The sequence below is a fragment of the Nuphar pumila genome, chromosome 12, assembly GCF_984573655.1.
Source record: "Nuphar pumila chromosome 12, dmNupPumi1.hap1.1, whole genome shotgun sequence".
Taxonomy (NCBI): domain Eukaryota; kingdom Viridiplantae; phylum Streptophyta; class Magnoliopsida; order Nymphaeales; family Nymphaeaceae; genus Nuphar; species Nuphar pumila.
In genome coordinates this window covers 103,680,717-103,752,805 of record NC_143260.1, presented here as the reverse complement: position 1 = coordinate 103,752,805, position 72,089 = coordinate 103,680,717, and the positions used below count along the sequence as shown (strand labels likewise).

Sequence of the window (72,089 nt, the reverse complement as noted above, 5' to 3'; positions counted from 1 at the left end):
GGCTGATAAACGAGCAGAACCAACCGAACAGGAGCTGTTCAGGCTCAGCTTGTTTGCAGTCATATAGTGTTTGGGCTCGGCTGGTATGGGTCGTGTGAGCCAAGCTGAGCTCAGCTCGTATAGACCCAAGCCAAGACTTGTTAGATACAAGTATACCCAATGGCCCAGTTGTGCTAGCATGTTTTTTTAACACATATTGTATATAAAACTCTATATAAGCCAAGACTTGTTTTATTATTTTTTTAAACATAACCCTTTAGTGACAGTGATTTTTTTCATGCCAGTAAAGAGTGTTTATTTGACTGGCATGATTTTTTTGTGCTAGTAAAGGTATTTATTTCACTGACGTGATTTTTTCATGCTATACTGATGCAATGTATGTCGCGCCAATATAATGTACCTCTTTATTGGTGTGATTTTTTGTCGCACCAGTAAAGATGTTTATTTTATTGACACAATTTTTTGTCGCACCGGTAAAGGTATTTATTTCTCTGGCACAAAAAAAAAAATTGGAGATATAATAGTGTTATAGTGACGCAATGTATGGCGCACCAATATAACATACGCGTCGGTTGCAGTGTTCAAAAACAAGAAAATTTTCTTATGCTTGTCCATTCATATTGTAATTTGGGAAACACGTAACACAATCATACTTGGGGCATGTCAAAAGACAAGCAATATGATGGCTAGGGGTGTCAATGGATCTGGTTTACCCAGACCCGACCCGGACCAAACCTTATAGGGTCCGAGTATGGTGACAAATAAGAAGACCTGAGTCCAGACTCGAAGGTCCGGTTAATACATGGACCCGGGTATAGTTTGTGAAATTTTATACCAGACCTAGACCCCACCTGAGTTCCAATTAAGGCCTGCAATTTTTCAATGTAAAAATGATAAAACATATTATTGTACCGGGTATGGTTCGGGTCTGGTTCATGTAGTTTTTATCGGATCCGGGTATGGATTATATTATAGTAGACACGATTATAGACTCGGGTCAGACTCGATACCATACCCGAAAATCTGGTCCAAATCTGGTTTCACCTGGGTCTGAACCAAACAGGAACGGTTGACACCCCTAGCTGTGCTCTAGTGACCGGCTATTAGAGGACACAACCTTTGTTTGTTTAAGCCGGTAGGGGATTTCTAAAAAAGGTAAATATCAGGGGTATTAAGGTAGATTTTTATGGGCAAGATGGAAAGCAGGATCCTTAATTTTCATAGAGTTAGAATTATTTTTTTGTATGGAGCTGTGAACAGAATTCCTTACCAGCTCGCCAAATTGGCGACTTTATCACCGGAACGTCGCCGGAAAGATCGTCCCCAAGATTGGGAACCAGCAATGGAAAGGTTTTGATCAATGTTGTCAGTATCGGTATCGGCCCTGTATGGTTTGGCCAACGATACCGAAACTCAAGTGAATGGTTTTGAATCGGTAAAATACAATTAAAAAATATTATGTGTCAATCAGAACATGACATGACTCGTGTTAAAGTCATTAAAATAATATTAAAAAAATAATTTTAAGTATTTTTTTTACATTTATTAAAAAATAACCGATTCAGCCTATGCGATAAGTATCAGCCGATATGCACCGATACTGACAACCTTTGGTTTTGATACATAATGTACAATTTGATTATGGAATTTTCATATGTAGGTCCCACATTTTATCATATTTTCTAAACAGAACCCATATTTTTTTAAAGTCATTCCACGACCTAACTTTTACTAAAACTGTCCAATAGGGACCTTAGTATAATTTGGACTAGTTACCAACTATAAAATCATTAAACTGACACCTATTGCACAATAAAATACTAAAAAATGAACCTTTAAAACCAATTTAAAATGATATTTAATATGAATCTTAACCATGAAACCAGGATCTCTATTTGACAGTTTTAATTAAAACTTTGGTTTTAAAATGTCTTTTCAAGAAACATAAGATCCTTTTTCAAATATAGGGCAAAAGGCCGGTCTCTAAATGGAATTTCCCAAAAATTTGCATAAGGCAACCATTATTGACATCCTAACCCAGCATGGATGGGCGGCATTTTGTTCACATAATTCCAGCTAACCCTTAAAAGTGACTGTTCTAAGTTCTAACCTTCTTTTTATTTAAATCATTGAATGTCATTTTTGTCTGTCCATTTTTAGCTACAACTAAGCGCTGACAACTAATTTCATAGTGTAAAAAGTAGGGGTGGGCATCATGCCAGCCTGTCGTGCCGAGTTTTGGCCCGGTTCTTAATAGGCTCGGTTTGAAGAGAAGACCATGGCCCGGCCCATTGGCCCAACGGGCCAATGTGAAGTGGGCTGGGTCTGGGCCCGCCCCATCTGGTCCGGCCCAGCCCAGCCCAAACCCATTTATTTCAGTTTATTTTCATGATACAACACTAAAACCTAATTCTTAATTAGTGCAACTAATTAGGTAAATATTAATAATTAACAAATAGCAAGTTTTCATGCAACTATTTAAGTAAACAGTAGTAGTTATCTAATAATAATTAATTTTTAAAAATGTTATATTATTAAAAATAATAATAAATAACTCATGCCCATCTGGCCTGCCCGATAGCCCATCATGCTGGCCGGGCCGACCCGAGCCCCCACGTATATAACAGGCCAGGTTTTGTCCTGGTGCCTAATGGGCCCATGCCTAAAATCTTGGCCCATAGTGGGCTGGGTCGGCTTCGCCCATCGGGCCACCCAACCGGTTGCCCACCCTTAGTAAAAAGAAACATAGGAGGCCAATTGCGTGATTTCTAAACATGCGAGGTGTTTTTTAAAATATTTGAAATCTCAGGTCGTTAAACATAAATTTACCATACATTAAGTGCCTATATGTAAATAACTCAAATAGGGATGGCAGTGGACCGGGATGGGGGACAAGGTCTCCACCCCCGCCCTGTTTCCAAATCCGAACATCCATCCCCGCCTCCATCCCCGGTCCAAGCGGGGCGGGGCAAGGCGGGGAGGGGGCGGGGCGGGGGAAAGCGTAAGTCCATCCCTGCCTCCATCCTCGCACGGGGATAGATTTTAACCTTCATCCCCCACTTCCATCCCCGTTTCATGCCCTTCATCCCCAGTCCAAATGGGGCGAGGCGGGTCGAAGCCCCATTGCCCCCCCGGTCCACTGCCATCCCTACTTATCGGTCCTGGCTCAAATGCAAATGAGGAGAAATTTTGAAAAAAATAAAAGAGCCTTTCATACCCAAAACATTATCGTTAGTAAGGGTGTGTTTGATGGCACGTGCAGGATTGGACGAAACATTAGAACATCATGTAGAGAATGCATGCTTTTCTAAACTTTTATAATTGTAATACACCCAACGTTTGTTTCGACGGGACAAAAAATTGTGTTCTATGTATTCTGAATTTTACTTTGTGCGGTCAATAGATAATGGGTTGAATAACTTCTTTTTGGATTGTAGGACTCGGCCAACCAAATGAGTGTTTTAACATGTTTGTTATGGATTTTTGTTTTGGACATGGATCTCAAATTAGATCTAAACACTAAAAATTATTTAAAATTTGAGTAATTTAAGAAAAATAAGAATTGATATTGTTTGATATATAAATGCTTTAATTAGTGTCATATCAGATCTAATTATAAAAGTTTATAAAAAAATTATGAATTTTAGCCCTAAATATAAATCTCAAACTAGAACCAAGTACGAAAAAATGTTTAATTTTATGTAATTTAAGAGAAAAATAAGAATTCATATTTTTTATATACAAATGCAAAAACCATAAATAAATCATAAAACCTTAAAATATAAGAAAATAAACCATAAATAAATCAAAAAACTCTAAATTACAAGAAAAATAAACCATAAAATCAAAGAAACCATAAACTATAAAATTAAATATAAAAAGTCCTAATTCAAATTCTAATAAAAGAAGATCAAAGAAAAACAACCTTAATCAAATACAATAAAAGCCTTAATCAAATTAAGTATAAGAAACTTTAATTAAAAAATTTTGATTCAAAACCTTAATAAAAAAATCAAAGAAAAAAGCTCTAATCAAATTAAATATCGAAAACCCTAATAAAAGATATTTTATTCAAAGCTCTAATAAAAAAAATCAAAGAAAAATGTCCTAATCAAATCAAAGAAAAGTCTTAATAAAATTAAATAACAAAAGCCCAAATATTTTTTCTTTGATTCAAAGTCCTAATCAATAAAATTAAAAATAAAACCTTAATCAATGAAAATCAAATAAAAACTCTAATGAGTGAAAAAATCCCTAATACAAAATCAAAGAAAGAAAAACCTTAATTGGAGAATAAGAAGAAGAACAAAGAAGAACGAAAAAGGAAGAGAGAGAGAGAGAGAGAGAGAAACAAAGAAGGAGAAGAAAGAAGAAAATCGAGAGTGAGAGAGAGGGGCCTCGATAGTCGGTCGCTGCATAGGAGAGAGAGAGGGGGAGAGAATGAGGGAGGGTCGGGGTTACATCCTCCACCCATGTGTTTTTTTTTTTAAGTGGTTCTCACTGTTCTGTTCTAATCATAACAGGGGAAGGGGTGCAACGATGTTTCACCATTCCACGAACGCGGCAACGTTTGATCAATGTGGCATCCCCCGTGATGCACGATCAAACACCCCCTAAAGGAGTGAGGGGAAAACATCCTCTGGCACAAGTTGGGTATAATATTTTTTCTTTTCAGACAGAAAAAATAATCATAACTTTGATGATAAGAAGATAGCGTATATGGAAAAACTAATATAGTGATCAGAGTAGATAAGATAATAGGCACGAAGATTTCTTTAATACACAGTAAGGTTTTTTGTTTATCTTGATTTGTGCATGAAGCAATATTAAAGATACTAAGAATTCATGTATGTGTGCGTATGTACAATACATAATTAAGCTTAGCTTCAAATGGGAATGCAGCAGTTTGCAAATGACTCTCTCTCTCTCTCTCTCTCAGTTTCTAAGTTGGTGTGTGTTGTGTCAAGCCGTTGAAGAAACTACTTTTCATTTATTTTGGTCCTGCCCAATCTTTGTGGCCCTATTTAATAGGACGTGGAGATCTCCGAACGTAATTGTCAAAGATGAGTCTTTTGTGCTTGATCTGCTCCTAGGCCCTATTGAAATTAGACGATGCAAGCGGTGGAGATTGATCTGGAAGACATGGTTGCTTACTACTTGGTGGTTTGTTTGGATGGCACGCAATGATGCTATTTTTCGTCAAATTTCGGTCATCTTTAATCATCTTGTCAATAAAATCCTGGTTGACGTATATGCGATTTTATGTATGCATCTTAGAGACCTCTCCTTTCATCTGAACAACGTTCACTCAACGGTGGTTTCTTCTAATCCAGCGGATCCTGGTTGAGCTGACTTTGTTGTTTGTTGCTAGCTGTCTGTAGTTTCTTTTTCTTTAGCTTTTGTTTTTTCTATATTTTAGTTTTGTTTTCTATTTTGTTCGGTTCATGGGTTCAACATTTTGTTGATCTTCAAGAGTATTAATGTTGATCTTCTTTCGGCTCTCTCTCTCATAGTTACAAGTTGTGTTTTTTAGTGCACGATTGCATGCATAAATTCATTTTGGTTGATCTATTAGTCACTTGTTACGACTAGTAATGCGACTTTTATATGCAATTTCTAGTATCTAGAGATCTTTGATCTTGAGAAAGTCCCAAGAGAATTTGGAGTTATTAATGCAGTTTTGTAGGTTGTGGTCACTTTAGGATAACATGCAACTAGCATCTTAACATATCTATTTATATCCATGCACTTGTGAATATCGTCTGGAAATCATATCAGAGAGAGCTTTATTCTTCAATTTCCTGCATGCACGAGCCACATTTATCTAGGGATGGAAGTGGACCGGGGCGGCGACAGAGGACAAGGTCTCCACCCCCGCCCCGTCTCAAAATTCTGCCCTCCATCCCCCGACTTCATCCCTGCACAGGTTTTGATTTTAACCTCCATCCACGTTTCATGTCCTCCATCCTCGGTACAAACGGGGTGGGGCCCGTTTCTCCCCGATCCACTGCCATCCCTAAAAGCGTTTTAGTTATTTTACTAACGGGGATCGGGGATGGGGATGAGAATGGGGTGGGAGCAGGGCGGGGGAAAGCTTAAGTCCATCCCCACACCGGTTTTGATTTTAACCTCTATCCCCATTTCATGTCCTCTATTCCTAATCTAAACAGGGCGGGGCGGGGCCCTGTTTCCCCCGATCCACTGCCATCCCTACATTTATCATGTGTAAAGCATTATAGAGTGACTTCTATTAAGAAGTCATATATTTTCGCCCCAACTGGGCAAGACTCATTTATCTTCGATCATTTCATTTGTTTTTTTGCAAAAGCAACCAAACATAAAAAGTACCCTCATGAGAAAGTAAATCTCATCTGCCTTTGCAAACGAGAGTTAGTTGCAGCAACAACAACAACAACAACAACGCCTTCATCCCAATGCAAACGAGAGTCGTTTTAAAAAAATGAATCTCATTGGTCCTCATGAAATTTGAGTTCTCATGACATTTATAAAGTGAATCTCATTTGCACAGTGCCCCTCAAGCAACCGATGCACGCTTCATGATTCTTGCAAAGTAACTTGTTCGAAGCCCAACTTTGATGCACCAAGATGGACCAAAAAAAAACTTCATCACCTAGATTCTCAAGGTGCAGCCACAGGTTCTTGTGTGGAAGGTAGTGTGTGTGTGCTCAACTTTAGTTTGGACAGAGCATTTTGGATTTTTTTATTTTATTTTTTACAAATCTGACCATACAGATGTGTAAAGCATTGGTCCATTTGTTAGGAATCGACACATGGATCATGTTTTTTTTAACTAAAAAATAATATTTGTAAAAAAAAAATTGAACCATTGATTTCAAGTCTTCAAAAACCTACTTACATATCATAATTGGATGTTCCAAGAGCTGGTTCCTATAAAACCAAGCATGTAGATAGGGTTGTAATCGGGTGGGACTCTGGTCAGATCTAAGCATAATCTAGTCCAAGTTAATCGGGTTTGACCTAATCAGATTTGGATTATGATGAAAAAAGATAAAACCAAACCTGGATCTGATTAGCTTAAAACCCGGTATTTACATTTTATTGGTTCGGGTTTAAATAAAAAAACTTAATACCAAACCTGAATCCGATTATTAATTGGATCCAGATTTGGCTACCAAACCTGACTAATCAGATTCGGATTCGGGACAGATATTGGGTTACATCTGACACGTTGACATCCTTGCATCTAGTCATGTAGATCATGTCTGTACTGTCAGATTTAAAACATAAAACTCAAAAAGAAAAAGAACTAATAAAAAATTTGGTACACATTACTATCCAGATGAAAGGATGTAGAATAACTAGGGGTGTCAACGGATCGGGTTTGGTTCGGACCTAGGTGGAACAAAACCTAGACCTGATTTGAGATGATGGTACTGGGTCTGGACTCAGGTCTAATTGGATCCAACATAAGAGAAATCATGCCGGGATCATAGAAGAATTACATGAATCAGACACGGACCATACCCCATAAAGTAATTTTTTTACATTGAAAATTTGTGGATATTAGTCGGAACGGGCCAGGCCCAGGTCTGGTATAAAATTTCACAAACCATACCCAACTACATATATTAATCGGACACTTCAGGTCCGACCTGAATTTTAATTGGACCTTCTTATTTATCACCAAACCCTGACCCTATAGGGTTTGGTACGGGTTGAATCCGGGTCAAACCCGACCCATTGACACCCCTAAGAATAACTGGCTCTGGATAAGAAGAAATAAAGAAATGGGACTCGTAAAAGCCTGTAGGTGTATCTAGTAATCATCTACCGATCCAATTAGATGATTATTTGGATCGGAAATCGGGTCTTTCAATTAGATCCGCATAAAAAAGTCTGAAAAAACATAGTATTCTGATGCAGACTCCATTAAGCACAAGGTGCTGATTGATTTAGGATCTCATGCTGGTCTTTCAAACCGAGTTCGAGTCCATTAGCTCAATCTCGGTTATGCGAAGTTTGGTTGTATCCAGACTCGAACCTAACCCGAACCTAACCTAACCTGCAAGACCAAACGGACCTAAGTTTACGGATCCAAACTCTAAACACCCATCCGATTCAGGACGATCAAAGAACCGATCCTAGTCACGGATCGGAGCAGGGAATATTCTAGGTCCGTGGATATTCGAATTCCCACATCTCCGGCCTTCTTCCTCTTCACTGCCTCGGCTGATCTTTTGTTTTTCCCGCTAGGGTTTCACCCGTTTCCTCCAAATTTCCCGTTTTTTCCTATTTCTCCTCTTCTGTTTTTTGTTTCCCTAAATCAATTTCCCGATTTTTCTGCTATTAAATCCCCCGTTTGCCAATCACAACTCTTCTCGGTTCTCACTTCCGAGCACTCTTCTCCTTTCGGAAGAGAGAGAGATTCTAGGATTAGGGTTTGGTAGCAAAGCTGGAGTTTTCTAGGGTTTTGCTGAAACAGAAGGTGGGGTGTTTGGTGGAAAAGAGAGAGGGGGGAGGGTGATTGTCTTTTTAGAGCTATGCAGACGGAAGCGACGGCGCACCTCTCCGCGTGCTCGCAGTCGCTCAACTCCGGCGGCCTAGAGCGCGCCGGCGTCAGGAAGTACGCCCACTCCGTCCAGCAGTCGCAGATCGGCACCGTATCCCAGCTGCTCGCCGGTGGCATCGCCGGCGCCGTCAGCAAGACCTGCACTGCGCCCCTTGCCCGCCTCACCATCCTCTTCCAGGTATCCACCTTCCTCCCTCGGTCTCTCCTCCATTTTCTTGGGCTTTCCTCTGTTCTGTTTCTTTCTTCGGTAATGATTTTCGAATTTGGAAATCTCATCTCTAGGATGATAAATTGTAGAAAAAAATGATTTTGGTTGTGTTATTGGTGCAAGAGTGTGATATCTGTACCTTTTGGCTTGTTACTGTTCTCTATCGTTTGTTTATTAATTGTTGGGCAAGTCTATTATTAGAAATAGAAAGTGTGAATTGGTAGACTTGTCATTTTAGGACGATTATTTGGTAAGTGATCAATGGAGTGGTGAGAATGATATCGTATGATAGTATGATCAAGAATTTTCTTGCAGAACCTTTTTCCTTTTTTTTCACTCAGTATTCTTAGGAAATTTGTTTCATCGAGAGCATATAGGAAAAACCAGTTTCGAGTTGAGCTGAAGAAGGTGCAATTGGCAGCAATCTCAAGTTGTGTCAAGTGAAATGGAGGCGCTCTAGTCTTTTCATTTACGTTTTGTGTCAATTTACGTTTTTTTTTCTGGTTGTGGTGATTCTAAATGCTTGTTTTGATTCGAAATATTTGGATTTTGGAAAAAGGGGAAAATATACTGGGATAGAAAGAGGAGATGCCTAAGAAGTGGGTGAGACGAGTGTGTGAAAGTTGTGGATACTTGGTGGTGTTGGAATGTTGGATTTTATAGTGTTGGGCATGCTTATTCTGTACCAGTTTCCAGTGATTGGAGAGTAACTACATGGGATGGAGTATGTCGTTGACGACCACCGGGCAGGGGCTCTGGGTGTGAGCGTGGTTGGGAGGGGGTATGTAATCCTTTTTTGGGGGATGACGATGACATCCTGGTTTGGCAGTTAAGACAACATGGTGTGAGAACAATGGTAGCCACAAGTTTTGGTCGAAACATGAGGAATCTCATAAGCAAACTCATATGACTAATCTTCTCATGGCGTTGATTCTCATAAGCAAACTCATATGACTAATCTCATGGCGTTGATTTTGAGTGGGGCCGCATTCAGGTGTTGTGGGGCCCATGCAATGCTGACATGTGATTGTCATGCTATGTTGTATTTGTATGGGTGCAGCGGCACCAAAGCAATTTCAGAAAACATGTGTGTGTGTGTGAGTGTGTGTGTGTGTGTGTGTGTGTGTGTATATATATATATATATATATATAGAGAGAGAGAGAGAGAGTAATCATCATGAAATAGAAACATGAAACATAACAATGATATGCATGTACTTCTACTCGCAACTGTGTCATGCCATGTTGACACAGATATATGACCCTTTTACAACTACCCATGTGACACAGCTCGGCCCGAGCTTAACCAAGCTCAATGAAGCTGATCTTGAAGTTGTTCAAATCTGAGCCCGGTACTTAAGGTACAGAGGAGATCAAGCAGCCTAGGCTTGGGCTTGGTTTGGTTCCTGCCCTGGCATGCATGTACAGAGTGATTTTGATGAAGTAGCAGCTATTTGCTGATCAAATGTAGATATGAGGTGAATCGGATCTTGGAGGGCTGGATTCTTGTCTTCTCTTTTCCAATTGTTGTCCCTCTAGAAACTCTTTCCTATTTCTTATAATTCTAGTGTGAACCGCTTTCTTTTTTGGCTTTAAAAGGAAAAAGCCAGTCTTGTTGCAACAAAGACAGGATCCCAGTCTCTCTTTCACTCATTGCCCTATTTTTTCATGGTGAATGTTACCATGCACAAGACTTCCTGGTCTTTATTTGCTCAAATTTTATCTTCTTTTCATAATACTGTTCATGTTTTGAAGGATATTATGATATTTTAAAGGGGTAATTCTGTTACCTCGCCCATATAAGGGCTTGGCCAACTGTATGACCATTGTGCATCATGATGTACTGACTTCATTATACCAGCTTCAAAAGTTCTTGCAGAAAAAGGGGGTTATTGGCAAGAACTGAGAGATAATGTTTGTGATAGGATGTGATTTTGCAATGAAATGTCTAGGACATCCATTATGCTTGATGTTGTAGCAAATACTATGTCAAAGCACGATCCAGATGAACTCATCAAGATATCTCTATTTGTTGTGTTTTCATTAATCATCGCCGTCAACGAAGCACATATGGTTCCTATACTTTTTTGTGTGATTGATGTCAATCTTCAACATGTACAAGTTGTAAATGCTATCATTGGCATCACTCAGTGGTTAGCTCTGGTACCTAGTGAAAGCTGGCATTGATTAATGACTATGAGGAGGTTTTCCCATAATTTCTGCAGCACTACCTCTAGATCTATGTTAGATACACATGGCCTGATGGCATATGTTAACTCAATTGTATGAACATATCATTTCCTCAGGTACAAGGCATGCACTCTGATGTTGCTACTTTGAGCAAGGCCAGCATATGGCATGAGGCTTCTCGTATTTTTTATGAAGAAGGGTTCAGAGCATTTTGGAAGGGAAATTTGGTTACGATCGTGCATCGCCTTCCGTACTCATCAATCAGCTTTTATGCATATGAGCGATACAAAAACGTCAGTAAATTTTTTTAGATTTCTTGTTTTAATAGCTTTATTCCATTTGCAACTTTAAGTTGACATGCAGACCTTTTCTCATTGCAGTTCCTGCAGTCGATTCCTGGATTGGATACACATAGAGAAAATGTGAGTGCAGACCTTTTTGTACGTCTTACAGGTGGTGGTTTAGCAGGAATAACAGCAGCTTCTATCACATACCCATTGGATCTTGTTAGGACACGGATTGCTGCACAGGTGATTTGTTTGATATCCTGGATTTTGCTGTATTAGATAATTGCTTGGAGCCAACTATATGAAAATTGAATGCCTCGGCTGACCTATTAATTAAAGCGTCTCCATGTGGCACTGTGCACTTTATTTGTTCTTTCAGGCATTTAGCAATCATCATGAGTAAAACTGTACATAGCTGTAATCTTGAGTTGGAGATTCTTTTTTAGTCAATTAATGATTTCAGACTTTAGATGGTTGCTTGTTTACAAATTACTTTTTGTGATTCCTTATCCACATCAGCTTCATTCAGGGTTTACCTTTACATAAAGTTAAATTATCATCTGTTATATTAAGCTTGAATCTCGGATAGTGACAGTAGAAAAGACTAGCTAAGCTTTTTCCCATTTGATCTTGATAAATCTGGCCAACACTCAAATGATGTTGGTAACAAAGTTTGGTAGAGAAGCACATTATCTGGTGTGTTTTTTGTGTCACCATGCTATAATGGCCTGTTAAAAATGCTGCCAGGCCAATTCCTATCTGTAAGAAATCCACATCAGTTGGGTTCTATCTCCTAGAGCAAAAGTCATCGCATGGTTAACTTCGATAGACGAGCTACCCACCTGGTCTAATTTGATAAAGAAAAGATTCACTTTTCTGGCCCTTGTATAATGTCCCGTGGTAGAAAGAAGTCGTCAATCCGTCTATCTCTTCTTTCAGAACCTTTCCAGTTTATCTTGGTTGGATGTTTCCATTCTGGTTCAGAATTCCACTTTTTTCTGGGAACTTATTCTTAGGTTGTGGATTATAAGCAAAAGCAAAACTGGAGGCTGATCTGGCATAGGTCATTGTTTCAGCAAGGTAATATTGCTGGGTGGAGAGGGACATGACACTTTTGGGGTTCATTTGATTTCCCAAAAATTTGTCCAAGAGACAAATTTATCCAATATCTTTCAAATAAGGAAACCTTTTTCATTTAGTTTGATTTAAAATAGAAAGATATTCTGAAAAGCATGCATGGAGGCAGTTTTCTGGAGAAAAAAATCCTTGAGAAATTGCTAGGATTCACAACAACTCTTGCACATTTGTTAACTTTCATTCATAGTTCCATTCTACTTTTTTTAAGACTTAAGTTTGCATAGCTGGACAACTGTTGCATCTCATGAACATATTTTCAGCTAAATGGCACCTGTATCATCTTTTCCTGGTGATCTACTACTGTTTCTCTTTCTGTTCGTATTTGAGTCACGAAGCAAACCAGCTGTAAGAGTCGAGAACCTTGCTATCAAGATCTTTTCCAGACAAGGTATCAAGTCATAAATGTATCCATTGATAAAGCTCTTAATTGTAAGAAAAAGTCTATGAATGTATTTACCTTCACTTCTAAGAAATGTATCAGCCTACATAATTAAAAGCAACAAAGAATGCCTGGATGTTGAGCCTCACCTAGTTACCTGGTTCATCTCTACGTACCTGATCATCACCTAGAATTTCAAGCCAAAGAATTGTTAAAAACGTGAAAATTAATAACAGCCATTTAAAATGGTTTTTATTGTAAATATGGATTTTCCATTTACAATGGTTGTATGAAAAAAGAAATCTTTTTATAGTTGGAAAAAAATTGCAAATCAGAAATCTTGAGGAAGAGGAAAGATGAACTTCCACCGTGCAAAAAAAGAAAAAAAAAAACACTGAGCCCATGAAAATAAGTTGACGGAACTGAGGGTGGGTCAGAACACTGTATTCTTTTTAATTTTTTCTCCTAAATTGTGAGTTTTGAAGGGTATAAAGTTTCTTTTCTTTTCTTTTTTCCCCTCCTGATTCTTGCAGTTTTATTGAAATTATTTTTGTGGGAGAAATCCTTTTGATTTTTCTATTGCGCTCTATATAGCGATAGTGTGCAAGAGAGTGAGAAGGCCATCTATTCAATTAGCTATTTGCATGCCTTGTGATATGTATTATTTGTTAGGGCTATTAGATTATGTTTGATAACAGAACAACTGACTACATCTACAACCTGGCAGACAAATGTAATCTATTACAGAGGGATATCACATGCGCTTTACACCATTTGCAGAGATGAGGGTGTTAGGGGGCTGTATAAAGGTTTAGGTGCTACTCTTCTGGTATGCTACTCTTTTTCTTCTTTTTTGTGTATTCAATCTTCTCTCTGCTGTGCTATGGTGACTTGTATGAGTTGATAGATTGGTTTTTCATGATACAGGGGGTGGGTCCCAATATAGCCATTAGCTTTTGTGTTTATGAAACTCTGAGATCTTCTTGGCAATTGCAAAGGTACCTAATCTTTTTTTGTATGTCAACTCTGTGCATGTTTCACATTTTGTGATGGTTCTCTTGTAGCATTATATTTTAACTTGTTGTTTTCACAATAGGCCAAGTGATTCTCCCTTGCTTGTCAGCCTAGCTTGTGGAAGTCTCTCTGGCATATCTGCCTCAACAGGTATTCAGGAATAATTCTGAAATGATAATTCATTTAGTTCTTATGCATTCTCATTTCTCTTTTCTTTTTTCATTTATTGTTTCAGCAATTTGAGCTACCTCTTTTAAGTAGGTTGTCTCTGCCTTGCATTTATACTCGGTAATTGGATTGTTGGAGTGTGTTGTAGTTTCCTAAAGTAATGCCAGTCCTGTTTTAGCCTTAGGGAAAAAATGGTACACATAGCAGCAGCCCCTCAATAAGAATGGACTATCATGAGCATGCACTTCTCCTAAAGCTGAATGATGTGGTTCTTATTGCATATTATTCTCTACTTCTGGATCTTTTGTTGTGTTTGGCATCAATGAAATTTGCCTGCATATGTGCCTGAATAGGTTAGACATCCGCTCATAAAGCAGAGCTGGCATTACTGGACCCAGAAAGATTGGCTTCAGAACCAAAGAAAGGAGATTTTTGAAATTGCTGTTAGTGGTACCGATTTTCATAATGTTATTAATTTGGAAAGTTAAAGATTATATGCATTATTTTTCTTATCCATGTCTTGGTTTAAAAGTAAGCCACGGTTCTTTAGCCAGAAAAGGAACATAAATTTTTCTCCTTGGAATGCTGAAGCTTCCTTGTGTATGATTTCCAGCAACATTCCCTCTGGATCTGGTGAGACGGCGGAAGCAGTTAGAAGGGGCTGCAGGTCGAGCTCGTATTTATAGTACAGGGATTTTTGGAACTTTTGCACATATAGTTCGCACTGAAGGATTTCGTGGATTGTACAGGGGAATTCTTCCCGAATACTACAAGGTTGTCCCCAGCGTTGGCATAGTCTTCATGACATATGAGACCATGAAGATGCTTCTGTCTGGTGCTCCTTAAGATTAACCCCCATTGGATCACCTGTATACTCATATGTATTTAAGTCTTCCTCTGCCACCATCGCTGTGTTCACAATCCTGGTGTAAGTTCTTGATAGGTAGAGTTTTTATTGTTGCATCGAGAGAAACCATGGTAGTAAGTTTTGTAATTGCTGCCATGAGAAGGCACATTTTCTCTTCTATAGATCCAAATATTGTTTTGAGTCGGCAAGTGTATCAGTAGGTTATATTGGTGTTCATCTGTCAATTTATCATTCTTTCATCAGCATCTTGTCTTCAGTTTCTCCTTGTCCTCTCTATCATAACCCTGTTCTGTGATGAAAGTACTAAGACATCGCTTTGTATCCACTTTGACATAACTGGAAAGAAAAATCTGGATGAGGATTTCCCGATGCATTTTGCAAGTTTATGATATTGGCAACAGATGCGGTTAAATATCAGACTCGTAGACCACCTTGTGCTTTGTACACTTTTGCAATGCGTTACATTGATAACTTGTGCCTTCATGGGGCTAATTGTAAGATATGCTAAATAGTAGTTGGAAAGTGAAGACATCCCACATTTTTTATTTTTTATTTAGTGATGACATCCCACATTAGTGATATTTTTTATTGTCTTAATCCACCATACAAAAGGACCTCATACTTTCATTATTAAATCATGCACAAAAAGCAACCTTTGATAAAATTAAAAACATATACAGTAGGGTCCTGTCTCAAGCTGAAGACACAGGATTGATTCCCACTGGCACATGGCAGCTGCTGTTGCTTTAACCCGGTTGGGGGCACGTAGGAGCCAGGATCAGGTGCCATCACATAGCACACTTTGAGTGTGCCTCTGCACAGGTGTGCTATGTGATGGCACCTGATCCTGGCTAGTCCTGTAGGTGCTCGTGTCCTCAACCCAGAGTTTTATGTCGCAGGGAGGGCAGGCCCATTAAGTGGGCCGGCTCGTGTCCTCAACCCAGAGTTTTATGTCGCAGGGGGGCAGGCCCATTAAGTGGGCCGGTTCTCAATGGCAGAGCCAGAAGTTTAAGCCAGGGTGGAAACAAATACACAATAATTTGGGATTCTTTTAGAACATTACCGTATATGCATAGTGTTTGATTCTTTGCGAACAGCTTTTACAAATATGCAGTATGGGTCGAATAACATGCATTTACTTAATAAATTACAGAAAAAGATATTAAAATATAAAATCTCTAAAATCAAAAGCATACCAAAAAAGAATTTGGATTTAGCATCATTCGCTCAGTAATTAAAATGAGAATTAAAATATAAAATCCTTAAAATCTAAAGCATACTGAAAAATATTGGATTTAGCATCATTCACTCAATAAATTATAAAAATAAGGATTAAAATAAAAAAAATCTTAAAATCTAAAGCACAACAAAAAAAATTGGATTAAGCATTATTCACGCAATAAATTGCAAAAATAAGGATTAAAAAACAAAATTTTTAAAATCTAAAGCATAACAAAAAAAAAATCATATTTTAACATCTTGCACTTAATAAATTACAAAATTAGGGATTAAAATACAAAACTCTTAAAATTGAAAGCATATTCGAAAAAAACAGATTTGGCATCATTCACACAATAAATTGCAAAAATATATGAATAAAATGCAAAACCCTAAAATCCAAATCATACGTGAAAACATTTGAATTTAGCATCATTAACTCAATAAATTATAAAAATAAGGATTAAAATACAAAACTCCTAAAATATAAAGCATACTAAAAAAAACAGATTTAGCATCATTCACTCAATAAAATGCAAAAATAGAAATTAAAATATAAAATATAAAATCCTTAAAATTTAAAGCATATAAAAAATAGATTTAGCATTATTCACTCAATAAATTACAAAAATAAAGATTAAAATACAAAATGCCTAAAATCTAAAGTATATAAAAAACATTCAGATTTAACACACATTCACTCAATAAATTACACAACTAAGAATTAAAATGCAAAACCCTTAAAATCTAAGCATACCTGAAAAAAATTGATTTAGCAAGCATTCACTCAATAAATTGCAAAATAGGCATTAAAAATCGAAACCCTAAAATCTAAACATACCTAAAAAAATCTTTAACCCTAAAATCAAGCATGCATTCACACAAGAAATCCATTAAAATACAAAAAAATCTAAAATCTAAGCTATAAATAAAAAACTAAAAACCCTAACCTTAAATTCTAACAGAGAGAGAGAGAGAGAGAGAGAGAGCAACTTGATGTAGAATGTGGGCATGTCGAAGAGGGGGACATCGAATGTGGCCACGTTGGAGAGAGGGGACACTAGCGTCGAAAAGGGCACACTAGAGTGGGGAGAGAGAGGGCAGAGTGGTGGAGCCTCAGAGAGAGAGATTTTGGCTGCAGCAAAGGCAAAATTGGGGAAGAGCCCGAGAGGGGTGAGGGATTAGGGAACGAGGGGACACCTCATGTTGGGCAGGCATTGCCTGCCCCTTGTGATAGGGGGGAACAGGAGGCACTACCCACCCTGACCCATTATGATGCCCCAAAATCTAGGGGATTTTTTTTAAATAAAGATATTAACCTTTGAAAACACAACATAAGTCTTTTTGAATATTTCGAAAACAATCCACAATTTTGGGCGCATCACAGATATAGAATCAAACAATTCAAGATATTTATAATACACATTCAAAAATCTATTTTATTTATTTTATAATTGAAATTCAAAGTTACAAACATAATCAAAATTATACAGAAGTCTAATCCAATCCATCCAAAAAATCAAAGTTATCATACTGCAATAATCCTCTGTCAACGTACTTGGATCTGAAAAAGTAAAGAAACTGAGCGTGATACAAATCATGACTCCGTATAATTTTGTAGAACCCTACTAGGTCTTTAGAATGTCAAACACATAATTATAAAGCCATGATAGGTTATATACTTCATTACGTAACCATGAACGCAATATGCATCTTCTTGTGCTATGTCTCAACACACAAGTCATGTATATCTATATACGTGATCCACACAAATTCTATGCATATATTATGCATAGCTCAAATACACAACATACACATACATCAATACATGCATAACAAATAACTAACGTATAAGAGTATCATGTGCTTATTCTTAGGCACAATCAATCAAGCATACAATTATATAATATATCTTATTCAGGCATGTATTCATATAATTATTGAATTGAAGCATGCAATCATGATAAAACTCAATTTAGCATACAATTATGCTCATATAGAATTTAAGCACACAATCATGCTCACATTAAATTCAATATGCATTTATGCATAGAATAAAATTTAAACATGCAATAATGAAGTATCTTATGCATGATCACATTTTCTTTAGTTTTTAATTACATTGCTTTTTCTTTACATGCTATGCTTGCAACCATTTCATATTAATTTCATCTCGTTAACCCAGAACACCACTCTTGGCCGACTATGGGCACTGGAGCCTCATAAGGTGTTCATTAAATCAATTTATATTTTTCATATTTTAATCTCAAGGAGTATAAGAGGTTGGCACCAAAGTATGGGACATGTTATCACATCATCCATCAAATCGACAAATTATAGTGTACTATTAAGGCATACATAGCTCAAACTCCATTATGTGTATCGGAGTGAAAGATCCTCTTACACCACTGTGGTAGGAGAAGGGTTCACATTTGACCCTCATTTGTTGAAATGACTAACGGCTACGTTGGCAATTTGCTGAGAATGACTTGCGGCTATATTCACAATTTCTCACGGGGTCAGTACAACGTAGGTTTACATTTAACCCACTTGTTCGGCCTCAATAGTACGAGCTAATGTCACACCATCTTTAAGACGTGATTATTAAGTGTAACTTTTCTTATCTTTCGATAACATTTTCTCAATGCATGACATTTAACAAGTAAACGCACATACTAAGCACAATGAAATTAACAATTGCACTATGGTCAATACCCATAATTATCATGTTATTCAATAATGCAATTCATGCATATCACATTGCCAAAATTGTAATTAAAATGTGAATAACATAATTTTAACATTGAATGAACACATTGGGTCAATATCCATTAAATTATTACATTTAATCATGTCCATCACAATTCAAATATATTTGTCATATGTGTAAGTTTTAAAATATGAATAGTGAATCTCGCATTCATAGTAATCATTTGAATCAATACTCATCACTTTTACATTTGAAAGTGTACGTTGCACAATATAACAAGAGTAACGAGATCTTCACATTCAAAACAATCATTAGGAATAATACCCAACACAATCATATATTTCCAAACATACAATACTTATATGATATACCATATGCTACATTCACAAATGTGTATCACAAATCAAAGTTTTACACATGAAATCTATCGTAAGAGTCAATACTCATTACGTTCATGAAATTCCACCATACATTGCATATATCACATTACATTTGTCATTTTGACAAGTATCAAATATATATGGTGAATCTTCGCCTTCAAAAAAATTGTTCGGGGTCGAGACTCCTCAATTTCACAATAGGCACTCACACAAAATATTAATAAATTTAGCATCCACCAATTTCTATATGATATATCCTAAGTATATACCTTCTAATGCATGCAAACAATCCTATACAATTAATTTCTAATGTATGCATCTATACATTCCGTCTCATTTTATACATCATCCCACACATTACATACAGTTATTTAATTTAATTACACCCATCCCTGCGTAATCAATCCTACACAATTATCTTCTAATGCATGCAAACAATTAAAATTTTTAATACATATATCATATATTTTGACCCAAATTCTAACAAGCAATTCATGTATTAAAATATACACATGTATGCCAATAGCATATGTATGTCGTGCATCATACATTCATTCACACATATACACATTTGTATATATACTCATTTTATTCATACAATCATATGTATACACAACTGCATATATGTCATATCGGGCGAAACATTTGTATGTATGCCATAAAGGCACAGGTATCCATCACATCAAGCATTCATATGTATGCATCATCATAAACCATCACATGTATGTTATTCTTTCATACACACATATCACAAAACACAATTCAAAGGTTCGTAATATATATATGAACCATAGTCATATATAGTATATGCACAAACCACAATCAAATGTATGCATGTATATTGCTCTTGAATATGCAAGTACCATGTACACACATCATAACATTAAATATGTATGTCTCGGCATACGCTCATATAACATACACTTAATGTCCACCTTTAATAATATCTGATTTTATCTTTTATTTTTAAAATTCAACCTACAAAAGAAAACACTTTAATTTCATTCCCGATTACCTGATTCTACGATTGTAATTTATATCAACATCTATCATTTCTCAACTCCAGTTAGTTTAATAATTTATTCTTAACATGTGAGAATCCAAAGAACTGTTCTTAGATTCTCAATACATCTACCTGAAGCTAATTAAGCACCATGTGCGTAATTGGAAACTCGATGAATGTAGGAGTATTGTATCTCAAGCAGCGCTAAGGATTCAAGAATTATACCTCTATAAAAAAAATAACTCGATCAACACGGCTAATTAGACAGTGATGGTTGTGGCTAAAGGGCGAGAATGACAGCCTGATGTGTCTTTAAGTAGGGCTCGCTAGAAAGTGAGAGCAAGATAGATGTCGAATCGGAGAAGCAGGGTTTGCCGGATAAGAGATATAGAGAGTTAGCCAGTGGATGGGATGTTCAATCAGAGGTATCTCGATAACCGTTGATGGTTGGAGAAGAATCTGATTGACATAGGGAAACGGGGATGGTGATGATCGGCAGTTGATGGCCGACGATGATGTGTTGACCGAAAGGATAGCCCAACGGTGTATGGGTGGCTCCAGTTGGCTCGTGAAGCACAAGAAGGGGAGAAAGAATAGAGAAAATGGGGTGGATCAGTTCTCTGGATCTAGAACTGATCTATCTTCGCTTCAGACAGAATTTCATGATCTTAATCGTTTCAAACCCCGCATTTAACCTGAAATTCATGATTTTGGATTGCTCTCCTATCTGAACTTACATAAATTCCCTTGATTTTGTATTTAAAAATTTTAAAATATTACTCATATTCTCTTAAGGAAATTTTACTGGTCAGGGTGGGCACGTGCCCACACTCACATAAATGTGGCTCAACCACTGGCGGCTACTCATGTGGTTAGTGGGGTCCTCTGTCAAGCTGAAGACCCATGATCGAATCCCACTGGCACATGGCAGCTGTTGTTGCTTTAACCCGGTTGGGGAACGTAAGGCTGGGTGGTCGTGTCCTCAACCCAGAGTTTTACCTCTCAGGGAAGCGGGCCCATTAAGTGACCCAGTTCTCGGCAAGGGTTCCTTCATCATAAAAAAAAAACAGAAGTTTACAATTAATAATCTTCACGATCAACTTAACCCATGATGAGTTAAAACATATAAAATTAATCATCATTTTCATCAACAACCTAACCCATGATGAGTTCTATATAAAACTATTCATCTTCATCAATTTTTCCCAGACATATGAACCCTCCACGTTAGCATCATGCAAAACAAGCACGCTTTGTTTGATTGCACAAACAACAGTGTTTGTCGTCCACTCAATGCATGGGGCCTGCACACCCACTCAAACGGTGGACTTGCAGATGGGTGGGGCATTGCGTCCCATGCATCCCTTTGGGATATGTTTTGGTGTTTAGGGCAGTTCCACCCTCCCCTCTGGAATAGGGGAGGACATGACACCCTTCGGCACCTTTGAAAAAAAGTGTCATTGGGTGTCCTTATCTAGGGTTGTTCGTACATAGGATAGGACAAGACAAGACAGTGTGCCACATTGACCGTAGCCTTGTTTCGATGTCTATAATGTAAAAACTCAATGAGTCCATTGACTTCAGCCTTGGAGGCAAGAGATGCATAACTTTTGATGTCCTTCACCAATGGGGGCTCCTCCTGTCTGGCAAGAGAAATTAGTGCACGTCACCTTGTCCTGGGACGTTTCCAGTTCGAATCCCAATTGGTATGATTGTATAACTGTCAAACTAACCTCAACTTTCTCTGTCAAAAAGAAACTTTTGATGTCCTTCAACTTGAATGCTTTAAGCTGACCCACCTAACTACATGTGCAGAGTCCTTATGCTTTAAGTCGATCCCCTTCTAGGTTGAAAATCTAAAAACCATGGAATGTACAAATGATAACAGGGTATATTTTGTTGGACGTAAGAAGAGATGAGAAAAATAATTCAAATAAGAAAACAATTTGAAAACCACTCCTCTTATGGAGTACCTTTGTTTGGACTTTGATGATGTGGAATAGTTTCATATTGATGAATCGCAAAATGGTGGTGGGGTTTATATCCTACATGGTGATTCAATCACTTGTTCAAAGAACAAGAGAGATGAAATGGTAACCACACACGCGTGTGCGCCCGTCGCACCATGCCGAGCCAAGTCGGGTCGGGTCAGGTCGGGCTGGGTTCGGGTAATTGGCTCTTTAGGGCCATATTCATTAATCTAAGTCCAATGTTTCTTTTTGTCTCGCATTAATTGTTTTATTTTGATTAAATAAAGGGAAAAGAAAAATAGATAACGGATCTCTTCCACGTCTTTAGTAATCATTCAAGGATTATAAAACATGGTTAGAGGGTTACGATTATGGGTATGAGAATTATCTTGCAGTAATTGTTTTTCTCTCTCCCGCTCTCTCTTGCTTTTTTGGGGGGTGTTTCCTGTAAATGGGAGTTCTACAACAGTTGTTTCGAGAGGTTGTTATTGAAGGGTGATCTACCATCAGAGTGCACCGATCGAGATCATCGACGCTATTGTATCTTGGGGGAAGGACGCTGGACCCTTTTAGCACCGTATATAGGGGCAAATCTTCTCTAAAGGGAGTATTTTTATGTCTTAGCCTATTAAAGAATATTAACATGTTGTCATTGTTGTTTTTATTCTATTCTACGCATTTGTTTGATCTATTGTCCACGTCTGAATTTTGGTATAAAACAAAACTTGATATGATTAAACTCTATCACGGTGTGAATCTATTGTTAAACATGCATATCATGTTGATTTATAATCTGATTTGCATCATGATATTGTTTTTATTTATAACAGTCTTAGAGAAGATTCTAAGCATGTCGACTTCATCTAGTTTTATACCTAAAGTAGACATGGCAGGTATACTTGAAAAGTTTGCCGGTCAGAATTTCAAGTATTGGCAATAACGTATGAAAATCTGGTTAGGCTTGATTTTTGTTCTGGAGTTCGAATGCCCTAAGGTTTTTTATACTAATCCTGATCCTGCCACTGTTACTGCGGTTGTAGAGTGAAAAAAGAATGATGGTATATGTCGTGATTGCATTTTGTTGGCTCTGGCCAACACTTTGTTCGACGTATACAGTTCATCCTCTACCACTACTAAAGCCCTATGGGATCAACTTGACAAAAAGTACAATACCGAAGACCAAGGTCTTGAGAAGTACTATGTTGCAAAGTTTTTGAAGTATCAGATAGTTGAGGGCAAGTCGATTACTGAACATGCACATGAGTTTCTGCTATTCCTTCATAGTTTGGCTGAGACAGATATGAAACTTTCTGAGAGGTTTTAAGTCATGACCATCGTAAAAAAAAATCATAAGTCTTGGGTAGACTTTGACATGTCTCTCAAGCACCGTAGAGGAAAGATTTCCTTGGATGATCTTATGGTAGCCATAGCCATGCATTGAGGAAAAGCATAGGAGTCTGAAACAATGCCAACTGAATAGCCTAAAGTTAATATGATGACCGGATCATTTAAAGGCAAGGGCCAAAAAGCTAAACCTGCAATGAAAAACTAATTCAAACCCAAGGTCAAAATCCATAAAAAGACAAAGAACAAACCTTACTGAAACTGTGGACAGTTTGGGCATTGGGCCAATGAATGTCCTTCCAAGAAGACCAAAGCTCACGAGACCACAGATGGTACTCCTCAAGTCAACACGGTGGCTAAGGACGTTGGGACCAGTGTTGAGTATGCATTGGTTAACCCTCAAATCTATCTTGTTTATGAGCCAATTGAGTGACTGGTTGACATTGGGGCTAATGTGCACGTTTATGCTGATAAGTTTGTCTTTGTCTATTACCAGGCTGCTAAAGGTAGATTCGTGACTATGGGAAACTCCACAGCTGCAAAGGTGTTGGGGATTGGACGCATAGACCTGAAATTTCCTTCAAAACGAGTTCTATCTCTATACAGAGTATACCATGTGCCTGTAGTTAGAAGAAATATTTTAAGTGGTTGATGTCTAGTTAGAGAGGGTTATGAGTTTAACTTTAAATGCAATAAAGTTGTTATTTTGCATTTTGAAACATTTATTGGTAAGGGGTATTTAGATAATGGTTTGTTTAAACTTCGTGTTAAACATGTTTGCAGTAATAAATTAGAGAATGATATTTATTTTGATTTATTGTCTAATGTTGCTTACAATATAGAATCATCTAATTTGTGGTATAAAAGATTGAGTCATGTGAAATTCAATTATGTAAAATGCATGATGAACTTCAAGATAATTCCTGAACATTCCATAGATAAAACTAAAAAATATAAAATTTGTGTGCAAGCAAAACAATGTAGGAAATCATTTCATATGATTGTTAGAGATTTTGAAATATTGGATTTGATGCATACGAATATCTGTGAGTTTAATGGAGTATTAACTAAAAATCATAAAAAGTACTTTACCACTTTTATAGATGATGGGACTAAATATTGTTATGTGTATCTGCTAAAATCAAAAGATGAAGCTTTTGATAAGTTTATTATTTTTAAGAATAGAGCAGAAATACAAATTGGTAGAAAACTTAAAAGATTAAGGTCTGATAGAAGAGGAGAATATGCGTCTAACAAACTTGATGAATATTGTCAATCAGTTGCAATAGTTCATGAGTTTACCGCTCTATATTCTCCTCGAAAATTTAGCTTAAAATACCTCAAAGTGTAGGGGTGCCTTGTAAAGGTACTTGTCTCAAAGCACAACAAGAAGAAGTTGGGTCCTAAAATCGTAGATGTTGTCTTTTTGGGTTATATAGAGAACAATTATGCCTATAAGTTCTTAGTAATTAAGCCTGAAATATCTGACATAGATGTAAACTCTATTGTTGAGCTTCAAAAAGTTACATTTTTTTAGAATGTATTTCTCATAAAAGTTGGTGTACCTCAGAATCTTTCTTCTTTAGATGTTGGTTTCATTCTCGAACATGTAAAAAGGATGACAAATGTGGTGTTGAGTCATCTTGTTCCCACTCTGGACCAAATAAGTTTGAGGAAGTAGTTGAACAAAGAAGAAGCAAAAGACCACAAATTACCAAGGATTTAGAAAGTGATTATATCACTTACCATATCGAGGATGATCCTCCCACTTTTCGAGATGCAATGGCTTCACCTGAAGCAAGGCATTGGAAAGAAGCCATAAAGAGTGAAATGGACTTCATTGTCTCTAATGACACTTGAGAGCTGGTTGACCTCCCTCGTGATATCTCTACTATTGGGTGCAAATGGATCTTTAAGAAGAAGTTAAAACTAGATGGATCCATTGATAAGTACAAACCTAGACAGGTTGCCAAGGTGTTCAAACAAAAGGAAGGAATAGATTATTTTGACACCTATTCTTCGATTACACGGATGATCACAATTAGGGTGCTTATTGCACTGGTTTCTATATATGACCTCTCGGTCCATCAAATGGACGTGAAAACCGCCTTTTTGCATGGCGATCTTGAAGAAGATATCTATATAGATCAACCTGAGAGTTTTGTAGCTCCTGATAATGAAAATAAAGTTTTTAGACTTGTTAAGTCATTATATGGACTAAAACAAGCCCCTAAACAATGACATGAGAAATTTGATAAAGTTATTTTATCATTTGGCTTTTTTGTCAATGAATCTGATAAATGTGTATATTGTAAAGTTAAAAGTGATGCATGTATCATTTTATGTCTGTATATAGATGGTATTTTATTGTTTGGTTCTAATATGAGAATTGTAAATGAGACGAAGTCGTTTCTTAGTAGTAAATTTGAAATGAAGGATATAGGTATTGCAAATATAATCTTACGCTTAAAGTTGACTTGTTCAGCTGATGGTACAGTTATTTCTCAATCTCATTATGTTGAGAAAGTACTTGAGAAATTTGGTTATAACAAAAGAAGATTTGTAGCAACTCTATATGACCATTCTACTCCTTTTTATAAGAATACGACTAGTGTTCCTATGTCTCAATTAAAATATTCCTAGATTATTGAAAGTTCAATGTATCTTGCAAATTACATGAAACCAAATATTGCATTCTCTGTGACAAAATTAAGTAGATACATAAGTTGTCCAAATCGCACTCATTGAAAGGCATTGGATAAGATACTTAGGTACCTGAAAAGAACTGTTTCCTTGAGTTTTCATTACAAGAGATTCATTGTCATACTTGAGAGATATAATGATGCGAGTTGAATAGTCATGAACTCTGGGAGTTATGGCTTAACAGGGTATGTATTTACTTTGGGTGGTGACGTAGTTGCCTGAAGGTCGGTAAAGCAGACCATCTTGTCACGGTCTACTTTTGAGGCTGAGATTTGTGCTTTAGATATTACAGGAATGGAAGTTGAATGGTTAAAGGGACTTCTAGAGAAACTTTCTTTAATGAGCAAACCAATTCCTGTGATATCTGTGCATTGTGACAATATGACCACAATTGCAAAGATCAAAAGCACACAATATAATAAAAAACAGAAAAGACACATCCAAGTCAGAATAAAATCTATAAGGGAACTGGTGTCTCAGTTAGTAGTTGATGTGGACTATGTGAGATCCAAAGAGAACACAGTTGATCCATTAACGAAATGAAGATAATACATTAATCCTAAAATTCAGAGAAGGGATGGGACTAAAACCCATCAGTAGTTCATCTACAGTGGCAACCCAACCTATCTAAGTGAAGATCCCACAAAGTAGGTTTAATGAGGTAATAACAAGTTGTAGGGTGAACTGGATAGCACATTCTTAATGTGATACTATGTATCTGTATCTTTTACCCTAATTACTTTGGAAAGGTGTTGTAGCTACAAGTAAAGGAAGAGTGAAAACTCTGAATGGGTTCAAAGCCTTCTAGGCGAGATGTTAGCAATGCATCTTTGGAAAAGCCCACATATGTGAGTGTGATTGTGTGGCCGCAGTTTAAGAAATTGGGTTATTTCTGAAGTCACTCATGAAACAGAATTCAGGCGCATGACCATTAACGCGTCACCCCTAAAGATTACAACCAAAATCTTTATCATGAAGTTGCTAATGAATACTCCTACACCAAAGGTTCAAGTTCAAGACTTTGGTTCACTTTATTTCTATGGAAGTAAAGTTAGTCAACTAAAGTAGTGGTTCAAACCGAAAGGTACCATTACTGAAAGCATGATATATCCTGCTTCTGATTACTCCATCTTGCATCTTTGTTTTCTCATGTTTTCATTGAATTTGTGGAAGAATGTTGGATATAAGAAGAGATGAGATAAATAATTCAAAAAAGAAAACAATTTGGAGACCACTCTTCTTATGGAGTACCTTTGTTTGGACTTTGATAATGTAGAATAGTCTCATATTGATGAATCACAAAATGAATTGATGAATCACAAAATGGTGGTGGGGTTTATATCCTACATGGTGATTCAATCACTTATTCCAAGAACAAGGGGATGGAATGGTAACCACACACACGTGCGCACACACTGCACCGTGCCGAGTCAGGTTCAAGTAATTGGCTCTTTAAAGCCATATCCATTAATCTAAATCCAATGTTTCTTTTTGTCTGGCATTAATTATTTTATTTGGATTAAATAAAGAAAAAAGAAAATTGAATAACAGATAGTTCCATTGCAAAGTCACATATGTTCGTAACGGTTAACAGATCTCTTCCACGACTTTAGTAATCATTCAGGAATTATAAAACGTGGTTAGAGGGTTACAGTTATGGGCATGAGAATTATCCTACAGTAATTGTTTTCTCTCTCCCGCTCTCTTGCTTTTCTGGGAGGGCATTTCCTGGAAAGGGAAGTTCTATAACAGTTGTTCTGAGAGATTGTTTTTGAAGGGTGATCTACCATCGAAGTGCACCGATCCAGATCGTCGAAGATATTGTATCCTGAGGGAAGGACGTTGAACCCTTTTGACACCATATGTAGGGGTGAATCTTGTCTAAGGAGAGTATTTTTATACGCCTTAGCCTATTACAGAATATTAACATGTCATTGTTGTTCTTATTCTGTTCTACGCGTTTGTTTGATCGGTTGTCCACGTCTGAATTTTGGTATAAAGCGAAACTTGACATGATTGAACCCTGTCACGGTTTGAATCTATTGTTTAACATGCATATCATGTTGATTTATAATCTGATTTGCATCGTGATATTGTTTTTACTTATAACATATTCTCCCATTAGAAAAGAAAAGATTATTGCATGATTGATTGACTGTTACCACGCCTCAAAAACAATTTCAAATCTACCCAATTGTTTTTTTCTCTTTTCCTGTCTCAATCCATAATATATGAATACCTTCACAGCAATAAATTAATGTTTGGAGATCCAGATACAAAGAAATCTGCTGGGATACTTCCCATATAGATAAAACCCCTTCAAAAAAACAATGAGGCACCAATCTAGCAGTAGGCTTTTGTCATTAGTTATCTAACCAGCATGGCTTAGTAATATCATACTCCACTTACACTGGAAACTTTCCTGTCATGCGAATGTGGTCGAGTGTCCGACGCAGCCCATACTGGTTCACAGCTCTATTAGCAGCTCTGAATCCTTCTCCATAGGCTGTTGAAGTGTCATGTGCTATCTGATGCATGAAGAAGTTGCCCAGCTTCTTCTCTATGTCATTTTTGCCTGCTTTCTTTGAGGAAGAAAATGAGGATGCACCTGATGATGTTGATGGCATACTGCTTGAGCCTGCCATGACTTCTGATTCAAGCCACATATGTGAAAGAACTTGACATATTCCTTCTTCAATCTCTGGGCTTAAATTGATGTAGCCTTCACTATCAAGAAGTTCAAAATGTGCCATATTGTATGACCACAGACAAAGATCAGAGAGAGAGAGAGAGGTGGGGTTCAAGTTATCAAACATAAACCAAAAAAGTATCATCTTACCCTTAAGGCGCAGCCACCCATGCATCAACTCGTGAGCTAAAATAGAGCCTGTGAGCAACCTGCATGCACAACCAATGCATGAATAAATAAGTGATACAATTGCACATCCAAAAAAACAGGGGCACATTTTCCACATAGAACTTGTATAAGTTTAAGCTTGAATCCATAATATTAAATGCTAGTGCCTGCCTGGCCAAGTCAGACCAGTCACCAGACTGTCACCTTACCTAGCCCTGGCCAAGGCTAGGCACCAGGATCCAGCCTAGTTGACCCAGGCTAGCAGCTACAATCTACTGGGCAAGACCTTGCTGAGAGACTCATTTGTAAACTATGAAACCATGGATTCTAAGCACAGGGATTGATGATTGTTAAGGTTCAGAAAGGGGCATTTGCGTTTGTTCTTGACAGATAGTAGATCCAGACAAAACGAATATATCATCTAAAAAAAAACTAAACAGATGGTTTGGTTTATATTTGGTCTCACAGATGTGACATTCTTTGTAATAGTTGATAAGCATGATATACATGAATGGTTACAGTATGATTTGTTGGGCTGCTTTCAGCATATTATTGTGAATAACATGTATATATGCATGTGGGTAGAGCGCGATGTGCATAATTATGTGGATTTTGTTATGTAATTATGTTTACACTATTTATTATGCTAGTATGCCTTTATTTACATTATCATAATGTAGAAAAACCATGACTAGGCCTCACTGTGATATAGCAAAATGAGTGACAGGCTTCACTTAGTCGAGCTATTCATCACTGGAAATTAGGAAGGTGGGCCTTGCTGTGCGAGGTTTTAGGCATCCTACATATTTTTTCTCTGCAGTACAGGCAAGCCAGTGAACCAGGAAAGGGTTAATTCTTAGCACTTCTAATTTACAAAGCAATCATGAGCTTAAAAGTAGATTCATACCATACCATTATCACGAACTTTTAACTTAGGTTGAAACCATAAAGGTTCTAGCCCTTGATATACAACTTATAGAACCAAGCATTGTCTAGGTTAGGCAGGCTATGCAAGACCCATCACCTAAGCCATACTGTGCTTTAGACAACCTTACTGCACCATTGCACAGAAAAAATATTTTTAGTGGTTCCAGTCGTATATGAAACAACAACAAAAACTTGGACATATTGAGTTTTCAGATTAATGTTAATTCGTGTTACTTAGAGACCTTGATGCCCACCAATTAAGCTTTTGGACAATATGCTTCTTCGTGTATGGATCTTATGATGATAGTGTACATTTATGTAGTTCTTTAACCAAATACCGTTTAACTGTTCCGGTTATATTCAGCCATTGTGCAAGGATGCCATATTGCTATAATTTGACAAACGACAGATATTACTCAAAATTCCCCATCTTACATGTAAGAAATTTGAAAAAATGGCATTGAAGTGTAGACATATCAATCAAGCTTTCTGAGAACAAAAATTTATTATCTATGATGATTAGTGGAAGATTTAGCATAAGATAATAATCTTCAAGAAACTATGATCAAACTTAAATTCAAGAGAACATGATCAAGAATAAAACCTCACAATTTCATTATAATTCAGAGGGAAGCCAATCAAAGCAATTTTTAGGCTTTTGTCAGATTTTTAGAAATATAAAAGTCATAAGACTGGAAATGGACAACTGTTAAGGCCTGATTATTTATCTATGTGATAGGAGCTGTCTTTCAGGTAACATAATGGGAATCCACCATAGAATGAGCATTTCACACAGGTCCTCAACATAAGCCAATAATCATTGCATGAGAAAGCAACTACCTTGGAAGACCATAAAGAATGAGAATGGCTGTCACTTCACATCTTCGAGTCAATTTCTGTGGTTGAGTTTTCATATCTATAATTCGATGCCCTCCAATTTTTGGCTTCTTAAATATCTAGACAAGAAAAGATTAATGGTAAGCACAGTAATGAGAATTGCACTTGGCATTCTGAGATAAGAATAAAATATGAAAATAGAAACTTCAAAGGAGGTATAAATTAAAACATCTCATACAGTGCTGACTGTTTGCTCCTCAGAAAGGCATAGACCTCTTGTCTCAGGCATGTGATGATGTCCCTGGGTGCAGAATATTTGGATTTATAACAATACGAGAAGTAATTCAAAAAGGAAACATAAATCCAAAATAAGTTTTGAACCTTCTCGCCTTCCATAGCATCATTGAGAGCATGCCTTTCAACTAGAAGCATGGGAATTTGTTGATCCAGTTTCATGTTCATTCCTTCATAATAATCCCTGATAGCATGGTAAAGTGGTTGGCACTCGCCAGTATCCATTACAGCAGTTTCCAAACACTCAAGGCATAAGCTACGCCGATCTTCCAAAGAAATAAATCTTGTATTCCTTGACTGTGGCAAATTTATGTGTCAGTATCATAAAATTGAAGACAAATCATGAAAGCAATCATATGCAGACAAAAAGGAACTCATGCAAACATACATATAAAGTAAAGGATAAAAGTTGAATACCTCCATCCGCTCACAACTACCACAGCGAGGTGTATTGTCATGCTCATGTGAAGGACAATATTTCTGGCCCCAGAAAGGATGGGCCCTATACTCAATTAAACCCGCTCTGTTTGTTGGAATCTGTAGGAGGGAGATGCAAGAAAATGTAATATGTAATCAATCACATTTTATAGTTTAAATTTGAAGGGAACTGTAACTCATCTTTGTCCGAATGAGAACATCTCAAACATAAGTCATGCAGAGGTCAAGATTCATTTCAGTAGTCAAGACAACACTCCAATCATTTCAAAGTTAATAGAAAATGCATAAAAATAAAGTCTGCTAATTCGACTCTAATGAAGCATAGAACTTGCAAAAGCCGAAATTTCTTCTACAGTAAATGATATTAAATGAAGGGAAGTAAAGATTCAATTTATGGTAATTTTGCACTGCAATGAATATTCCAATCAAGATAAAGAACCCAAGATGATTATTTTGCCAAAAAAAATGCAAAAAAGTCATGTTAAATTATCAAGTATGGCATGCTAAAAAAATACAACTTGCAACACTAGTAGCAACCACTAAATTACCAAAATATACTCATGAGAATGACTACAAAACTTAGCTTCAGTTACCAAAAGCTCATGTTGACAGGACATGTAGCTTGTGATTTTAGTAGCAGTTGTTAAATGTTGTATGCTTCCTCCTTTCAGTTTACTATCAACAAGAACATCTAATATTCGTTTTCTTTTTCCTTATAATTTGCTGCATTGACCTTTTACTCTATTTATTTATTCTTCTGTCATGTATCACCCTTCTGGATATGAATGCATAACTAATGGGTCATGACCTACCTAAAGGCATGCAACTTCTGACCCGGGACCCAAAAGTCTAGCCCAGACAAGCTGGGCCATGGGTAGGGGCTTCGTTTGCAAGGATCAGATCACCAGCCCGGTTTTATTTATTATTGTTGAGAGTAGGTGGTTTAAAGTTAAACCTTAGTTTGGAGGTTATTCGAAAAGTTTATTAAATATTGGACTTAGATGTAATTTATTATTTTGGACTCTCTCTATTTAACATAGAGAGAGCCCTAACGTCAAATATGATTGTGTTTTCTCTTCATGTGCTGCCGTCTCTCTCTCTCTCTCTCTCTCTCTCTCTCTCTCTCTCTCCCTTTTCTCTCTCTCTCTCTAACCAGGGTTCGATACAGCATTCTACATGGTATCAGAGCATCGATCGTGGGAACTTACTCGATCGTGATCAACCTGTTGCCGAGTTTCTCCCTGCACCAACGAAGAAATTTTTTTTTTCAGGTTAGCTGTTTGTGTCTTCTGTGTAAGATCTGATAACAGATCTGGGATTTGACCAAGGTCATGGCCCAGATCTGTCATCAGATCTGAGGAACAGGATGTGTGCCTCTAGTTTCCTGTTTTTTCTCTCCGTGATTCTTTGTTGCCGAGATATCCCTGCCGTGATTCCCTGTTGCCGTGATTTCCTGGTGCCATGATTCCCTGTTGCCGTGATTCCCTGCTGTGATTATTATTGTCGTGATTCCTGTTGTCGTGATTTCCTGGTGCCGTGTTTTTTTTGTTGCCGTGATTTTCTAGATGTTCTGCCGTGATTTGCTTTTGATTGTCAAGTTCTTATTGCCGTAATACCCTGATGTTTGGGCACAACAGCAATCTTCTTGTCGAGATTTGTTTATTTCTTGTCGTGATTTCCTGCTATTTGGGAGAAACAGCAATCGCACTTGTTGTGCTGTGCTGGTGATTAAGATATGACTGTCGAGCTCTATATGTCTGGGAGCAGCCTCTGGTATGATTCAATTTATGCATATACAGAGTTGTGTTGGTCGTGACTTCCTGTTGTGCTGAAGAAAAAAAATTATATTTTGGAACTATTATTCATGTGTATGGGTTGTTGTTCACTACTGTCGTGGTTTTGTGTGTGTGAACAGCTGCTGGTTGTCGTGTGAATGTAACACACACTATTCCCTGTATTGGTTGAAGTCTCTCCAATTTTTTTTTCTGAAATAGAAGTATATCTTCAGTATGGCTGAAAGTTCGAAATGTGATTCCAAATTGGAACATGTTGGAGAGTATAAGGCATTTGCCAATCCCTTTTCGTATGGATCTTCTGTAAGGTTGAATGAAACTAACTATGCCAGGTGGTCCAGAACGTTCATGATGTCAGTATCTGGACATCGTAGAAAACATATCTTGCTGGAAGAAGAACCCATTGAAAAATTGGGAAAATATGCTACCTGGGATGAAGATAATGACATAGTTATGTCATGGATCATGAATAGTGTCGAAACCCATATTGCAGATGTTTAATTTATTACAATACAGCCAAGCAGATGTGGGACAATCTTAGAGATACGTATTCACAAGAGACTAATGTGATTCGTATCCTGCAAGTCGAACAAGAGATATATAATTTACAGCAGGGAGTTCAGACCTTGGCCCAGTATTATGCATCAGTAAAAGCTGTGTTTGAAAGACTCAATGCTCACAGGCCTCTTTGTTGTTCGAAGCAGAAAGATCATCAAGAACAGACTATGGTTGCTCGGTTTCTTACAGGTTTATCTTCAGAATTTTCTGTTGCAAAAGTCCAAATGTTGACTGGATCAGATGTACCTACTCTTGCTGATGCATATAATCGCCTGAGTAGACTTGCGATATCTCTTCCACAATCACAGCCTGTGACCCAGTCATCTGCTCTAGTTGTCTCCTCTGGTTATGGGCGTGGAAATATTCAGAATATCAGAGGACGAGGTCGTGGACGAGGTATGGGAGGCAGAGGAAAGCTTCAATGCACATTCTGTGGAAAATCTGGACATTTAGAAGATCGGTGCTGGGATAAACATGGCCGGCCAACCTCTTCTTCATCAAATTCTTATGCTCCTAAAGCAAATGTTACTACCCTTGAGGCAACAAAGGTACAGGAAAATATCTCTGCTAGTGACAGTAGTATCACCCTCAGTCGTGCTGAATATGATGAGCAGATAGCCCTTCGTTCTGTGAGTTTCACCCCTCCTGTAGCTGGTGTTGCCTATTCAACAGGAAATCATCTACATCCAACTGACAGTAAGTGGATTATTGACTCCGGTGCATCCAGACATTTGTGTGGAAATTCTCTCTTTTTTTCAGTTCTAAAAAATATTAATGCTCATCGAGGAGTCTCATTAGCCGATGGGAGTTCCTCCCCTATTGTTGGTCAGGGAAATATTTCTATATCCTCCTCATTACAGTTGCAAAATGTTCTTCATGCTCCAAACTTTCCTCTAAGTTTACTTTCTGTTAGTTGCCTTATAAAAGAACAAAACTGTAGAGTAATATTTGATCCGATGGGTTGTCATTTTCAGGATTTGCTGACGGAGAAGAAGATTGGTGGAGGCTATGAAGCAAATGGAGTTTACTACCTACATCATCCAATGGGTAATGTTCATGCTGCCGTGGAACATTCATCCAGTCCTGTTTAGTGGCATCGTCGTCTTGGTCATCCTTCATTGTCAAAGCTTCGTTCAGTCTTTCCTCAAATTCCTTCCACCACATCGTTTCAGTGTGAAGCTTGTCAACTGGGCAAGCATCATCGAAGCTCGTTCCCTTCAAGTCAGAGTCAGTCTAGTAATAAAGTTTTTGAACTTCTTCATGCAGATGTATGGGGTCCTAGTAAGATTCCTACTAGGTTTCAGTGTTGTTACTATTTTGTTATTGTTGATGATTTCTCTAAGTTGTCATGGGTGTTTTTAATAAAAGAACGATCTGAAGTTCCAAGTATTATTAAATCCCTAATTCTTGAAATAAAAACTCAGTTTGAATCTATTGTCAAGATTGTTCGCACTGATAATGCTCTCGAGTTTAAATCAAAAAGTCTGTTACAATTTTACCAAGATAATGGCATCCAACCCCAAACTTCCTGTGCCTATTCTTCTCAACAAAATGGGGTGGCTGAGCGAAAACATCGACACTTGCTTGATGTTGCCAGGACTATTATGATTCAATCCAATGTTCCTGCGTTATACTGGGGTGATGCGATTACCACTGCTTGCTATCTGATCAACCGCATGCCTTCGTCTTCTGTGGGTGATCAAATTCCATTACATATCCTAAAACCTAATGCCCCACTCTTTTCTTTTTCACCCAAAATATTTGGATGTGTTTGTTTTGTACACAAACTTGGCCCTGACCGTGATAAATTAGCTGCTCAAGCTACAAAATGCATATTTATAGGTTATCCCAAAAATGAAAAGGGATATCGATGTTATGATCATATTTCTCGCCGAGAGTATGTCAGTGCGGATGTATCTTTCTTGGAATCCACTCCATATTACTCCAGTACCGGTTCCCCACTGCAGGTTGATCCAGCTGAGTCTTTTCCATTACCTATACCTCCTTTTTCGTTGGAATCTGTGCCCTCATTACCGAACCAAACTTCATCCGCTTCCAGATTTAATAATCCTCCATTGGTATATGTGCGTAGAGCTCCATCTCCGCAAGAGCCTTCATATTCTTCTTCCCCTGAGGTAAGTTCTACTGACAATAGTGATCTTCATGATGATGATAACCGGCCTATTGCTCTACGAAAGGGGACACGACAATGTACCTTATATCCCATATCTCATTTTGTCTCCGATGTCAGAATTGGAAATCAGATGAAGTCTTTTCTTTCAGCCTTATCTGCTGAAACTATTCCACTGAACTATCGGCAGGCAGAACTTGATAATCGATGGAAGCTGGCTATGCAAGAAGAAATGGATGCTTTAGTATCTCAGCATACATGGGATCTAGTTGATTCCCCAGCAGATGCTGACATTGTTGGATGTAAATGGGTATATACAATAAAGTACAAATCTGATGGTTCTATTGAAAGGTACAAGGCCAGATTAGTAGCAAGAGGGTATACTCAGACATATGGAATTGATTTCTTTGAAACATTTTCTCCTGTTGCACGGATGGGTACGATTCGTCTTGTTCTCTCAGTAGCTGTTCAGCATGGCTGGAGTTTGTACCAATTAGATGTGAAGAATGCGTTTCTATATGGGGATCTATCTGAGACTGTTTACATGCAACAACCTCCAGGATTCGAGGTTGAGGGGGAGTGTCAGAAAGTGTGTAGATTGAGAAAGGTGATTTATGGCTTGAACAAAGTCCTCGCGCATGGTTTCAAAAGTTGTTTGAAGTGATGTCACGCTTTGGCTTTAATAGGTCAGCAGTCGATCATACACTATTTATCAAGAAAACTAGTTCTGACATAGTTGTTATGGTGGTATATGTGGATGACATTATTCTTACAGGAGATGATGTGAAAGCCATTGAAGCCACAAAGGCTCATCTTCAAAAACACTTTGTTACAAAAGACCTTGGTTCACTGAGGTATTTTCTGGGTATAGAAGTTGCCAGGAGCCGTGAAGGGATGGTTTTATCTCAACGGAAGTATGTTCTTGACTTATTAAAGGAAACGGAAATGTTGGGAGCCAAACCAACAAATATTCCCATGGACCATAAAGTTCAGTTGTTTGAAGAAGCGTCAAAAACGATTGATAGCAAAAGCTATCGCTCCCTAGTAGGGAAGCTACTGTATGTGACTGTGACCAGACCGGATATTGCTTTAGCAGTAAGCAAAGTTAGCCAGTTTATGGACAAACCAACTGAGGTACACTGGAATGCAGCTATTATAATTCTCAGATATCTAAAATCTTCTCCTGGAAAGGGGTTATTGTTCAGGAAAGGTGGAACTCTGGAGATAGTGGCCTATTCTGATGCTGACTATGCAGGATCTGTAGTGGATAGAAAATCTACCACAGGATTCTGTGTGTTTCTGGGAGACAACTTGATTTCATGGAGAAGTAAGAAACAAAATGTGGTTTCTAGGTCAAGTGCAGAATCAGAATATCGGGCTATGGCCCAAACAGCTGCTGAATTGATGTGGGTTCGTACTGTTCTTCATGATCTTCAGGTGAAGGTTTCATCTCCTATGACCATGATGTGTGATAACAAGGCTGCAACATATATAGCAAACAATCTTGTCTTTCATGAGAGAACAAAGCACATTGAGGTTGATTGTCACTATGTAAGAGATATGGTTCAAGCTAGACATATCAATACCAAATATCTTAAGTTAGAAGATCAAGTTGCAGATATGTTTACAAAACCCCTTGCTAGACCAAATTTCTCAAAATGTTGTGACAAGCTGAACATGATTGATATCTATGCTCCAGCTTGAGGGGGAGTGTTGAGAGTAGGTGGTTTAAAGTTAAACCTTCTTAGTTTGGAGGTTATTTGAAAAGTTTATTAAATATTGGACTTAGATGTAATTTATTATTTTGGACTCTCTCTATTTAACATAGAGAGAGCCCTAACGTCAAATATGATTGTGTTTTCTCTTCATGTGCTGCCGTCTCTCTCTCTCTCTCTCTCTCTCTCTCTCTCTCTCTCTCTCTCTCTCTCTCTCTCTCTCTCTCTAACCAGGGTTCGGTACAGCATTCTACAATTATTATTTTTTTTTATAGGACCATCTCTGACCCATCAACGAGTCAAGCTGGCCCCCAAGAACCAGTCCAGACCCTGACCATCACCTACCTAATTTGTTATTTGCTATTCATCTGTTATTGTAAAATGTAAAACTAGTGAATCATGAATTTTGTTTGCATTTAAGATGTTGATACCAATTTTCATGTTTTGCATCTAATAAACATATATCAAACTAGTTATATACTTATATAAACAGAATCCTATTTTATATTATATGAACATCTTTTTAAAGACAAAAAAGTTTATTTCGTTAACACCAATATGATATCTGATCAGTTTTACTTTTGAGTTCTAAAGAACTTAATTCACATCTTAAATGTTTCCTAGACATCTCTCACATAACACTCCAAATCTTAAACTTGGTATTGTATGTCTTTATGTATACTCAGTGTCCTTCAAAAAAAATATGTCTTTATGTATTCTTATTGTAGTTTAGATTCCCAGCAAGATCATGCCCTTCTATGATTTCCATTCACTGCTCTAAACTTTCGCTGAAAAAAACTGCATATCATCAAACTTCACATTATATACACTCCTGATTCCTGAGTAGGGATGGCAGTGGACCAGGGGGAACGGGGCCCCACCCCGCCTCGCCCCGTTTGGACCGGGGATGGAGGCGGAGATGGAGGTTAAAATCAAAACCCATGCGAAGATGGAGGCGGGGATGAACTTATGCATTCCCCCACTTTGTCCCCGATCCCCGTTAGTAAAATAACTAAAATATCCCTTGACGGTTCGACCTCCTTCTTTAGGGATGGCAATGGACCGAAGGGAAACAGGACCCCACCTCGCCCCTTTTGGACCAAGGATGGAGGAAGGCGGTTGTAATAACCTGGAAAAAAATTAACCTTGGATTCAGGTCGGATCCGGACCCGACCCGGACCCAACTGAGGCATCGCCTCTGTTACCTTTTAAAGGACGACGAGGCCGAAGGGGGGGAGGTTCTCGAAACCCCCTTCCACCCCGACTCTCTCGATTTGTCAAAGACCATCGTCAGCCCATCGCCATCGGCGACTCCCTTCGACGCCGCCGGCGACCACCAAGTACGCTCCTCCTCCTCCTCATATTCTCCTCTTTCGTCTGTCTCTCTCTCTTTCCCCCTCGTTTCTCCGTTACGCAGGGGGGAGAGCCACCTCCCTGCTGCCCTAGATCGCAGGGGAGGGGCAAAGCTCCCTCCCTGTGACCCCTTTTAGCGAGGGAGGGGCGGAGCCCCTCCTTGTGTCGTGCAGGGTAAGGGAGGGGCCGATTCCCCTCCCGGTGCCCTTTGGTTGCAGGGGTGGGGCCGAGCCCCCCTCCCTACATCTCCGTACAGCAGGGGAGGGGCTGAGTCTCCTCCCTGCTCCCTGTTCCTCTAAGAAACTGTTGTCTCGTTTCCTTGTTTAGCAAGCCAACCGGGGGGGGGGGTGTGGCCCCTGCCTCCGCTCCCAAAAGCCGCAGGGGGGCTGTTGGCCCCTGCGCCTCTCTCTTTCTCTGCCCCTTTTACTGTTCCAACAGGGGCCATCGGCCCCTGCCCTTTATCTTTTCCAGCAGGGGCCGATGGCCCCTGCACCTGTTCTTCGGCAGCAAGGGTCATTGGACCCTGCCTCACATTTCTTTAAGGTTGGCGGGGACCGTTGCCCCCTGCACCTTGTTTGTTTTCCGGTAGGGGGTTTCACCCCTCTACCTTGATCTTGCTGCCTGTCTCATTTCCAGCAAGGGGTTGCGCCCCCTGTCCTGCTTTCTGTTGAGGCAGGTTCAACAGGGAGCCTCTGCTCCCTCCCCTGCCTTTTCTGTCTTGGCAGGCAAGGAGCATGAGCTCCCTGCCTTTGTGGCTCTTTGTCGGCATGTGTGAGGCCCTTGCCTCCTCGTTGTTTGCTGACACCAGGTCAACATGGGCTCACAACCCCTGCCCCTGCTTCTTGCGCTTATAGCAGGTACGCAAGGGCACAATGCCCCTGCCTTTGTTTCCCTTACGTCAGGACGGCGACAGTACCCCTAACCTTCTATTTTTGGTATTAGCTTGCTAAGATCGTCACTTTTGCAGCTCGTTCGACGGATCCTGCTCGCGCTCTGCGACCCGAGTCGTCCATCGCTTACACTCGCAGACGCCAGCAAGCTTGCAACTCCCAAAGGTAGGGGAAGATTGCACGAAAGACTTGGGCAATTGAATTAAGTTCAATTAACTAAAAAGAGACCATTAAATAAATATATATAGAAATATATATATTTATACGAGTACGCATTTAACTCAAGGACGCGATTTCGCGATCCTTGTCATTTACTTTCTGACAGTCATTTACTTTGCCGTCGCGCATCGCGTAAAGGTTTTGCATTGCACTCCTGCTTACAGTCCTTTACTTTGTCGTCGCGCTTTGCGCCCAGGCTTTTGCTTTTGCATATGTGTTACTGCCTTGCTATTACAGATGACGCTCAGGTTTTCGCTCATTGCATACGCGTTTGAGGCATCCTCGTGGAGGATGCAAGAGGCATCTACCACTCTCCCTCTTGCGACAAGAGTTGAGTCAGGAGCTATCGATGCATCTTCGTCTAAGGAGAGGGATACCTCGAAAGGATCCTAGCTCTTCGTGTACGCAGTCCTGCAAAGTCGACTTGAGATTTTAGAGAGCTGCGCAAAAGCATCAAAGACTGCCCAAATCAAAGCATTTGGAAGGATGTGATTGGCTGGTTCTGTTTGTCTATTTGGCACATCTCGGGTGATCCCGAATTGGGGTTCGAGCGAACTTCTTAGCGGGGATTCTGTTGAGAAACCTGTATCCCATCTATCGAGATTGGTATCGAGTCATGCGAGGCATGTAGATACCCCGATAGCAGATGAGATTCTAGAAGATCGCATGCCAAATGTTAGCACAAGCTGTTGGCTGTTTCAAAAGATAAAGAATGTCAAAGTATAGTTTGAGAAGCATTACATCTTTGTGAAACACTTCTGATGAGGCTCTTATTGAGGAGCTATACCCCTTTCGTCCTAGAGTACTTGTAGTCGTGCACTACACGCTAGTACTAGGGGTGGCAATCGTGTCGGGTTGGCGGGTCGACCCGACGGGTTGGCGGGTCAGCATACCTCAACCCGAACCCGACCCGTTTATTAAACGGGTCGGCTGTGGCAAACACAAACCCGACCCGTTTAATAAACGGGTAACCCGACACGAACGGCCAACCCATTTAATAAATGGGTTGGGTCGGGTAAACGGGTTCTCAGGTTCGCGGGTCGGGTTGACGGTGTTAAAATATATATATATATATATATATATATATATATATATATATATATATATATATATATACATACATACATATATGTATATATATACAGTTTCCCTTTTATTGAAATACCCGATAGGGGTATTCTTGTAAAACCACAATGTAACTTTTTCTTTTTTACTTTTTTTCTTTTTCTCTTTTTTCTTTTTCCTTTTTTTCCTTTTTATTTTCTCCTTTTAGTAAGACCACAAGGGCCCCACACTTGTAGTCGTTGGGGCCGCAACGGTCAGATTTATGACTGTTGGGGCTCCCAACGACTACATGGGAGCCCCTTGTGGTCCCTTCCTTTAGTCTCCCTCCTCTATAAATAGAGGAGGTATTCTCCTCTTGTAAGCATTGGGTTTTCACCCTTCTCTTCCTTTCTTCAATAAATCCAACTTATGACTTTAAGTCATTTTCTACTTTTGAGAGTTTTGTGTGTGCACTTTTAGTGTTTGTGTTCTTGGCTCTTGAGGTCACTCTTAAAGAGTGCTTTTTACTCCATTGGTGCTTCCGCCTCTTTTCATTACATGGTATCAGAGCTCGGTTGGTGATTGGGTTTCTCTTTATTATCTTGGAACGTGTGCCTCTCAAATTTTAAGAAGAAAGGAAGGATTTGGTGCCGATGGAATGTGATTCTAAAGTGGAGCTTTCTTTTAAGCTAAATGGGTCCAACTATCTCATGTGGGCTTCCGCGATGGAAAATCATCTAAGTAAGAAACTTTGGGGTTTTGTTATGGGAATTACTCCCGAACCCTCTCTTGTTCTCACTAAAATCGAAAATGAGGTTGAAAAAGCTTTAGATGGCGATGAGCGCATCAAAGCTATCAATGACCATCAATCCAAAGTTAAGGATTGGGAAAGTAACCATGCCAAAAATTTGGCATGGTTTATGAACAATGTTGACCTTAAAAATTGTGCTAATATTGCCAAATTTAGAAGGGCCAATGAGGCATGGTTTTTTCTTAAGGGTATGTATACCCAAAAGGATCTTGCTCGACAATTTTTTTGTCAAGAAAAAATTCGTTCCACCAAACAAATGGATATGAGCGTCCGGGACTATTTTAGCTCTCTAACCCCTCTTTGGGATGAACTTGCTCTTCTTGAGCCTAAATGGGTGGCTCCGGAAGATATTGAATTAAGAAGGGAACAAATTGAAAAGGATCACTTCTTTCAATTTCTTCATGGTCTTCGCCCGAAATTTGAACAAGTTAGGGCATCTCTTCTCCATAGAAGCAAAGCCCTACCTATTGAAGATGCCCTCGCCGAAATATGCCAAGAGAAAACTCGACTTGGCTTAAGCATTAAGAATGATAAAGTTTTGGCCGTTACTAGGCCCGGATCAAATGTTAAAGCCTATAGACCTCCTCATTTTAACAAAAATAGTAATGGGCCTAGAAAGGGAATAATATGTCATTATTGTAATGAACCAGGACACATTAGACCGGTTTGTCCCAAACTTAAAGGAAAAGTAGCCGCGGTTGGAGAAAATTCTCCAAAGAAGGAAGAAGAAAGTGCCAAAGAGGGAGATATCAAAGAGACTCTTAATCATATCTCCGAAGTTCTCCAACATCTTCTCAAGACTTCTTCCTCAACATCCGAAGCCGCCATCGCCTATTCTTCATCACCTCCAGGTATGTGGATACTAGACTCCGGTGCTTCTTTTCATATGACATCTCATAAAAACTCTCTTTCAAATGTTTTTTCCGAACTCATATCCTCTTATGTTTCAACGGCCGATGAAACATCATTGAAAATTGAAAGTATTGGAACGCTTGATTTTAAAAATTCTCAAAAAAAAATCGTTCCTAAAGTAAGAATCATTCCAAAAATTAATTTAAATCTTTTTTTCATTTCTCAAATCACCGATCATGGATGTCAAGTCTCTTTCTCACCTAAAGATTGCACCGTGCAGGATCTCCAGTCAGGAGAGCTGATTGGGCAAGGCCATAGAAGGGGTGATCTCTATTTTATGGACTTTTTGACTCTTCCATCTAAGTCATCTTGCAATCTTGTAAAAGACAAAAGTATTGGCATTTGGCATGAGAGACTTGGTCATCCAAATTTTGTAAAAATGTCTCTTTTTCCGTTTTTGAACAATACTTGTAAAGACAATCACATGACTTGTAAAGATTGCATTTTTGGGAAATCTAAAGCTACTCCATTTCCTCAAAGAAGTTACTTTACCACTCGGCCATTTGAACTTGTTCATTCCGATGTGTGGGGACCTTCCCCTATTTTGTTTAAAGGAGGATTTTCGTATTATGTGGTCTTTATTGATGACTTCACTCGATTCACGTGGATTTACTTCCTAAGTCGCAAATCCAAAGTTTTCTCCTTCTTTAAAGAATTCCATGCAATGGTTAAAAATCAATTTTTGGGAAATCTATCTATTCTTAGGTCCGATTCGGGAGGCGAATATATGTCCAATGATTTTCAAAGTTATTTAAAAGAAAATGGAATTTGTCATCAACGTTCTTGTCCCAACACTCCGCAACAAAATGGTCTTGCGGAAAGAAAGCATAGACACATAATAGAAACTACAAGAACGTTATTAATTTCAAAAAATATCTCAAAATCCTTTTGGGCCGAAGCGGTTCTAACCTCAACGTATCTTATCAATAGAACCCCTTCATCCTCTTTGAAAAATCTTTCTCCATTTGAAAAACTTTACAATATGTCTCCCGATTATAAAAGACTAAGGATTTTTTGATGTAAATGCTTTGTTCTAACTCACAAAAATGATAAACTTTCTCCTAGGACTATTGAATGTATTTTCTTGGGATATGGCAAAAAACAAAAAGGTTATAGATGTTTTGACATACTCAAAAACAAACTTTATATCTCAAAAGATGTCACATTCCTAGAAGAAGAAAATGGTTTTTCGCACCAACCAAATGAAAATATTGATTATTCCTTTTTATTTGACTTATTGCCTCAAGAAAACATCATAGATGATCATATTGATCCTAGTGAACCCCTTGGTGAAGATCATTTTGAACATCCAAATGATGATCAAAACTTAGAAGAAAATGTTTCAAGACAAATACAAGTCTACTCTAGAAGGAATGAAAGAAATCCTCCTTGTGCCCTTGAAAAATTCTCTCAAAGTGAGTCAATCGAAGAGACCTCTCAAAGAAAATCAAATCGGGTTTTCAAAATACCCAATAGATTTGTTTTTTATGATTCTTTTTCTCTTAACTTTCGAGCATGCCTACTTGCTCTTCACTCCTTTCATGAACCATCTCATTACAATGATGCTAAACAATATGCTCATTGGAATGAAGCTATGGAACTAGAACTTAATGCTCTTAAAAGGGCGCAAACTTGGGAAATCATTGATCCTCCCAATGGCAAGAAACTCATTGGATGTAGATGGGTTTTTAAAGTAAAAACTAAGAGTGATGGTTCATTGGAAAGATATAAGGCTAGGTTGGTAGCCAAAGGATATGCCCAAGAGTATGAGGTAGATTATGATGAAACTTTTGCCCCAGTTGCTCGAATGACTAGTGTTCGAGTTCTTATTGCTATAGCCTCTGTTAAAAAATGGTCAATCTTTCAACTTAATGTCAAAAATGCCTTTTTGAATGGTAATTTAAATGAAGAAGTTTATATGGAACCGCCTCCAGGTATGAATTTAAATGGAAAAATTTTGAAATTAAAAAAGGCTTTATATGGACTTAAGCAAGCTCCTAAAGCTTGGTATGATAGGTTTAGTAATGTATTAATCAATTTAGGATTTTCTTCTTGCTATACTGACACTGCTCTTTTTGTTAAAAGGACAAGTGACTCCATTATTATGCTTCTGTTGTATGTTGATGATATGATCATCACTGGGAATGACAAAAAGGGAGTAAATGATGTAAAGTCTATGTTAAAAGAAACTTTTGATATGTTTGATCTTGGATATTTAAGATATTTTTTAGGAATTGAAGTGGCTTATTCCGCGTGAGGATACATCCTATCTCAAATGAAATTAGCTACAGAAATTTGTACCAAATCAGGAATATCTGATGAAAAGAAAGTTGAGACTCCTAAAGTTATTAATGTGAAACTGAGACTTGAAGAGGGTGTTCTTCTTAAGGATCCAACCCCTTACCGTCAATTAATCGGATCTCTCACCTATCTATCCATCACACGTCCATATATAGCTCATGTGGTTCATGCAGCAAGCCAGTTTCAGCGTGCACCTACTTCGGTTCATATGGCGGCCGTAATGAGAATTGTGTGATACATCAAAAATACTATATCCAAGGGACTCTTCTTATCATCTTCCTCATCTCTTGACTTAACTGCTTTTACTGATGTTGACTGGGGAGGAAATCCCAATGATCGTATCTCAATAACGGGTCTTTGTATTTTTTTAGGTGAATCCCTCATTTCGTGGAGATGCAAGAAGCAGCAGAAGGTTTCACTGTCATCCATTGAAGCTGAATATCGGGCCATGGCAATGACAACTATGGAAATCATATGGCTCAGGAGTCTCCTTGGTGACATGGGCGTCCCCATTTCCACTCCCACCAAGCTCTGCTGTGATAACAAAAGTGCGATATATATTGTCAGCAATCACACTTTTCATGAGCGGACCAAGCATAGCGAAATGGATTGTCATTATGTTCGAGACGAATATCTCAGAAGGACTATCTCATTACCATATGTTACTTCAGAGTATCAACTAGCTGACTTCTTCACCAAGGCGCTCCCAACTCCACGATTTATGTTTCTTCTTAGCAAACTTTCGGTCTTCTCCCCGTAAAGTTTGAGGGGGCGTGTTAAAATATGCATATATATACATATACTTATATATATATACATTCGTATATATATAAGTATATATACATATATGTATATATATACAGTTTCCCTTTTATTGAAATACCCGATAGGGGTATTCTTGTAAAACCACAATGTAACTTTTTCTTTTTTACTTTTTTTCTTTTTCTCTTTTTTCTTTTTCCTTTTTTTCCTTTTTATTTTCTCCTTTTAGTAAGACCACAAGGGCCCCACACTTGTAGTCGTTGGGGCCCCAACGGTCAGATTTATGACTGTTGGGGCTCCCAACGACTACATGGGAGCCCCTTGTGGTCCCTTCCTTTAGTCTCCCTCCTCTATAAATAGAGGAGGTATTCTCCTCTTGTAAGCATTGGGTTTTCACCCTTCTCTTCCTTTCTTCAATAAATCCAACTTATGACTTTAAGTCATTTTCTACTTTTGAGAGTTTTGTGTGTGCACTTTTAGTGTTTGTGTTCTTGGCTCTTGAGGTCACTCTTAAAGAGTGCTTTTTACTCCATTGGTGCTTCCGCCTCTTTTCATTACAGACGGGTCGGGTTGGCGGGTTGACCCACCCGCCTAACCCGTTTATTAAACGGGTCAGCCGGGTTGGCGGGTTGGCATACCCCCAACCCGAACCCGACCTGTTTAATAAACGGGTTACGCGGGTCGACCCGTTTATTAAACGGGTTGGCTTAAGCCCAACCCGAACCCGCCTAAGAGGCGGGTTGGCGGGTCGGGTTGGCGGGTCGTGTCAGGTTTTGCCACCCCTAGCTAGTACTGCGATGATCGGATGAGGCGGTCGTGCGACCTCGAACAGTACTAAATGCACAATGTTGTAATCACATAAAATGACCTCACATTCACCTTCACAGGCAAGATGTTCGAGTGGTCTAAAGACCACAGCATAGAATGTGTCGTTAGTTAAGCAATCCCTAACGCACCCATTCGCTTCTTGTTGTCTGTCAAGGGAAAGGACAGAGCAGTACAAAACTCCAATGGACAGGTTGTTAACAACCACCCCACAGGCAATGATCCGGCCTCCCCAGTCATTGGAGTTAGGGGAAAGGGGCTACAATAGTTAGCTCAACACTTCTGCAGAAGTTGGATGCATCTGTGGCACTGTTTACCTGCCTTTGGAGAATCCTCTCTCGGCTAAAGTCGTCCCTTTAGGAGCGGACTCAACTATCTATTCGAGTTATTGAAAATACATAGAATAACAGACGCCCGAACTAGTCTCAGTTGTTTTTACGTTTTGCCTGCGCGTACCCGCAGGCTAGTAATATCGAAACATAAAGTCTGTTAACATTGGTTGATTGCTCGCTTGCTTGATAATTCAGTATGCTATTCGTTGAGCTATGCACGCCTGTCAAGGCGTTACTCTATTTGGTTAAACTGCTTACGCAGTTCTTTGATGAGTAATAACTAGCTTCTCATACTAGTTAAGTGCTTATAATAATAGCATTATGTCCGTTGCTACATATTAGCATGTGACTTACTTTACCCCTTGGTCGAACTGCTTGGTGTTTGTTGTAGTGTAGCACTTGTTGACTTGCATCTCTTATGATTGATGTGATTGCATACAGCTCGTAATCTACGAACTGGTGGCAACTAGGATTGATGTGATCGCTTGTCTTATAAGTTGTTTACATATTGTGATATAACTGTTGTTGTATGATTGTTTATCATGTATAGCTTATGAATGGCTTGTGATGCAATGGTTTATGCCTTGCGATTAAATTAATTACTTGCTGATGGACTGAGCCATTTGATGGTAATTGTATGTATCATGAGCATTGTTATGAGTGTTTGTCTTATTCAGTTGTTTTGTTTGGCTGTCGGATAGAGTTAGTTACTCTTCGCTTATAGAATCAGTTGGATTGTCATACCTGTGTGTTCTCATGTGTCGTTTACGCATGCTTTGAGGTCCTATTTAAGGATTGTAATGTTCCTTGTGGTAATAATACGATGCGTAGGATTATATGCTTCTGTGTGATGTGATTGTTATGCCACGTGATAAGAAATGTTGGAAGTATGCAATAATATGTTCATGGTTTATGGAACCTTATTAGAGGAATGGGTGATCGTGTGTTTTGTTTTACCATGTGGAGTCATACGATGCATATTGCTAATATACATGCTTGTACCCATATTGGTGGCTACTGACCCCAAAGGCGATCAATGGTTCGGAGTAGTCGATTGTATTGATGCATGTATCACTGAGTTGGTTGTTTGTTGAGGACCTGATCACCAAAGGATTATCGGCGAGGACATGTATGATCAAGACCAGGTAACCAACTAGAGTGGTAGATTCTCTGTGAGGATGTACACTGTCCACGAACGGGTAGTCGCAAAGACGGTGAACTCCTGTGATGAAGTGTATGGTCCACGACCAGGTATACCATCTAAGGCGGAATTCCTTGTGAGGTTATACATTTCGCAGACCAGGTGATCTGACGTTGATCTTGTTGATTATTATAGTGGCTATCGACCCTGAGAGCGGTCATTTGTGTTGATGCGTGTATTACAATGATTTTCATTGTATATGACATGTGTTGGGGCCGGCTTCCCAAAGGTTTCGCTGTAAGGGTATATATGATCAAGACCAGGTGACTCGGCTAGAGTGGTAGATTCTCTGTGAGGATGTACATTGTCCACGAACGGGTAGCCGCAAAAACGGTGAACTCTTGTGAGAAAGTGTATGGTCCAAGAGCAAATATACCATCTAGGGCAGTAATTCCTTATGAGGTTGTACATTTCTCAGATCGGGTAATCCGGCTAGAGCGGTAGAATCTTTGTGAGGATGTACATTGTCCACGAACGGGTAGCCGCAAAGACGGTGAACTCCTGTGAAGAAGTGTATGGTCCAAGACCAGGTATACCCTCTAGGGCGGTAATTCCTTGACAGGTCGTATATCTCCCGGACCGAGCGATCCGACGTGGATCTTATGTTTTTGCTTACCATAAAAAGTTATGGTGAGCTGTGATGATCTTCTGAGATTGTTTGAGATAACCACTTATGAATTTATAGTTTCGGCTTTCTGTTTTAGCATGATTACATGCAGGACTCAAATGTGAGAATCAGATCGTTAGCAATTTTAGATAGTGATCGTGTCTTGGACCTTCTATGGAAGGGTGGGTTTTTCTGAGAAGTATGACGCCTTAGGTGAGTCATAACAGGTGACAGTTGGCCGTGTAAGGCCTTGAGAGATGAGAATAGATAAAGGTTGTTCAGGACAAAGCGTTTGTTAGAAGTAGTAAGAGCGACAAACGATGACCTGATAATGATTAGATGCAGAAACCCCGTTCTAGGAACGAGAACAAGCTAGTTGCGTGGTGGTTCACAGCCTACGATCAATTGAATTGTATGATGCGTTTGTCAGTTGCACTGCTTACTTGTTTTAAACTGCTTGTACTGTTTACTTGCTTTGAACTGCTTACTGCTTGCACTACTTACGCATTTGCACTGCTTACTCACTTGCACTACTTACCTGTTTGCACTGCTTACCTGTTTAACTGCATATCTGCTTTAAACTGCTTAGCAAACTGAATTAAATGTACTTAATTCGATTTCCTGTAGTCTCTCTTGTGCACCTAATAGTTTTTCGCGAAACTAACCCATTCTATGGGTACAGGTGATGATTAGATACACCACGGGCGATGGCGCGATTGCAAGATGACTTCAGGACTTCTTCCTGCTCTTAGCTCGTGTCCTGGACGTTTTGGGTTTGTAACGGATTTTCGTTGGGATATCCAAATTTTGTGAGTTTTGATTCTTTTAGCGAATGTGCCCAAAGTTGTCAGCTTGCCTTCTGAATTAACAAAAGAATAGTCTTCCGCTGATTTTATAAACAAACTCTGGAGGAAAGAGATTTTTTCTAGTCTCTTGTCTGTTTTCTGAAAGATTCGCAAGTTTGAAATTTTGGGGCGTTACAGCGGCAATGGAGGTTAAAATCAAAACCCGTGTGGGGATAAAGGCGGGGATGGGGGGGAAATTTTTGAGATGGGGCGGGGGTGAAGACCTTGTCCCCCGCACCGCCCTAGTCCACTGTCATCCCAATTCCTAAGTGAAATATTTAGGATAAGTAGCCATGTGAAGCTTTTATTACAAATTCTAGATTGAAGCAGTTAAAAAGGACCGTTTACTTAATCAAAGTCAAGCTATCTTCCATTTTATCCAACTACATTCGCTTTTGATGCTTGTGGCTCATATCCTTTTTCTTTTTCAGGTTTTATCCCCATGCTTAAATTTCTCTTTGAAAGAGTAGTGGTTCCAAGACCACCAATTGCTAATCAAAAGCAGCCTAAAGTTGCAGAACACTTGGTGAAAGTCATGTTGTGTTCTGGTACACACCATAGTCACCTGTATCGTTAAAAGTAATTTCTCGGCGAGGGTATTTTTTGGAGAGATTTTCAAAAATTGATAAATCTCAGGAATATCTCGAGAAAATCTCGGGAGTTTAAAAAATTGAAAAATATAAATAACAACAAAAAAAGCTAAGAAAATAATGTTTTACATTATTTTTCTTTCAAAAATATAAAGAAACATGTTTTAGAGGTTTTAAAATATAAAAGAAACAAAAAAATAGGAAATGCAAACTTAAAATTAAAAAAAGCTTAAAAAATATCGCGATATTATCACAATATTTTGTTTTTGGCAATATTTTGAAAATATTGCGATATATTCCCAATATTAATGGCTATCTTGAAATAACTGGTAATATCGCAATATTTTCAAAATATTGGCGATATCGATGACATATGTTACTGCAACATGGCACCTTGGGTGTCGTACCCATGTTTACACGTGTCAACACGGGTACTGGTACCTAGACTGTGTCCTATATTATATTATATTATGTATATATTTTGGATATATAATATATATTTTTAGTATATTTTTAGATATATAATATATATTTTCAGTATATTTTAGATATATAATATATATTTTAGATACATAATATATATTTTTTAGTATATATTTAGCCGTGTCCCCATACCCATATTTTTTGGAATCGCCTACCCACCATACCTGTACCCGTGCCCGTACCCGCACCCGTACCTAGGTGACATAGTCGGTGGCAGTGGCACACACACATGCTGTAAAACCAGGCATCATAACCAACTGCGTAAACCAACCAACTAATCAGCCCTTTGCATATACACATTCCATTGATTATATTTCTTATGATATGCTAAATATGCTAACATAGATTTTCATGCTTTAATTCTTTGACCATAGGGTCGTACTGCCACAATCCTTGGACTAATGTAAATCATGCTACCATGTATGCTGAAATAGCAACAATAATCATTTGGAAACAGTTTCTAAGCAGTACTAATTTGAAAAGGAAGCATCTTATTCTATCATTTGAACTAGCTAGAACTTCAGGGTAAATGAAATGATAATAACAAGAGATGCTGATTACACTTACAAAGTGGTGACAGACATCACATTTGGGATGGTGCAACTCCTTATAACAATGTTTATGATATGGATCACAACCTGACAAAGAAAACTGTGAAAAGGAATTTTCCTCATTAAAGCAAATCCTTTTGAAAGACCTCATTGATGCTAATTGTGGTGTAAACATTACTGACCTAGCCATATATGACTCCACCACTGAATGGTACACTATTAATTAATGACAAAGACAAATATATATATATATATATATATATATATTATAGAGATGCCATACCTTAGACTCGGTGATTGGCTGACCACAAGCATGGCATCGGAAGCAGTTAGGATGCCAAAAGGCTCCCATGCAGCTGATGTAGCGACCAGAAAATATTTCATGCCGACAGCCACCACAAATTCTGCTAAAAGATAGCAATATTACTAAAGACACCTCAACATACATAATTCCCAAAATATAATTAAAAATATGCCTTTTATAAATTAATTCGTGTGGTATTTTAAAAGTCTCTAAGGGCAAAGGATTTGGTGAAGTTGTTAAAGGGTAAAGCATGTTGCGTCATTCAAATGAATCATATATCAAGTTAGACATTCTCCTGTTGGTGAATGTAGTCACTAGGCAAAGTTCAATAGTGAGAAATACAATACCACCAAACAATCTTCCTGTTCCAAGCAATTGCTTCGTGTTTCCACAATGTGGACATCCAATTTTCATCCCTTGCATATAACTCCTTAATAGTAAAAAGTTACCTTAAGTCTACTGCTACTGGTTATATAACCACCATAGAATGTAGACGAACAGTTAAGAACTTAAGGCCCCATAAGCCAGGGAACAGTTGAACTTAAGGCACCAGTGAACTTCGTCTTATTTACCTCATTATTAGATGGAAAATCTTTTTTACAAATGTCAACCAATCCCTAGCTTATGTAGCATGTATGATTCTTTTCTGTGTATGAAGATGAAAAAGGTAAAACTTGTTATGAACTGCACTGAAAGATACATGGTGGAAAAAAGACAAGCTGTGAAAAGTAACCTATGTCCTGGATGAAGAAACTGCATAGGAGGATATGGTGGAGGATATGATGGAGGATACGATGGATAAGAAGACATGTCCATGCTTTCTTGAATGGCTCTGGCAAGATCTTCATCACTATCAGCTTCAGGCCTGTAATCTGAATAAATTTTAATAACCATTACTAATGTATATTATTATTAAGTAATTGGTAATGCAAAGAAATGGTTTAAATAAAAATATATAATTTCTATAGGTTTTCATGACAATTTTAGCAATATGAAAAGCGAGGAAATTAATAGTGCTGCAAGATTAATCAATAATAAAATATAGTGCTAGTTGTTTAGTGCTCACTATTACGTTTCCTGAATTCTTCATCCAGCGAAAGTGCAATTGCATGGTCTAGCTCCTCATTCTCATTTCTAGATCGTCCATCCTGACCAAAATACAAACCAAGGTCCTAAGAATCCAAGGGGAGAAAATTGTAATGAAGTATGCGGAAGAATTCAAGAATGCCAAAGCATTCACAATGTCCAACACGGACAAATGAAGCAAGCACAATAGAGAAAATCCACCAAGGGATATACGAAGGGCCTTATAATAAGGCTACACACATAAAAGAATATTTCTTTTATTGAAGAGGAGCTCTCTAAGAGCCATGGAACATACAAGGGGGGTTCCCCCTATTTATAAGAAAAGGAGACCAAAGGGGCTCCCAATAGAGTCGTTGGGAGCCCCCAACGGTCACAATTGTGACCGTTGGGGGCCCCAACGACTCTATTGTGGGGCCCCTTTTGGTATCCCAAAAAGCGATTTTAGAAAATAAAAAACAGAAAAAAGAAAGAAATAAAACAAGTACCCCTATTGGGTACTTGTGAAAAGACCATAATACCCCTATCGGGTATTATGGTGAATACATCTATAAATACATCTATATTTATATATATATAGATGTATTATTACATTCTTAACAAAAATAACATCTTAAACATTAAATCCACTCTAAAAGTATGAAGATGATAAACTGCAGGAAACTGTTACTAGCAAACACTTCCACTATGGATATATATGGTTACAGCAACTCTCAGTCACAGAACCTTAGATCGTCTGTATAAAATCTCTAGATGTGCCTTAAAATGGATCAGGTACGAGTCACAGCAGGAAGGTCACAATGCATAACTATATCAAAGTATTCATTTACAAATAGAAAGAAGACAGGTCACAAGACTCACAACTTACCAAAGAATTCAATGGGGCATGCCAAGATACATTCTCGTCCTCTGCAGCCCTAGGGCATCGGCCATTTGTAATCCTGTGATTTGACCCCTTGAAGATCTTGCTAAGCCACCTTAGTAGTCGAGACCACTTAGGAATGCAAGGTGGATTACTGTGGCCTTAATTATACACACAAATAGGAAAAGGAGAATGGTTAGCAGCAATAATGCAATTAACCTAGTTGCATGCACAAAGTGTAAAAAAAAAACATATAGTTCAGTTAATCTCCAACCACACAATCCAAATGGCCTCACATATAAGAGGTTTCACTACAGGAAGACAGAGAATGGTTTAGAAAGCATGATAAGATGGATCTGTTTTCACATTAAGTTCATCCACAAGTCAATACAGTTTATGGATCATATGCACATAACTTTACAGTTTACACACAAACAAACAAGTACATGTGTGTGCATGAAAAAAAAAACACCTATAGGCTTGCATTGCACTTGTACTTTATTTAAGTTGGGCAGACAAAATAAATACCCGATCACCTTTTGGAGTTCGTATTTGGTAGTTGTTGAGAATAGGTGGTTTTTGGTTAAGTTCTCATATATTAGAGGTTTTCTGAAATATTATTTTCATAAGGACTTAGATGTAATTTTTCTGTTTTGCCTCTCTCTATTTAATATAGAGAGAAGCCCTAATCTCAATTAACGAGTTCTATTGTGCAGCCGTCTCTCTCTCTCTCTACACTCACAGGTGGCTGTACAACCCTATCTCATTCTACATGGTATCAGAGTCTTCGATCGTGGGAGTGTGATCTTCATCAACAGGGACTGATTTTTTCATCAACGAGGAGCAACAACCCTACGGCCTTTTAAAAATCAGGTTCGGTGGGGTTGACTGGGGAAGATCTGATCACAGATCTGGGATGTTACCCAGATCTGTCGTCAGATCTAAGGAGAAGATCCACTGCGACCGAGTGTTGCCGAGACTGATTTCTACTATGACGTGATTTTTTTTCTGTTATTCGTGAGTTGTCGAGGTGTGTTCCTGCTGTTACAGATTTTTTTTGTGTGTTGCCGTGAGTGTTGAAGTTCTTGTCGAGGTGTGTTCCTGCTGTTTGGGAGCAGCAGAAATTATTTTTTCTGTGTTGCCGTGATTGCTGAGTTCTCGCCTATGCTGATTGTGTGTTATCAGAATTCTGCCGTGAATGCAACTTCCTTTTCTGTGCTGCTGTGAATGCAACTTCCTTTTCTGTGCTGATTACTTGTGATACTTACAGGATGTCGTGCATTATATGTTGGAGAACAGCAAGTGTAGTGAATACTTTGGTTTACAACTGCAGTCTCTCATTTATCGTGATGTGTTTGGGCCAGTCAATGTTCGTGATTTCTGTGCTATCAACAACAACTGAAATTTAGTTGTTTTAGTGGATTGGTTTATTTCAGAATGTGGCTGCTGTGTCGTTTTTTTTTTTTTGGAAACATGGTAGCTTAAGTTTCTGTGTCGTGGAAAGTAGCAGGTGTGATTTCCTGCTGGACTGAATTTTATTTCGTGGGTTGTTGTTTGTTGTGGAAACAGCAGGTGTGGTTTCCTGCTGAGTTGAAGAAAAATTCTTCTTGAACACTTGCTGTTCAAGTGAGGTATTCTGTTTTTTTTCAGTATGGCTGAAAATTCGAAATGTGATTCCAAACTGGAACACATTGGGGAGTATAAGGCTTTTGCCAACCCCTTCTCATATGGCTCTTCTGTAAGGTTGAATGAAACCAACTATGCCAGGTGGTCCAGAACTTTTATGATGTCGGTATCTGGACATCGTCGAAAACATATTTTGTTGGAAGGCGAACCCACTGAGAAATTGGGAAAATATGTCACTTGGGATGAAGATAATGACATAGTTATGTCATGGATCATGAATAGTGTCGAACCCCATATTGCCGATGGATTGATCTACTATAATACAGCCAAACTAATGTGGGACAATCTTCGTGATACATACTCACAAGAAACGAATGTGAGTCGGATCCTGCAAGTTGAACAGGAAATATATAACTTGCAACAGGGAGATCAGACCTTGGCCCAGTACTATGCCTCTGTCAAAGCTGCGTTTGAAAGACTTAATGCTCACAGGCCTCTTTGTTGCTCGAAGCAAAAGGATCATCAAGAACAAACCATGGTTGCTCATTTTCTTACAGGTCTTTCTTCAGATTTCTCTATTGCAAAAGTTCAAATGTTGACTGGTTCAGATGTTCTCACTCTTGTTGATGCTTACAATCGTCTGAGTAGACTTGCGATCTCTCTGCCACAATCTCAGCCTGTGACTCAGTCATCTGCTCTTGTTGTCCCATCTAGTTATGGGCGTGGAAATATTCAGAATATCAGAGGACGAGGACGAGGACGTGGACGTGGTATGGGAGGCAGAGGAAAGCTTCAATGTACATTCTGTGGAAAATCTGGACATTTAGAAGATCGTTGCTGGGATAAGCATGGTCGGCCAAGCTCTTCTTCATCCAAGTCATATAACCCTAAAGCAAATGTTACTTCTATTGAGGCAACAAATGCACCAGAGACTATCACTGCAAATGAAAGTAGTATCACCCTTAGTCGTGCGGAATATGATAAGTTGATTGCTCTTCGACCTTTGAGTTCCCCCACTCCTATAGCTGGGGTTGCCTTTTCAACCGGAAATCATCTCCATCTGAATGATAGTAAGTGGGTTATTGACTCTGGTGCATCCAGACATTTGTGTGGAAATTCACGTGTTTTCTCAGATCTAAAGGTCATTAAGGCTCAACTTGGAGTCTCATTAGCTGATGGGAGCTCCTCCCCGGTTGTTGGTCAGGGAAATATTTCTATATCCTCCTCATTACAGTTGAAAAATGTTCTTCATGCTCCAAACTTTCCTCAAAGTTTACTTTCTGTTAGTTGCCTTATAAAAGAACAAAACTGTAGAGTAATATTTGATCCAATGGGTTGTCATTTTCAGGATTTGCTGACGGGGAAGAAGATTGGTGGAGGCTATGAAGAAAATGGACTTTACTACCTACATCATCCAATGGGTTTTGTTCATGCTGCAGTGGAACATTCATTCAGTCCTGTTCAGTGGCATCGTCGTCTTGGTCATCCTTCATTGTCAAAGCTTCGGTCGGTCTTTCCTCAGATTCCTTCCACCACATCATTTCAGTGTGAAGCATGTCAGTTGGGCAAGCGTCATCGAAGCTCGTTCCCTTCGAGTCAGAGTCAGTCTAGTAATAAAGTTTTTGAACTTCTTCATGCAGATGTATGGGGTCCTAGTAAGATTCCTACTAGGACTCAGTGTCGTTATTATCTTGTTATTGTTGATGATTTCTCTAAGTTATCATGGGTATTTTTAATAAAAGAACGATCTGAAGTTCCAAGTCTTATCAAATCCCTAATTCTTGAAATAAAAACTCAGTTTGAATCTATTGTCAAGATTGTTCGCACTGATAATGCTCTCGAGTTTAAATCAAAAGGTCTGTTACAATTTTACCAAGATCATGGCATCCAACCCCAAACTTCCTGTGCCTATTCATCTCAACAAAATGGGGTGGCTGAGCGAAAACATCGGCACCTCCTTGATGTTGCCAGGACCATTATGATTCAATCAAATGTTTCTGCCTTATACTGGGGTGATGAGATTACCACTGCTTGCTATCTGATCAACCGCATGCCTTCGTCTTCTGTGGGTGATCAAATTCCATTACATATCCTCAAACCTGATGCCCCACTTTTTTCTTTCTCACCAAAAATATTTGGATGTGTTTGTTTTGTACACAAACTTGGCCCTGACCGTGATAAATTAGCCGCTCAAGCTACAAAATGCGTATTTATCGATTATCCAAAAAATCAAAAGGGCTATCGATGTTATGATCCTATTTCTCGCCGAGAGTATGTCAGTGCGGATGTATCTTTCTTGGAATCTTCTCCATATTACTCTAGTTTCGGTTCCCCGCTGCAGGTTGATCCAGCTGAATCTTTTTCATTACCTATCCCTCCTTTCCCTTTGGAATCTGTGCCCTCCTTACCGAACCAAACTTTATCCTCCTCCAGATTTAATAATCCGCCATTGGTATATGTGCGTAGAGCTCCATGTCCGCAAGAGCCTTCATCTTCTTCTTCTCCTGAGGTAAGTTCTACTGACAATAGTGATCTTCATGATGATGATAACCGGCCTATTGCTCTACGAAAGGGGACAAGACAATGCACCTTATATGCCATATCTCATTATGTCTCCCATGCCAGAATTGGACATCAAATGAAGTCGTTTATTTCAGCCTTGTCTGCTGAAACCATTCCTCTGAACTATCACCAGGCAGCACTCGATAATCGCTGGAAGCTGGCTATGCAAGAAGAAATGACAGCTTTGGTCTCTCAGCATACCTGGGATCTAGTTGATTCCCCAGCATATGCTGACATTGTTGGATGTAAATGGGTATATACAATAAAGTTCAAATCTGATGGTTCTATTGACAGGTACAAGGCCAGATTAGTCGCGAAAGGGTATACTCAGACATATGGAATTGACTTCTTTGAAACTTTTTCTCCTGTGGCACGGATGGGTACCATCCGTCTGGTTCTCTCAGTAGCTGTTCAGCATGGTTGGAGCTTGTGTCAATTAGATGTGAAAAATGCATTTCTTTATGGGGATCTATCTGAGACCGTTTACATGCAACAACCTCCAGGTTTTGAGGTTGAGGGGGAGTGTCAGAAGGTGTGCAGATTGAGAAAGGCGATTTATGGCTTGAAACAAAGTCCTCGTGCATGGTTTCAAAAGTTGTTTGAAGTGATGTCAAGCTTTGGCTTTAATAGATCGGCAGCAGATCATACACTTTTTATAAAGAAAACTAGCTCTGGCATAGTTGTTATGGTGGTATATGTGGATGACATCATTCTTACAGGAGATGATGTGAAAGCTATTGAAGCCACAAAGGCTCATCTTCAAAAACACTTTGTTACAAAAGACTTTGGTTCACTCAGGTATTTTCTGGGTATAGAAGTTGCTAGAAGCCGTGAAGGGATGGTTTTGTCTCAGCGGAAGTATGTTATTGACTTATTAAAGGAAACGGGCATGTTGGGAGCTAAACCAGCAAATATTCCCATGGACCATAAAGTTCAGTTGTTTGAAGAAGGGTCAAAACCTGTTGATAGCAAAAGCTATCGCTCCCTAGTAGGGAAGTTATTATATGTAACTGTGACAAGACCAGATATTGCTTTAGCAGTAAGCAAAGTTAGCCAGTTCATGGACAAACCAACTGAGGTACACTGGAATGCAGCCATAATGATTCTCAGATATCTAAAATCCTCTCCTGGAAAGGGGTTACTGTTCAGGAAATGTGGAACTCTGGAGATAGTAGCCTATTCTGATGCTGACTATGCTGGATCTGTAGTAGATAGAAAGTCTACCATAGGATTCTGTGTGTTTTTGGGAGACAACTTGATCTCATGGAAAAGTAAGAAACAAAATGTGGTTTCCAGGTCAAGTGCAGAATCAGAATATCAGGCTATGGCCCAAACAGCTGCTGAATTGATATGGGTTCGCACTGTTCTTAATGATCTCCAGGTGAAGGTTTCCTCTCCAATGACCATGATGTGCGATAACAAAGCGGCAACATATATAGCAAACAATCCTGTCTTTCATGAGAGAACAAAGCACATTGAGGTTGATTGCCACTATGTAAGAGATATGATTCAAGCTGGTCATATCACTACAAAATACCTAAAGTCTGAAGACCAAGTTGCAGATATGTTTACAAAGCCTCTTGCTAGGCCAAATTTCTCCAGATGTTGTGACAAGCTGAGCATGATAGATATCTATGCTCCAGCTTGAGGGGGAGTGTTGAGAATAGGTGGTTTTTGGTTAAGTTCTCATATATTAGAGGTTTTCTAAAATATTATTTTCATAAGGACTTAGATGTAATTTTTATGTTTTGCCTCTCTCTATTTAATATAGAGAGAAGCCCTAATCTCAATTAACGAGTTCTATTGTGCAGCCGTCTCTCTCTCTCTCTCTCTCTCTCTCTCTCTCTCTCTCTCTCTCTCTCTCTCTCTCTCTCTCTCTCTACACTCACAGGTGGTTGTACAACCCCATCTCATTCTACAGTAGTAATGCATGAAAGGATTTGGGGAAAACACATATAGAAAAATGATAACAATTGGAAAATGACAATCCGTTAGCACAGAAAAGCTATTGATTTCTCAAGAACAATATGCATGAAACCACCATTAAATCGGCAACTAATTTAAGATAAGGTTAAGATAGGTAGGATCAATGTTTAGAAAGGCTTGAGTCAGAAGCAAGGCATAAGCCTGAAGGCGTTTTGAGCCCTCAAAATAAAAAGCTATTTAACAAAAAACTTTGACCGACATATAACAAATTGAACACTCCTAAGAGCATTTTTAGGACTTAATTCTTTCAAATTTTTAAATTATGATTAGGTTTATAAAATGGAAAACTCATTAGGGCATTCTAATCAATTTGGAGGCGAGACATAATTTACTGAAAAATGCAAACCAAAACAGCCTCAAAACAAAAACACCTCACAATGCAAATGGGTATAAATATTTATTCATATGCCATCAATAATAATTAAAAGGATAAGGACACTTTAGCTGACACAAAAAAAACTGAAAGCCAATATCATGATCTATTAAAAGAGATGAGACTAACAAATCTGTTTTTCTGAAGGAGATGAGACTAACAATTCATTCATATGTCATGTAATACTTAAAAGAAAAATACTTTATCATTTACAATAAAAATACAGATGTTAGTATAGCTGTGCAAAAGGATGGGTTTTAGCTTATTAAGAACTTCAGTAAAGAGGGTAACCATACTAACATGATCTGAACCCTTTAAGATTTCTTATTTTATTGGGAAAAAGAATCCATGTATTTATGTTTTTTCATCCAATTCATAAAGGACAACCAACAACCAATAGTCACAGGTTTTTTTTTCTTTTTCTTAAATTCAAGCCTTATTAAGAGAGGATATACCTGCTGGTGGAGCATATACCTTGAAGCAACATGCTCGCATATTAGCACCATTGCTTAAGAGGCGAGGCTCATTAAGAATGCCTTCCCTTGAGCCATACACCTCACGCCTCAAGAGCATCTTTTTAAAACAGTAGGCAAGGGAAAGGCTATTGTCCCTGTAATATTGTGTATTTTCACACTTAGTCAAATTAGAGATTTTCGAAAATTTAGCTAAGTATAGAAGAAAAATCGATAAAGGCTCAATATTAGGCATATGTTCTTTGAGTCGGGGTTTGGTCCAGGTCTCATCGACAAGGTCCAAATGAGCCAATCGAAAGGTGATAAAAAAATTTATTTTCAACATTTCAAGCAAAATTCAAGTTAAATTCGGGCGAATTTCGGAGGCAAAATTCGAAGTAAATATCGTTGGATATGTCTTGAAATTCTGAGTCGAACGGTATTTTACTTTTCTGAATTTGGGTTACAATTGGCCCAAAAATCGTAATTTTTCAAAAAAGGACCGCCTCGACGTGTCGGATCCGGATTTGGATCGAACTGGATCCAACACATGATCTGAATTAATATGAATCTGGACTCCGTCCAAGACCCATATTATTTAAGAATTGATCCAGCTTGGGATCCAAAATCTAGATCCAATTAAAATACAACTTTATATTTATTATACAGGTTAAATTAAAGTAATTTTAAGGTTTAAAAGACTTCTAGAGGGGTAAGGTACCCTCTAATTTTTTGGGGGAATTTATTAATTAATAAATTATTTTTAATTATTTTTTTTAATATAAAAATAATATATTCTGAAATTTACTAGGGGAGGCAGCTAACTAATTAGGGTTTCTATAAGAGTCTATTAGAAGCTTTAGAAATATTAGAAGTTGGAAAGATTTGAAATTTTATGGAATTAGGAAAGTTTGGAAAAGTCAACAAAAAGGAATTTAAAAAAATTAGAAAGTGGGTGAGAAGGACTCCCAAATGTGGAAGTCCTATCTCCAACCCACTCTAGAAGGGCTAGAAAAGAGGGGGGCCGTCATCCCCTATCCTCTCTATAAAAAGTCAAAAAAAAAAAAGAGGAAAAGAGAGAAATGAAGAAGGAAAAGGAGGAGAAGATCTGAAGAAGAGGAAATCTTTTTCCTCTCCATACATCCGCCGATCCTCCTGGTAGCTTTTCAAACTCCAAACAAGGTACGGGTGGTCTCTTTTATTTCAGATGAGAAAAAGAGCCTAAATAAGCTTTAGGCAATATTTTTTTAAGAAAACCATGGATTTTATTTCATATCTACATGCTTTGATCCATGGAAATCAATGTATGCGTGCTTAGAATATGTATTTTTGATTCCTACATTAGTTTACACACATATATTCATGTATTTATATATATGTGTATACATATATACATAGATATATAGTTAGGTAGACAGATCTGACCATCGTGATGATGGACAGATCCGCACCCTTATCTGTACTGTCCGTTCTGGACGGATCTGTCCACTATATTGGTGGACAGATCTAGACAAATTTAAAGAGGGATTGTGATGCATGAAAGCGAATAGAACTATGAATATATATATATATATATATTATTTATTTATTTATTTATTTATTGATAAGACTGGACTTTTTCAGGACGGACAACTGTCCAGTCCCAGCTGAGCAGTCGGTTGGGACAGGACAGTCTGTTGTCCAGTCCTAGTTCAGGCTGGGACTGAATCCCTGATTAACAAAAAAAAAAGAGGGAAGTAGCAACACAAAGAGAGAAAAAATATAGTATATATATGAATAGAAATATTTTTTTTACTGGGCAGGTGGCTCGGTTTGGCCCCCAGCTGGCCTAGTCGGCTGGGTGTGATTCGATAATGCACAGACCCAGCTGACTGGGTTTGGTTGGGCCAGTAGACTGAAAATATATATAAATATATATATAGAAAGTAAAACAAATTTTATTAAACTGACCCTTTTAGCCCCCAGCCGACTCAGTCGGCTGGATTGGGCTAAACTGGACTGAACTGGGTCAGTTCAGTCCCAACTAACTGAGTTTGGATGGGGCTGGGACCTTGCCAAAACAAAAAAACAAAAGAGTAATAATAATAATATATTTAAAATATTTTTATTATTATTGGGCCCAGCCGATTCTCTGGATCGGCTGGGCAGTGGATCAGACCCGACCCAACCAAGTGGATCAGCTGGACAGGGCCTGAGCCCCAGCAGACCTGGATTCGGCTGGGTAGGGGTGAGTCCGGCTGAGCATATAATACAAAAAAAAGACCCAATGAATACTGGATAGATCTCGATAAAAGGAAACATATGCTTATATATAGTGATCAAGTGCATCTAGACTTTGCCTACTTTTGAATGTCCAGATTGTACAGGCCTTTGTGTGTGACCAAAAATACATATAATTTCATATTCATCGCTTTTTGCACATTCAAGTTTACCTATTATGTTCGGGCTTACATATATAATTAAAATCACATGTTCATATGCATGATTCAAACTTATGTGTTAATATGCATAGATTTACTGTTTTGTTCAGACATTATGTGTTCAGATTCATATATGTTAAAGGCTCAAAGATACATGCAGATTTACACACGTAAATTGCACAAGTTTATTTTCAGATTTGCTTATAATGAATGTGTAGACTTCATGCATGTCAAAAATCTGGTTTTCGCATGCTTATGATTGATTGATTATGCATGGTCAATATTTTTAATGCAATGTCACTCACATATGCATGAAATAGGCATATGGTATACTTGTAGGACTGGTGTGGGGTCTGCCAACCCCAGCTTGCTTTTCAAAAAGGAAAAATCAAAGAAAAGTTACAGCCGAGCTGCAGTTCGGCTGGGCACTATGGGGACTGCAAAGCCACAGCCGACTGCAGGTCGGCTGGGCACTGTCAATCAAAATTACAGCCCAACCGACAGGCAGTTCGGCTGGGCAATGATTTACGGACATAGTGAGAACAAAAAATATATATAATAAGTATAAACAGCGTAGCCACCAGAAAAAAATACATATATGTGGATAGACTTCACTAAAACAATGTATGCATAATGAACATGTTCAGATTCACAAATAATGACACTCAGATTTATACGTAATGTGTGTGCAGAAGTAAATATGTTCAGATTCATGTCATAAATGTGCAAACTTTACATGTCACGTATGCCAATTCTTACACGCTTTGGTATATGACCAGAATTATATATATACTTGGATTTACATGTATGATCAAATTTACATGTGTTTGTGTCGTGTTAAAGGATCGTGATCGGGCTCAGAATTTAATAGGTCAAATGCTCATGTTATGATCATATTTACATGTGTAAATTGCCTACGTTATTTCCATATTTACTTGTCTTAAAAGTTTAGCTTTTATGCATGTGAATGTATAGACTTGTGCATGTGTTTTATGCAGAATAGCATGTCTATACTTGCTCAGCTTTTACGTGTTTATAAATAGGCTCTTAAGCACGTTGGCATATGAGCATTGGATTGTTCTTATGAGATTACCAATGTTGTCCCGTGTGCGGGCAGCATGGTTTAGACTAAGTGGGTATATGTGTTGTACCCTGAGCTTGCCAAAATGGCAAAATAATTTCTGTTATGCATGCTTTTGACATATAAAGGGTTGTTTGCATGCTTATGCATGGAATAGAAATGTAAATCCTGAAATTTGGGTTTTTTGTTGTTGCACTTGCATGATCACGTGAATGTTGGCATATCGCATATGAGATGAATCACGAAAAGAAAGTTATATGTTTGCAATCATGTGAAATTTGTTATTCTTGTACATTATTATTTAGTGCGTATGAATGTGCATTTGAGAGCATGTTGAATGATTGCATAAGTGGCATGCTCATTATGATTTTTGCATTAGATGCATCGGTGGTCAAAAGTGGACCACTGTAGGCCGTGTGGTCCTTGAGCAGGTGTTGCTACATATTTAGTTTTTCTTATGCATCGCAAAAATCAACTTAATGTCTATTAAATTAATTGTGATGTTCCATGTTACCACGGGTTGTGGTCCCGTGATGAGTTTTGCATGTTGATTTGCAAAACGTATGTTATTATGTTTTGCATGTTGATTTGCAAAATAAAAAATTAAAATAAATCATTCTTTTAATAAAAAGATAAAAATAAGATAACTGTGTAATTCACATTTTTACTTTATGTCCCTTCTTTAGTATAAGAATCCTGAACTATGGTTTTGGAGAACCGTAAGGATACTAAATGTGTTTTGTGCCCCTGAACCCAACTAGGTGGTTCACATCTCAATCACGGGTTTAAGAAGTTTTCACCACTTTGCCTGGGGGTGGTGTGTAAACGCAATTGATGTTATTGGTATACCAATAAAGTGGCATTAGTGGATGTTGATTTCCTTAATGTCCCGACATTAGATATTGATTTTTAATGCTTCGATGGATGGTGTTGATTCTTGATATCGGTCGAGGGCTAAGTGTGAAACCCAGTAATAAAATACAAATTGTGTGATAAGCTACAACTGAGAACCTAACTTGACCTCGAGAATTGTTGTACATGTTTTGAGTATCTGCAGGTTATGGTAATAAAAAGAAGAACTAAATTTGTGTGCATCTAATAAGAACATGCATATAAAATAAAACTTTATTAAAGATAATAAATTATGCATGCACGTGCATTGATATCATGCATATTCCTGTTATGCATTAGATCATGCATATTTATCTATTTTTTTACTTGTGTTACATTAATGGTTGCATGATAATAACTCTCAATGCATGATAAATGTTTTCTATTGCTTAATAATTGTTTTATATTGCTTAATAATTATTCTTTATTATTTTATAATTATTTTCTATTGCATGAATGATTATTTAAATAATAATTTTATTGTAATTATATTCCTCTAAAATATTGCATGAATCTTATTTATATTATGTTTACTTATTTGATTCATTAGAGGGACTCATACGTAGAATCTATGATTCTGACACCCTTACTTTTATTTTTTCACAGCCTTTGAGACCTAATGAGAGGACTTGTTACTACGAGGAGTTACGAAGGCTACATGACTGCTTGACAAATTTACTTAAGGACAGAGTGACTCCACTTTTTTATATTTACTTGCATATTGTTCTCAGACTCTATGCTTTTAATTAATGAAGTTGGTTTGTTTTTGTTGATGGTAATGTAAAATCTCTTGTGGTTATGGATTGGTTATGACTGTAAAGGCCCCCAGACTCTGGGAATATTTTCACAAATGTTTAAAAAAAATATTTACTTTTTTTTAATGAGTATGAGTTGGGGTCATTACAATCCCATCCTATAATGTTAAATATAACCAGGGCTTAGGATGACTATTAGCTAACAATAGAGTTTCTATAGCAGTACAACAGTCTGGCCAAGAAGAGATTAAACCATGGGATGAAAACTTTAGGAATGCAAAATTTTAAAGGGAAAAAAATTAAAGTATGCAATGATCATGCTCCTCTAAGGGCCTCACAGTCACCAATGGCTCATGACACCAATAGAACCAAGAAATCGGCAATCTGCAACCAGCCATTCAGCACCAAGCAAATGGGAATTAGTGTCCTCGTGCAATTTGACATAGAAAAGCAAGCACATATATTGCCATAAACTAGTTAAAATTTACTGGAAAACAAAACAGAAGTGTTTTTTCACGAAGTTGTTCATTTTATGAATTCATAAAAATCTGTAGAAAAAGCAAGGACTTTATTGCACAAAGAGGAATTGGATGGAGTCCCAGAATTATGAACCACACATAGGGATGTCAGCGGGTCGGATCTAGGCATTACTAAATGTGACTTAAATGGATCTAATCTAATTGGATTCAGAGTTGGATGGAAAAAGATAAAACTGAATCTAGATCTGACTAGTCTAAAACCCAAAATTTACACTTAATGGATTCGGATATTAATCGGATTCATATTCGAATTTCAATGCAAAATTAATACTGAATCTGAATAATCGGATTTGGATTCAGGTTGGATATCAGTTTCCATCCGACCCATTGACATCCTTAACAACACAAATTCTTTCACAATAACCCATGGGGTCGATGCCAATTCCATAAGTATGCAATGATCGTGAATTGTGCTCCTTTGAAGGCCTCAAAGTCACCAATAGCTCATGACCCAAAAAGACCTGCAATCAACCCTTCATGATCCCATGATCCAAGAAAATATGAAAGTGTCCTCATGCAATTTGACATGGAAAACCATGCACGAATATTGAAATAAACTAGTTATGATCTACTGGAAAACAAACAGAAACGGGTTTTTGTGTAGTCTTGACTTTATGAATCAGAAGGCCTAAAAAGAATGCAAGGACTTCGTTACACAAAAAGGAGTTGGATGGATCTCCCAGAATTATAAACTACACAAGTTCTTTAACAATTTCATGTAATGATGGTATTTGCAAATGAAATAATCAAATGATGTCAGTGGGCAGAGATAATTCAAAATTTTAAAACATTCCAAAGGTAAAGTCCAATCATCAAGTACCACAAGGAACATTCATTTTGTTTTCCTCTTTTGGTCTACAAAGGAACTTATCAAAAATACAGTACGTTGACATAAAATCAAAGTTATGCCAGAAATTCTGCAAGAATTTAGATCAGATAGTGACGCCAATATCTATTGCTAGTGCATTTCCCAATAGCCATTGGTGGACAAAGCACACATCTTGGAGAATGGGTCAAGGATTATGACAAAGTATCCTTAAACCTGCCTAGTTCGCGCATAAAGATGTAACCCAGGCATGCCCAAGAATGGCAATGTACCACTTTGGATGATAGAGACTCAGAGTATGGTGAAACTTGCATATAGCTTCCATCAATTCCACTTATTTGTCTTCTTTGAGGATGGAGACTCCTACCCAACTTAATTCTCCTTCCATATTTGATTTACCTTTTTCTTCCCTAAAACACTGTGCAGATCTTGATCTTCTTTCCAAAAAGAATAGGTGAAAACAGTAACGAACTTGAAGAAGATATTATAGATAATCCGGGATTAATCAACAACATAATCCCTTAATCGCAGTACATCTTAAAATAAATGAGAGAGAGAGAGAGGTCTCACCGGAAACGCAGGGCTGCATGAAATGATTGACACATGAAGCGGCCATACTCGACAGAAATTAGCTTTGTTCACCGGCCTTTTGGCGACGGCGACGGAGACAAATCGAAAGAATTCCTTATGACATGCTCTTTGGACGATGAATCGAGAAGGGTAAGATCGATCGAGCGACGATGGGTGTCGGTTGGGAGGAATTCCAAATATGCACAACTCTGTGTCGGGGAGAGACAAGATAAGCGAGACGGGAAGAAGAGGAGGGGGAGGAGGGGACGGGACCATGAGGGGCCCAAGAAGAGATAAAAAAGAAAGGGAATATTGAAGATGGAGTGGGAAAAGCAAGAGATTCTTGCGCCGGAGGCATTCTCCAATCGCTGGAGAGAGAGAGAGAGAGAGAGAGAGAGAGAGAGAGAGAGAGATGCTGATTCTTAATGCCGTAGAAAAAGAGACGGCGAGGTTGGGTTTGGGGTGGGCGGGAAGTTTCTCTCTCCAGCCAAGGTTTTCAAAGCGAGAATCAACCCAATTGGGATTGACAGCATCGGCTCTCTCTCTCTCTCTACCAATTCAAAATGACAGCAACGTACTTTCTCTCTCCAGGGAACTGTTTTCTTACTCTCCCAATCTTTCTCAACTCTCTCTCTCTAAAAAGGAATTGTTTTCTTATTATCTTTCTCTCTACCAATTCAAAATAACGGCAACTTACTTTCTCTCTCTAGGGAATTGTTTTCTTATTCTCTCACAATCTTCCTTTAACTCCCTCAACCAAATTCAAAATGACAGCAACGTACTCTCTCTACCAATTTTCTCTCACTAGGGTATTGTTTTCCTATTCTATCGCAATCTTTCTTAACTCTCTCAAAAGGAATTGTTTTCTTGTTCTCTGTCTGTCAAAATCTTGTCTCTACCGAATAGTGTTTTCCTAATCAAAATGGCAAACTGCAATAATGGTGAATTTTCTCTTTCAAATGCAACTTTGACTAAATTGAGAAAGTAATGACCTCACCGACATCTTGTCAAACTAATTTGATTCGGTGACCAACATTTGAGTAAAACTCACTACCACTTTTTCTGCAACTTGACAAGACAAATTTTAGATCGATCCCTAAAGATAGGGTAATTTTAGGTTATCCATCAAGCATTTGGAATTGATTAATATATCCATACCGTTTTCTCATTTTGTCAAGTGCCGCTAAATTTTGTGATGTCAGCTAGGCAAATATTCCAATGAGGAAAACTACCAAGTCTGCCATTAAACTTGTATAAAAATATCAAAAATTTTGGACTTATATCAGCTTTTGAAAATACACCAATATTTATTAATAAGTTTACAAAATTTACTAAAACTCGTTTGTCCTTTTTGGGCTCAACCAAGGAAAAACCCTCATCATCGATTGTGCATTGGTTGACCTTAAGTTGGTAAAACCCTTGATGTCCTCCTTGCCCATGGGGATTACACCCAGCTCGACTTTGTGGCAAAGGACAACCCTTGTGCATTTTAAACTCATCACTTTCCATCAATCTAAAGTTTTTTTTTTATTTATAACTCAAAGAAATTGTGCCCGACACGAAGACTTGGTCACACTAGCCAAACCTGAAAGTATTGTAGGATAGAGGCAACAAGCATTAGAGGGGGGGGGGGGGTAAATAGTGCTTTTAAATAACGTCTTTGGAATTTTGAAGAATTTTGAGATTCGCAAAGCAATCACACAAAGAACACAATAATTTATCTTGGTTCGGTCTTCCTGACCTATATCCAGTCCCCAAGCAAAACCCGCTTGAGATTTCTACTATCAACCTTATGTCACCACAAGAATATACAGACCAAATCTGGTCTGACTTTCAGTAAGAAACATACTGAAAGCAAACAACTCATTTAAACCAATGAGTCATTTCCTTTTATAGAAAAATAAAATAATCAACTTGCAATCAACCTACGAGCCGTTCTTATGAATGCAAATGGAATGCAATTGGCTTTTAAGGTTGTTGAAATACTCAACTCACAAATTCACTAGCTCTTAAAGGAATTTGAATGAAAAACTGGAGTAAAAATATAAAGTGAGTGAGAAAACGAATGAGTGAAAAACAAAGAATAATTCAATGTAATTCGATTGGATTTGATGTTTTGAGTGTAGAATGCACTTATATTTATAGTTGAAACATCTCATACGTTGAAGGTATAAAAGGGTGTCAAAATAGTCACTTTTGAACGATCAAATCGCTTGAAAATGAAAAGACACGCCTTTTAAAAGTTTTAGGAAAAATGGTAAAATTAGTCAACCGGAATAGTAGTTAGTCGACTGAAATCAAATATTAGCAGATTGACTGTTATCGTCGGTCGACTAATGTGTTTAACAGAGCCATTTGGAACCTTCAGTCGACTACTACTAAATTTTCCAGAAAACAGACATTTTGTCTGGTCGACTAAGAGTCGATTAGTCGACTAATTCAGAAAGTTAACATTTTAGCTTAGAAAAATTTGGCATGAAAAAGTTGGTCGACTGGTGAGTCTATTGGTCAACTAATAAACATGAAAATTTAAGTAAAAAGTTTTCTAAAATAATTTTTATGAAAGGTTCTTTTAGAAAAGTTTTTCTAAAGATTTTTTAGGTGAAATGCAATCGAAATATGTACTCTAAGTAAGGCACTTACAAGAATCTAAGATATTTAATTAATTTTACATTTGCACACTAGTCTTCAAAGATTCTTCATTGAATTCTTCAATTCTTGTCATCTTTCTTCATTGCCTTAGCTGAAATGCAGTTGATTCACTTGTTCATCATCAAAACCTTATACTTGAAGTATCATGTACGGCTTCATTGTCGTAACAATCTCCCCCTTTTTTATGATGACAAACTAGTCAATGATGAAGCATTTAGATACATGGATGAAGATTTTACTCCCCCTATCAATATATTGCAAAACATAAGAAGTTAGCGCAATCAAAACATATATACCACATTGATTGTTTTGCATTTCTATCATTATTTCATGCATTTCTATTTCTTTCTCATGAAATTAGCATCAAGTTCTTATACAATTTTCAATGCTTTCTCATGCAATTTCCATGTTTGCAATTTCTATGTTAGTCTTTTTCTCCCCCTTTGTCATAATCAAAAGGAGTAAGTGCAGTCATAGTATAAGCAAAAATGCAAATTCAAGTTCAAAATATTACAACCCAGAAATTATCAAAGTTCATGAAAAGTAATGTTGTTTTATCAAAGCAATAATAGTAAACAAAGTTCAAGAAAAATGTTAGTCTTAAAAATTTTCAAGTAAAACAAAAATTTCAAAAAAATTATAAGTGTAATAATGAGCAAATGCCTAGTTTATCAGACATGGCCAAAAGCCAAAATTCATCATCACAAGCCTCATTGATATTCTTTGGTTCTATTTTAGATATGAAAGCAATATTTGCAATATATTTTTCCAATTGCCTTCTAGTTTGGACACCACTCTTTAATTCTCCAATAATCTGCTCATGTGGATGATTGGGAACTTCTTTCCAAACCGGTGGAAGAAGAATATTTTCTTGAGAAGTGCTCTCTATCAAAGGTTATTCTTGAAGTATGACTTCTTCTCCTTCGCTTAGAGGTATAACCTGCTCACAACTCTCATCAAATGCAACATATAAAGATTCTTCAATGCAAGATGTTCTTTTATTAAAAACATGATAAGCTTTGCTTCTAGAAGAATATTCAAGAAATATTACTTCGTTTGATTTTGAATCAAATTTATCAAGATTATCTTTGGTATTTAACAAGAAATATTTACTACCAAAAATTTTGAATTATGAAATCTTTGGTATGTGATCATAATACAATTCAAAACATGTTTTATGTAAAAATAGTCGAATGAGAACACAGTTTAGAACATAACATGTTGTATTTACTGCTTCAGCCCAAAAGTATTTTGGTAAATTTTTATCTTGAAACATGGTTCTAGCACACTCTTGCAAAGTTCTATTCTTTCTTTCAACAACTCCATTTTGTGGAGCCGCTCTAGGAAAAGCAAAGTTGTGAGATATACCATGTAAATCACAAAACTTTAGAAAAGATTCATTTTCAAATTTACCACCATGATCACTACAAATTGTAATAATAGATGTAGATTTTTTATTTGTAATTCTTCTACAAAGTTTAGAAAATTCAGAAAAAAGCATCATTTTTGCTTTTTAGAAAAATTACCCAAGTAAATCAAGAATAATCATCTATTATAACAAAAGCATACTTGCTACCATTCAAACTTTGAATTCTAGATGGTCCAAATAGATTTAAATGTAAAAGTTCAAGAGGACACTTTGTTGAAATTATATATTTTGCTTTAAAAGAACACTTGATTTGTTTACCCATTTGACAAGCA

At 38.0% G+C, this 72,089-nt stretch overlaps 2 protein-coding genes across 4 annotated transcripts; one reads left to right on the top strand and one right to left on the bottom strand.

Moving 5' to 3' along the window:
• The first annotated feature begins 8,209 nt into the window (after window positions 1-8,209).
• On the top strand, window positions 8,210-15,175 carry LOC149821417 (uncharacterized). Its single transcript, XM_089982290.1, has 7 exons — window positions 8,210-8,729; window positions 11,066-11,242; window positions 11,330-11,479; window positions 13,480-13,581; window positions 13,680-13,750; window positions 13,849-13,916; window positions 14,548-15,175. The coding sequence occupies exons 1-7, from the start codon at window positions 8,523-8,525 to the stop codon at window positions 14,778-14,780; spliced, it is 1,008 nt and encodes a 335-aa protein (XP_089838416.1). The 5' UTR covers window positions 8,210-8,522; the 3' UTR covers window positions 14,781-15,175.
• Window positions 15,176-28,361: 13,186 nt separating this feature from the next.
• On the bottom strand, window positions 28,362-67,942 carry LOC149821416 (LIM domain-containing protein HDR3-like). Of its 3 annotated transcripts, none has more exons than XM_089982538.1 (12): window positions 67,737-67,942; window positions 53,662-53,816; window positions 52,777-52,858; window positions 52,444-52,582; window positions 51,690-51,810; window positions 51,423-51,506; window positions 31,463-31,582; window positions 31,133-31,342; window positions 30,990-31,052; window positions 30,755-30,870; window positions 28,970-29,028; window positions 28,362-28,852 (listed from the first exon to the last, which is right to left on the bottom strand). In XM_089982538.1, the coding sequence occupies exons 1-12, from the start codon at window positions 67,780-67,782 to the stop codon at window positions 28,536-28,538; spliced, it is 1,512 nt and encodes a 503-aa protein (XP_089838664.1). In that variant the 5' UTR covers window positions 67,783-67,942; the 3' UTR covers window positions 28,362-28,535. The 3 variants fall into 3 exon arrangements, with proteins under 3 accessions (XP_089838664.1, XP_089838663.1, XP_089838665.1); XM_089982537.1 differs by having other exon boundaries at window positions 51,690-51,813; window positions 67,737-67,941; XM_089982539.1 differs by having other exon boundaries at window positions 51,690-51,813; window positions 52,783-52,858; window positions 67,737-67,920.
• Window positions 67,943-72,089: the final 4,147 nt, after the last annotated feature.

Excerpts from the sequence above, each read along its gene's own strand:
- LOC149821416 (XM_089982537.1), bottom strand. The coding sequence starts at position 67,782 with ATGGCCGCTTCATGTGTCAATCATTTCATGCAGCCCTGCGTTTCCG. Across the intron at positions 31,053-31,132 it reads ATGCTATGGAAGGCGAGAAG|GGACATCATCACATGCCTGA; the intron begins GTTCAAAACTTA and ends TTCTGCACCCAG. Across the intron at positions 29,029-30,754 it reads ATTCTTTATGGTCTTCCAAG|GTTGCTCACAGGCTCTATTT; the intron begins GTAGTTGCTTTC and ends TTGTGCATGCAG.
- LOC149821417 (XM_089982290.1), top strand. The coding sequence starts at position 8,523 with ATGCAGACGGAAGCGACGGCGCACCTCTCCGCGTGCTCGCAGTCGCTC. Across the intron at positions 13,582-13,679 it reads GTTTAGGTGCTACTCTTCTG|GGGGTGGGTCCCAATATAGC; the intron begins GTATGCTACTCT and ends TTCATGATACAG. Across the intron at positions 13,751-13,848 it reads TCTTCTTGGCAATTGCAAAG|GCCAAGTGATTCTCCCTTGC; the intron begins GTACCTAATCTT and ends TTTTCACAATAG.